The sequence below is a fragment of the Lithobates pipiens genome, unplaced genomic scaffold (genome assembly GCF_037356315.1).
Source record: "Lithobates pipiens isolate NorthernLeopardFrog02 unplaced genomic scaffold, aLitPip1_a1.2 Scaffold_19, whole genome shotgun sequence".
NCBI lineage: Eukaryota > Metazoa > Chordata > Amphibia > Anura > Ranidae > Lithobates > Lithobates pipiens.
This window is the reverse complement of record NW_027507764.1, coordinates 24,084,682-24,156,770: the sequence shown is the minus strand read 5'-3', so window position 1 is coordinate 24,156,770 and position 72,089 is coordinate 24,084,682. Positions and strand designations below refer to the sequence as shown.

The following is a 72,089-nucleotide window of genomic DNA, read 5'->3' as shown; positions in this document are numbered from 1 at the left end:
TAAATCATGTTTAATAGTTTGTTATAAAATTTTGCAAACAGGTCATTTTTCTCCTTCATTGAAATGCACTGATGAGGCGGCACTGATAGGCACGGTTAAGGTGGCACCGATAGGCACAGATAAGGCGATACTGATAGGCACAGAAAAGGCAGCACTGATGGGCACAGATAAGGCGGCACTGATGGGCACAGATAAGGCGGCACTGATGGGCACAGATAAGGCGGCACTGATGGGCAAAATGGGCACAGATAAGATGGCACGGATGGGTGGCACGGATAGGTACCACTGATAGATGGGACTGATGGGCACTGATAGGTGGCACTGAGGGGCAGCACTGATGGGCACTGTTAGATGACGCTGATGGGCACGGATATGTGGCATATGAGGTGCAGCAGTGTTGTTGAGGTAGATTGTGGGCACTGATAGGTGGCACTGTGGGCACTGATGGGTGGCACTACAGGCACTAAGGGGTGGTACTGATGGGTGGCACTTTTACTTTAATTAGGTTGCACTGGCAGGGGGCAGGTGGGCACTGATGACTTGGCCGTGATCGGGGCCGATCATGGCCGCCGGTGATGGGCTTTTTTTTTACTGGCTCTGTTGTGATCACATGATCAGCTGTCATTGGCTGACAGCTGATCACGTGGTAAGGGGTCGGGATCGGCCCCTTGCTCCGATCCGTGATCAGGCGAGTCTCATAGACTCGCCGATCACAGAGCTCGCCACGCGCGCCCCTCAGGGGGCATGCAGGCCGCTCGTGCACGGGACGACGTCAATAGACGTGGTCCCGGGAAAGCAGGTCCACGCTGTAGCCGTCATTCGGCTATAGCGCGGATCTCAAGCGGTTAAAGATACATGAATGAATAGGTCAACATTTTCAAATGATTCATTTCAGAAAAGAAGCACTTTGCCATGAATGCAGAAAACAATTTAAACTCCTCCAATAATTCATAATAGGACTTGTGGATGCATTGCTGTAGTTTTTTTTCACACACATATATATATATATATATATATATATATATATATATATATATATATATATATATATATATATATATATATATATATATATATATATATATATATGAAAAAAAACTACAGCAATGCATCCACAAGTCCTATTATGAATTATTGGAGGAGTTTAAATTTGTTTTCTGCATTCATGGCAAAGTGCTTCCATATATATATATATATATATATATATATATATATATATATATATAATTTATAGTTAGAATACCTGCTCCTGCTCCTCGCCTCGGTCCCCTGCTAAAGCCAGCAGGACAGGGAGGAGCAATACACAATGTTCTCTCTCTGCTTGCAGTGCAATCTGGGAGTTGTAGTCTCACTGTCTCTGCAGAGCACAGGCACCAGATGGCCCTATTGAAGTCTGTGTGCTGTGCTCTGTTGGAGAACTACAACTCCCGCCATGCATTGGGGCCGCCGTCGCTGACTTGGGGAAAGGCTGGAGGACGGCGCTGTGGCAGTGGAGCCTGCTATTGGATGCAGGCAGCTTGAGCCATGCCCAGCACCACCCATCCACCATGATCGATTGTAGTCCCGCCTCGTCTGCCGCCGCGGATCGCGGCAGTGGCACACCAGTCAAAGCACCGTGCACGAGTCAGCTCACCATGCGCAGAGCGCCCGCCGCCCACTCACCCTGCCGCTTGCGAGTGCCAGTTACATAATGATGATGATGACAGTGAGTCAACACACAACAACCGTAAATGCAAATCAGGCAAATCGCGCGACGGCGAGGCCCTTTCTGTGGGTGAGGCCTAAGGCAATCGCCTAATTTGCCTAATTAAAGGGCCGCCTCTGTGTGCAGACATGCACACTTCTCCCTTGCTCGCCTGGACTCCTCGGGAGGGTGGAGCCCAGAACCATGGTCTTGGCTCTGTTATAAGCCCAGGACTCACCTGTGCAATCATCCAGCCAGACTGCTGGCTGTTCCCAAAACCCGGTCCCAGGATTGGAGATTCCGTCCCACCCATAACACTATGGAATCTCCGGGCTCCAGGTCCCAAACTGGATTCTTGAAAACAATGAGGAAACTGAAAAGCCAGTTTCCTCACAAACAAAGAACTTTCCTGGAGCCCCTCAACCTGCCTGGTTGAGAACCCTGCATTCTTCTGCTGGTGGGGTACCATACTACCACAATATATTATTTTATATATATATATATATATATATATATATATATATATATATATATATATACACACACACACCATAAGTCTATCCCCTATTTTGTAACTTTTGCGCAAACCAATCAATATATGCTTATTGCAATTTTTTTTTTACCAAAAATATATAGAAGAATACATATCAGCCTAAACTGAGGAAAAAAAATAGTTTTTATATATTTTTGGGGGATATTTATTATAGCAAGTCCTTGCACTTTTTAATTTACAAGTCCTTTTTTTAATTTACATTTTTTTTTTGTTACTAACGCAAAAAAATAAAAAAAACGCAGAAGTGATCAAATACCACCAAAAGAAAGCTCTATTTGTAGAGAGAAAAAACCAAAACAAAAACGTCAGTTTTGTTTGGGTACAACATCACATGGCTGCGCAATTGTCAGTTAAAGTGGCGCAGTGCCGAATCGCAAAAAGTGCTCTGGTCAAGAAGAGGATAAAATATTCCGTGGCTGAAGCGGTTAACAAAGCAAGTCCAGCAAGTCTTTGTTGAGACATGGTGTTTCTCAAATAACTTTTAATTTTGAAAAAGACCTTTGTGCAGTTGCTACGGTTACTGGGAGTGCGGGGAGCAGCAGTAATGCTATGCAGACATCTGGGGCAGTAGAAGACGCTGTTATCTACAAGTAGCGGGTGAGCGAGATCCGTTACAGTGGAAGAACTGCCAACCTCTTCTTGAAGTGCTGAACGGATTGAAAGAAGCTGCCCAGGAAAATCTGCTGATAGATCCTCTTTGTAAAATCCATGCCGTTTTGATGGTGCTGCAATCAGATGGTCATCAGATTGATACGCAAGAATGTCCGGGTGCGCTCTCTCAAATCTATGAAGGATTGGCTTCATTCCTGGAAATCGGTCTGACAGCTGGTTTCTAATCCTATCCAAACATCTATAAAATACAGTTGTTTTTTTAAAGTGTTCCTCTAATCGTTCATCCATACACAGCTCATCCAAGTGGCGCTTTACTTTTTTAAACCTTTTATTTGAAAACTTTACTTCATGAAGCGCACTACTCCCTTGGGAGCTGCTAGTAGCTCATAAAATACGGCTGGTTTAACCCCCGCTTCTTCCACCCCCGCTGTAGTAATGCACAGACACATGTAGAACAGTTCAAAACTTTAACTTTATTCCAGATTCCGGTGGGCGCCATCACCTCCGTGATGCACAGAATAGGAGTTGCCTCTGGGTTTAGATGTATGTATGTGAGCCAATAGTCCCTCTCCTTTAGTGAGCTGACACGCACGCTCCTCTGAAAAGGATGTGGTATTGAAACGCTAGCAGTCCCAGGCCTCACCTGCCTTCTCCTCCTGCCATTTTCCTCCAAGGCTCAGGAAAGGTCCAGGCCAACCCTGGTTCACTCCGGACGGTTTGCAGCTACTTCTTGCTTCGGAACATGGTGTAGACCAGGGATATGCAATTAGCGGACCTCCAGCTGTTGCAAAACTACAAGTCCCATCATGCCTCTGCCTCTGGGTGTCATGCTTGTGGCTGTCAGTGTCTAGCTATGCATCATGGGACTTGTAGTTCTGCAACAGCTGGAGGTCCACTAATTGCATATCTCTGGTGTATACCTTCCAGCTTTGGAGTCTCTGAACCTCCATCACCTTCCGGCGAAGATCCGTGTGGCTTTCCAGCACTGGAGTCTCTGAACCTCCATCACCTTCCGGCGAAGATCCGTGTGGCTTTCCAGCACTGGAGTCTCTGAACCTCCATCACCTTCCTGCGAAGATCCGTGTGGCTTTCCAGCACTGGAGTCTCTGAACTTCCAGCCCTAGGCCTTAATGTCACATCTTTAAGCCTGTGTGGATTAGTTTGCTTCCCGTCTCCAACTCCCCAGGGAACATGTGACCCCCAGTGTATATGTATGAGCCCCACCCCGGACCAAGCAAATTAACAATTGGACAAAAGCTCCATACTCACTGCCTGTCCATCAGAACCTGACCAACCTCCTCTCCAGAAGATTCCTCTGGAGAGCAAGGGAGTGTTCTCCCAGGGTGATGAACAGGTGATCACACCCCCCTCTAACCTATTACTCCTCCCTAACCCAGACAAACCCCCAGGCCTGTACAAAATACAGTAAGTCACTGGCAATTGAGCCTGACTTTTAAACTTCTAGCACCCACCTAAAGTGGTGGGCACTACACCCACTTTTCTGTGGCTTCCTCAAAATGATCCCTGTAGCTGGAAAGGGCTGTAACATCATTCTGAATGAGCTGCACCGCTCCAGACACTTCCATGTCTTTTGATTGCAAGGGCTTTTCGAAATTGCATTCACATGGTTCAAGATTTTAGTTTGCAGGGCGACAAAAAGCACAAACTCGAAAGATTCAATTTTTCCCTTTTTTTTAGATTTGTAGCGTCATCGCTTTTTGGTTTTGAGGAAAGGAGGATTATTTTTTGACAAAGCTTGCCTGATGTCTAGAAAACAGAAATGAAGTGCAAGCAGGGAATCGTGTCTAGAAGACCACCGTGTAGGGCAAAGCCGTTTCAGTGTGACCGAGGATTCAGATGGAAATGATGAGAGAGAGAGAGAGAGAGAGAGAGAGAGAGAGAGGGGCTCATCTGGGTACGCTTTCCCCAAACAAGGTGTATCAATTATGCACCACATCAAAGAATCTATAAAAACTTTCAGTATATCAGAAACGGCATCCTGAATGACAAGATTTAGATTGTGTGCTACAAAATGAACAATAGAGGGCATGGGACCGCAGGCCATACCCGCCCCATACCTTAGTTCCCGAGATACAACCTTGAGCTTAGTAATACACACAATGGTCACAGTAATTTTATTGGTTTAAAATATTCATACAGATAAAACATGTTAATCCAGTATTTGGATGAAATCAAACATAAAGCAAACCTTTGCCCAGTTTTCAGAACACGGGCTACTCAACCTTTATTGAACAAAGAAATATGTCGTCGTCCCCCTCGGATACTGGGGTGACCCGACCACATAAAATATACTGCGACCGGGAGGGAGGGAGCTTCTTCTCCAGTGGATCTAGTCGCTGCAAGAGGAAGTAGAGACCCTCTGCAGCCCCTTTTATCAATTCCCCCCCAAGGACATCCCAGAAACTTCCCTGAATTCCAATTGGATCACCTGCAACTACATACACTTATTTAACCACTTAAAGGCCGGACCATTTTGCTGGTCGAAGACCAGACCACTTTTTGCGATTCAGCACTGTGCCGCTTTAACTGACAATTGCGCGGTCATGCGATGTGGCTCCCAAACAAAATTGACGTCCATTTTTTCCCACAAATAGAGCTTTCTTTTGAAGGCATTTGCTCACCCCTGCGGTTTTTATTTTTTGCGCTATAAACAAAAATAGAGCGACAATTTTGAACAAAAAAAACGCATTATTTTTTACTTTTTGTTATAATATCCCCCAAAAATATCTAAAAAAAAAATTTTTTCCCCTCAGTTTAGGCCGATACGTATTCTACATATTTTTGGTAAAAAAAAAAAAAAAAAACGCAATAAGCAATTGATTGGTTTGCGCAAAAGTTATAGCGTTTACAAAATAGGGGATAGTTTTATGGCATTTTTATTAATAATTTTTTTTTACTAGTAATGGCGGCGATCAGCGATTTTTATTGCGACTGCAACATTATAGTGGACACATCAGACATTTTTGACACATTTTTGGGACCATTGTCATTTATACCGCAATCACTGCTATACAAATGCAGTGATTCATGTGTAAATGACACTGGCAGTGAAGGGGTTAACCAGTGGGTGGCAGTGTCGGGGTTAAATGTTCCTACTAACTGTGGGGGGCTGGGCTTTTATTTAGTGAACACTGATCTCTGCTCCAATCACATGGAGCAGAGATCAGCGTCACTAGTTGCTAGGTAGAATGGAGAAATGCTGTCATTTCTTCATTCGGCCGCCCCGTGAGACGATCACGGGTATGCCCGCGGCGATAGAGTCCGCGGGACTCCGCGACCGGACTCACGGGGGTCCCGACCAGCACAGGAGCGCGCCGGCAGCGGCGGGCTCCCGATGGCAGGGCGGCAAATTTAAAAGGGACGTACAAGTACGCCCATTTGCCTGCCCGTGCCATTCTGCCGACGTACATCGGCGTGCGCTGGTCGGGAACTGGTTAAAGAGAGACAGTACACACACCATCCTATACAAACGTAGCCTCTATATAGTTATCCCAAACCTTGCCTTTAACCAGGGCTGGGTGGCCGCCGTCCCAAGAAAGTGGGCTCAGATGGTGTGCCCCCTTTTGTACATTCTTTTCCATTTTATGCTAATCCGAGCCTGCACCCCAAAATAAACACCACTCCATTGTTCCTGCACCATCATACCCCTGACCACGACTGTTCTGCCCTCACTGTACGCGGCTGAGGTATAATTTAGACAGACAGCTAACTCTCCTCTCTTAACAACTCATCGAGGCCGGCACAAGGTCCTTTTTTCAACTTTTATTGCAGGGAAGTTAGATTAAAACTAAAATAAAATAAATAACATACAATCAGCATATACAGTCCTAACACACTAGTCTAATAAGGGAAATGGGTTATAAACATACCGGCGATGTTTTCATTAGGCTGACATTAGAATTGCAACTGAATAGGTGTGGAGTCCTCTGGAGAAGATGGCTACCGGGGGCTGTCTCTAAGACCTCATGGTATAGACCAGTGGAATTATGGGAAGCTACGGTGGCTTTTAAGCAACAATCTCTACCTACCTTCAGTAAATTATTCACAGATACTAAGTATGTAAAAGAACCACTAGATGGTGATATTATAATTTACATTACATATCATTAGCATACTCAACAATTAAACAAAACATAAACACTTGCTGAAGGTATGACAACGACACTTTGATATTTTCAATGCCCTTGCTCTCTATGCAGGCAACGATATTGCTTGCAATCTGTGCTGCTCTCTGATCTTCAATGGCATGGAACCCTAAGCCCCTGTACACACGGATTTCCACAACCAAATCCGTCGGATTTTGTCCGTCGGATCTTGTCCGAAACTGTTGCATACACACTGTCGGACAAAGTTGGGGAAAAATCCGATCTTTCAGAACGTGATGACGTAATTTCGTTACGATGGGACTACGTTCACGCTAGTAGCCAATAGCTTTGATGTATGAATTTGATCTGAGCATGCGTGGCACTTGGTCCGATCAAAATTCTCTACACATGATCGGAGTATGTCCAAGCGGCCCAGTTGGTCGGGAAATATTTCCAACATGTTGGAAAATTGGGTCAGACGGATATTCTGACGGAATCAGTCTGATGCATACCACACACAGTCAGATTATCCGACGACACGGTCCGATAGGACACATTCCGACGGATTCTCCGACCGTGTGTACAAGGACTAAGGAAGCCTCGTTTGTTGTTATACTGCAGGCTCGCCGATTAGCATCTCTTTCCACAGACACATATCGAAATATCTGACTTATTTGATCTACTTTGGATAGGTCCTGGGCTGCGTCCATTATTATAGAATAAAATTGTGTTTTGATTTTTATTTCAGAAACAATTGTACTTTATTGGACAGAATTTCTATGAAATAATTTTGTATTGTGCGGCTCAAATTTTTTACTGCTTGCCGATCAGCCGCTGCAGTTTTACTGCGGCAGAATGGCATGGCTGGGCGAAACGACGTTACCTTTAATAACACACATGGGTTAGACTTGTGTCTTTTTTCAACCTCACCTACTAATGTAACCTTACGTTGCTTCACCTTTTGGCCACTAGGGGGCGAGCGCCCGCCAGTCGCCCTAGGATCCATGTGTTTACACTCACAGATTCTGGTTCTTTCAGGGTCGTGTGTTCATACTAAATATCAACACTGATCTCTGTCTCCTCCTAGACAATCCCATCCCCCCAACAGTTAGAACACACACAGGGAACACCGTCAACCCCTTGATCGTCCCCACCAAGTGTTAACCCCTTCCCTGCCAATGACATTTATACAGTAATCAATGCATTTTTGTAGCACTGATCACTGTATAAATGTCGCTGGTCCCAAAAAATGTTTAAACAATGTCTGATTTTTCTGCTGCAATATTGCAGTCCCGATAAAAATCGCAGATCGTCGCCATTACTAGTAAGAAAAAGATAATACAAATGCCATAAATGTATCCCCTATTTTGTATACGCTATAACTTTTTTTTTGCGCAAACCAATCACTATGCGCTTATTGCAATTTTTTTTTTAATCCAAAAGTATGTAGAAGAATACATATTGGCTTAAGCTGAGGGAAAAAAAATGTTGTTGTTTTTTTTTGTTGTGTTTTTTTTTTTTTTTTTTATGTGGGATATTTATTATAGCAACTAGTAAAAGATAGTGTTTTTGTTTCAAAATTGTTGCTCTTCTTCTGTTGATAGCGCAAAAAATAAAAAAAACTCCAGGAGGTGATCAAATACCACCAAAAGAAAGCTCTATTTGTGGGGAAAAAAACGACATTTGGGTGCAGCTTCGCACAGCCGCACAATTGTTAGTTACAGCAACGCAGTGCCGAAACGCAAAAAAATGGCCCGGTCATTGAGCAGCCACATTTTCCAAGGCTGAAGTGGTTAAATGTGCCTTGGGCTAACTGGAGAAGTTACTTTTAAAATTGGGCCATATTTGGCAAGTAGCTCTTTGATGGCGAGAAGGTTTCCATTGTTAACTTCTCCCTGGCATTCTCTGTGACCACAAAAGACTGGATTAGCCATTGCCATTGTTCATGTTACATTGACAATTCTTTGTAGGACCCGCCTCACAAAAGCTTTTTTTTTCCCCATCAAATTTGTTTTTCATTTTCCTCATCAATTTTTTTATTACATCTCCACTGATCATAGAATACACACGCTTCCATGTGACTTTGTGAAGACTCCTGGATCTGAATTTTAGCAGACAACCTCTGCCACTTCTCGATCCCTTTTGCCCATGCAGGATCAAATCCTACTTTTTTTATTTTATTTATTTTTTACGGTCTGCAAACAACCAGCGTGGTTCACAATACTCTGCATTAAGCTTTGGAGAGTAACAAAGCCACATTAACCGGTTCCCGACCGGCGCACGCCGATGTACGTCGGCAGAATGGCATGGACAGGCATATTGGCGTACAGGTACCTCCTATCTTCAATGCCGCCCTGCTATCGCGAGCGCGCCGGTCGGGACCCCCGTGAGTCCGGTCGTGGGTCCCGCGGACTCTATTGCTGCGGGCATACCCGCGATCTTCTCACGAGGCTGAATGGAGGAAATGCAGTGTAAACAGCATTTCCCCATTCTGCCTAGCAACTAGTGAGGCTGATCTCTGATCCATGTGAAAATTGGGCTGGGAAGGAAGGGGGGCGAAAGTGCCCGGTATTGAAGTGGTTAATCTCTTTTGCAGTTGCATACTCAATAGAAAAGTATACTGAGGTTTGAAAGCCTGTCTTGACCCATGGTTGATCGTAAAGTAATTTTTTATGAGTTTCAGCTTGCTGAAGCTCCTTTCACAAGCTGCAACAGTAACAGGAAGAGTCAAAAAAAATGTTCAGTGCTGTTTCAATATTTGGATAACAAGCATTAAGAGAATAGTTGTGTATTATCTGACACAGCTCAAGAGGTGTTGCAAATTTTAAATTTAACGGTATAGATTGAATGAAAAATATAAAGCTTTCAATCTCGGCAGAGATTTCCAAGCCATCCAGATCTTTGTTATACTTGGAAGCCAAGTTAAATGCAGATTTTTGTAATTCTGTCACAGTCGTTGTGACGAGAGCAGGGTCAGAGAGGAACTCAAAGTCCTGGGATGTTTCCATTAGTGTTTGTGACTTCCATGTCATGTCAGCGATGAGAACAAAAATAGAACGACAATTTTGAAAAAAAAACTCATTATTTTTTACTTTTTGTTATAATAAATATCCCCCAAAAAATATATTAAAATTTTTTTTTTCCCCTCAGTTTAGGCCGATACGTATTCTTCTACATATTTTTGGTAAAAAAAAAAAAAAAATCGCAATAAGCGATTATTGATTGGTTTGCGCAAAAGTTATAGCGTTTACAAAATAGGGGATAGTTTTATGGCATTTTTATTATTAATTTTTTTTTTTTTTTTTTTTTATTAGTAATGGCGGCGATCGGTGATTTTTATTGTGACTGCGACATTATGGCTGACACATCGGACATTTTTGGGACCATTGTCATTTATACAGCAATCAGTGCTATATAAATGCAGTGATTCCTGTGTAAATGACACTGGCAGTGAAGGGGTTAACCAGTGGGTGGCAGTGTAGGGGTTAAGTGTTCCTAGGGGTGTGTTACTAACTATGGGGTGCTGGGCTTTCATTTAGTGAACACTGATCTCTGCTCCAATCACATGGCCAAGTCCGTTCATTCGTAAAGTCCGTCGGAACTCCGCCGAAAGTCCGTCGGACCTAGTCCCTCAAAGTCCGGTCGTGTGTACGCGGCATTATAGTTGTCTTTACAAGCTTCGTTAGGGTTTCCCAGCGGGATGTGGAACTGGAGAAAAATGTAAACACATTCTTTGAACAGTTCCGAAAAACTGAAAATTGTATACTCACCTTCCGTAATTTTCCTTTCCTGACGCATCTTCATGGCAGCACACACTGGGTTGTGACTCCGCCCCCACAACCTGACAGGATTGGATTAGCTATAAATTTGAAGGGGAGACCCCCCGCTGCATTCTCTGTATATATCATCACAAAGAGTCAGGGAGGGAATCGTGTGCTGCCATGAAGATGCGTTAGAAAAGGAAAATTACGGAAGGTGAGTATACAATTTTCAGTTTTCCTGGCGCCTTCATGGCAGCACACACTGGGAAATAACTCGCCAGTCGGGTGGGTGCAAGTAAAAAATAAACTTTAATTCCTTATAATGCAGAAGAATTTGCTCTAATGATAGACCTGCCGAAGTCGGTCATGGACAAGTACGCTGAATCCACTTTGTAATGGGAAATAAAGGTATGCCTGGAGGACCAAGATGCTGCTCTGCATATCGTCTCCGGAGATACTCTACAATATGCTGTCCAGGAGGTAGCCACTGCCCTTGTAGAATGAGCCCTGATGCCTTCAGGAATTGTCAGCTGCTGGGAGGAATATGCTTTTTTAATGATCCTAACCAGCCAGGATGCGATGGTGCGTGAAGAGGCTGCTTGACCCTGCTTGGAGCCGTGAGGGATGACCAAGAGAGAATCCGTCTTTCTGAACGAGGTAGTAGCGGATAGATAATTGATGATGGTTAACCTCACATCCAGAGGGTGCGGATCTCCCTGATCGTTATGGAAGGATGGAAGAATGATATCCTGGTTGTAGTGGAATGGAGTGGCTACTTTGGGTATAAACTGCTCCGAGGGTCTTAGAACCACTTTGTCAGGAAAAAGGACTAAATGAGGCTCAGAGATCATTAGTGCCTGTATTTCCGATACCCTTCTTGCTGATGTAATAGCAATCAGGAAAGTCAGTTTTAAGGTCAGGTTCCATAGAGAGATCTTTTCAGATAGAATAAATGGAGGTGAAGACAGGGCATGAAAAACTACTGATAAATCCCATGATGGAAAGAACGGCTTCCTGGGAGGTTTGATTTTCAGATAGGCTCTTAAGAACTGGACAACTAGAGGATGAAAGGCCCACTTCGTGTCTGTTTTAGCTGATAGGGCAGACACCTGAACCTTAAGGGTACTTAGACTCAGACCCTTGTTGGCTCCTGACTGGAGGAAATCCAGAATGTGAGCAGGCTCTGGAGAAACGCTATTCCATCCTTTCAGTTGAGCCATGGAGCAGAATCTTTCCCAAATTCTAGAATAAATAGAATTGGTCGTGAATTTCCTAGCTTGCATTAGAGTCGATATGACCTCTTGAGAACATCCCTGGGCTCTCAGCCTAGCCCTTTCAATCTCCAGGCCATCAGGTGTAACTTCTTCGGAGCTGGGTGTAGGAACTGACCTTGGGACAAAAGATCCGGAGATATCCGAAGGGGAACAGGAGGTTGAAGGCTGAGTTGGAGAAGTGTCGTGAACCATGGCCTCCTTGGCCACAGTGGTATAACTGCGATTACTGTCGTCGAGGATCTCCGGAGTCTGGATAGAAACCACGCGATCAATGGTACTGGAGGAAAAATGTATCCCAGCCTGAAATTCCATGGGTGACTCAGACAGTCCACTCCTGCTGACGGGAATGACCCTCTTGACAGGAACCTGAGGCATTTGGTATTCGCTGGGGTAGCTGCAAGGTCTATCTCTGGCATTTCCCAAAGTTCCGTGAAAAGAGTGAAGGTTCGAGGGTTCAGGGACCACTCGTTGTTGGAAAAAGTCTCTCGACTCAGGTAGTCGGCTAGTATATTTTGCGCTGCTGGAACATAAACTGCTTTTAGGCTTGAAAGATGTATCTGAGCCCAATCTAAAATGGGTCAAACTTCCTCCATAAGAGTGACACTCCTGGTACCTCCCTGCCTCTGAATATAGGTCACTGCCACTTTGTTGTCCATGCGGATAACTACACCTTTGCCTCTTAGGAGTGGTGCAAAGGCTCGCAAGGCTTGGAAAGCCGCTCTTAGCTCCAGGATGTTGGAGACTAAGCCCAAGGTCTGAAAAAGCCACTGCCCCTGGGCTGCTAGGTCTCAAAAATGGGCTCCCCAACCCATCTGACAGGCGTCCGAAGTTACTATTTCTGGATCTGGAGGGACTATCGGCCTGTATCTCCCGAGTTTGCTGCGGTGTGTCCACCACCATATTGATTGCTTCACAGTACTGGAGACCAAGATGGTTTGACGCATCGATACTCCATCCCACTGCCTGAGAAACGAGTTCTGGAGAGGTCTCATGTGCCACTGGGACCACTGAATCATAAGTATTGTTGCTGACATGGATCCCAGTATACTCAGGCAGTCTCTGGCTGGCAACTGGTCTGTTGACAATAGCCTTTGCATTTTCCGTACTAAAGGTCTGGCCTTCTCCTGTGGAAGCTGTACTCTGTTTAATTTGGTATCTAGGTCTGCCCCCAGAAAAACCATCCTCTGTGTAGGTTGTAGACTGCTCTTCTTCCAGTTGACTAACCACCCAAATTTCTGGAGGGTCGCAAGAAGAATCTCCCGGGGGAGAGTCAGAGATTCCTGATCCCCCGCTAACAGCAGGATGTCGTCCAGATAGTGGTGGACTCGTAACCCTTTTTCCCTGAGGAAAGCTATTAGTGGCAGCAGAACTTTGGTAAACATCCTGGGAGCCGAGGAGATGCCGAATGGAAGACACTGAAATTGGAAGTGGTGTTGATTTATGGCGAAGCGTAGGATTTTTGGAAAAAACGGGTGAACTGGCACGTGAAGATAGGCGCCTGACAAATCTATAGAAAGCATCCAGTCGTTTAGGTTTATTGCTAGGAGAATAGACTGTAAACTCTCCATTTTGAAGGACTCCACTTGGATTCCTCTGTTGAGTCTCTTGAGGTCTAGTATGGGTCGCAAGTCGCCCGTTTTCTTCTTCACCAAAAAAAGAGGGGAATAGAAACCTCTCCCTTTCTGGTGTGATGGTACTTCTAGGATTGCACCCTTTTGTCTCAGTTCCGTTATATATTTCGCTAGCAGGTTCCTCTTGGATAATGAAGACGGAAGCCTGGTTGTACGGAAGTAGCTTGGTGGAAGACCGTTCTTGAACTTCCACTTGTGCCCAAACTTTATTGTGGAAAGTGTCCATGAGTCCTCTATGTGTCTTGCCAAAATTTTGGAAAAGCTTCTCAGCCTGGCGCCCACTTGGGCCGGGTGGGCAGGCGGATCTTCAAAACGATTTTGGCTGATCCCCAGCCGGGTTGGCCTTGGATTTTTGTAATTTGAGAAAGGAGGGTTTTGTGCTCCTCCAGTCCCTTCTAAATTCCCTACCAGGACGGTAGGATCTAGATTCCCGGTACTTGTCTGGTAAATTACGTTTGAAGGCTGGACCTCTCTGTGTCCTAGGTCTTCTGTCAGAGCGGATCAAACCTGACTTCCCTCCGGAAACTTTGGAGATGGCTGAATCTAGTTTGGCACCGAACAGGTTAGAACCATCGTATGGAATCCGGCACCAATTAGTTTTTGAGGCTGCGTCCGCTACCCATGGCTTGAGCCATAGAGCTCTTCTTGCTGTCACTGAGGCCAGCATTGATCTTGCAGAAGATCTAATAACATCTACCGAGACCTCCACCACAAAATCCCCTGCGAGTCTGATCTCCTGCAGGGAAGATATTATTTTCTCCATCTCGACGCCGCCTCTGAGGTCCTTCTCCACTCCGGATGCCCATCCTGAGATGGCCCTGGCCACTGCCGCCATAGTAATTGCTGGTCTACAGGCCCCTCCAGCCGTGGAATAAGCTTTTTTCAACTCTAGATCCATTTTTCAATCCAAAACATCCCGGAAAGAGACCGCATCCTCGATCGGTAACGTTACGTGACGGGCCAGGCGCATCAGTGAAGAGTCAACGACGGGGGCATTCATTAGGGGTCTCACTTTCGCTTCCTTCAAGGGATACATTTTTGCCAGCCTATTAGAGAGGCTAGCTCTCTTATCTGATCTTTCCCATTCGTCCTTGATGAGGTCCTCAAGTTCCTCAATAAAAGGGAAGGTTTCTGGATCTCTTTTTAAATTTGGAAAATATTTCCGTACCTTCGGAGGATTAGCCGCGTCCTCCTGCCAGCCAATAGCCTCCTTAACGGATTTCGCAAAAGGCTCCACCAGGGAAAAGTCAAAGCCGGCTGACATATCCTGGCATTCGTCCTCCGAGGAGGAATCTGATACTTGGGTGATACGAGGTTCCGCAGAAGATGTGCTAGGAACTGCTCTATTCATAGCCGGTGTAGCTGACTCCAGCAATGTTTCCTGTACGGACTCCCTAATGAGATCCGTGGCCATTCTAGCATCTGCTTCTTTCTCTCTAGTGGCCTCACTAAAGCATGAACGACAAGCAAGCTTGTCTGGCAAAGCCGGGGCACCGCATACCCAGCAGGCATTGGGTGCAGGACAAGCATGGCGACCCTGATGGTGCGAGGGAGGAGATTTTCTACGTTTTTGACTGGCTGCGGTGTGAGTGGCTATGCCGTGAATGGCTATGCCTTCGGTGGTGTGAAGGGGATCTTGAGCGGCTTCGGCGCGGCTTCCTGCTTGAGGTATGGCTGGATCTTCTCCCCTGTCTAGAACTTGCCGTTCTTGACTCAGCCGGGCTGCCGGAATAAAAAAAGGCAGCACTAAGCATCTGGCACTCTTTTGATCTCCCCTCAGCAAGACCTGCTCCCTCCGCTGAAGATAAGGAAGGTACTTAAAATTTTTTAAAGTTTAAATAAAACCTGGGCTCTGTCAGAGAGGAAAAAAAGGGGAGAAAGAAAAAAAGAAAGGAGACCCACTGCAAAGAGAGCTTCTTTAAAGCTTTATAAAAAATGGCAGCAAAAACGCCCCTTGAGACCACCAGAGCGGGGGGCTCACTCCATAGAAGCTCCTTTTATAGACTGTACAGGAGGGACTTCCAAACAGGAGAGGCTTGAACCTGCTGGGGCGAATGCGGTAGAGGCTTTTTTCATCTGTAACCAGGAAACACGTCCGACCAACCTGTCAGGTGAGGATAAAAAAGAGAATGCAGCGGGGGGTCTCCCCTTCAAAATGTATAGCTAATCCAATCCTGTCAGGTTGTGGGGACGGAGTCACAACCCAGTGTGTGCTGCCATGAAGGCGTCAGGAAAAAGGTTTTAACTTCTGGACTCACGGAAGCTGCATGTACCCCTGCCAGGTTTAGGCTATGGGCTGCACATGGAACTAATCTTGCATGTTGATTTTCTTACAGAATTCTTGCCTATGCACCATTGTATTTGCCAGCCATGTTAGCTGCATTATCATAGCCTTGACCCCTTGCATCCTTAAGGTTAATTCCATCGGTTTTTAACTTGTTAATAATTTCTAGGGCTAGACCACTTCCAGTTTTCTCTTTTGTATGAATACAATCTATAAAGCTCTCTTCTATTGTCACCTTCCCTTTAGCAACAGTGACATAGCGTATAATTTCACTCATTTGCTTATGATGGGAGATGTCTGGAGTACAATCAAAAAGCAATGAAAAAAACGTTGCCTCCTTTAGGGCCGGTTCACACAGCGAGGCGATGCGAGGCGACACGGCTCGCCTCGCCTCGCTCCCGCAAGTCGCCCCCGTGCTGTACAATGGAACCGTTCTGAGAGGAGCGACTCGAGTCGCTCCGACTCAGAAAAAAGGTTCCTGTACTACTTCTGGGCGACTTCGGGGGCGACTTGCATTGACTTCTATACAGAAGTCCTCTGCAAGTCGCCGCTGAGGTCCCCGCAGGTCGCGGCGAGGTAAGTCGGAGACGCCTCGCCGCGCCTCGCTGTGTGAACCGGCCCTAATCCTTAATAAAATGGTAGAGCGAACAGTGTTGGCCAATAAACTTAAAAAACAAAACAAAAAAAGCACTTAATTAACCACTTGACTTAAACCCCCTTCGTGACCAGACCAATTTTCAGCTTTCGGTGCTCTCACACTTTGAATGACAATTACTCAGTCTTGTAACACTGTACCCAAATGATTTTCTTGTCCTTTTTTTCATACAAATAGAGCTTTCTTTTGGTGGTATTTTATCACCTCCTGGGTTTTTTATTTTTTGCGCTATAAATGAAAAAAAAAAAACACTGAAAATTTTGGAAAAAAACACATTTTTCTTTCTTTCTGTGATAACATTTTGCAAATTATTAATTTTTCTTCATGAATTTTGGCCACAATGTATACTGCTACATATCTTTGGTAAAAATAACCCAAATTAGTGGATATTATTTGGTCTTTGTGAAAGTTAGAGAGTTCACAAGCTGTGGTGCAAATCATAAAAAAATTATCACATCTGATGTGAAGGGCAGCACAGTGGTGTAGTGGTTAGCACCTTCAACTAGCAGCAATAGGGTTGCTGGTTCAAATCCTGACCACGACACTATCTGCCTGGAGTTTGCATGTTCTCTCTGTGCCTGCGTGGGTTTCCTCCGGGTACTCCGGTTTCCTCCCACACTCCAAAGACATGCTGGTAGGTTAATTAGACCTTGTCTAAAAATTGGCCTTAATATGTGTATGTGTATGTCAATGTTGTATGTGTTTGTAAGCATGTCAGGACCTTACGGGTAAAAGGACCACGCAAAGCCGCCGATGGACTCTGGTGGCAAGAAAGCGCCCTGAGGCGATTCAGTTCGCATAGGTAGCGCTATACTAAGTCAGTCACTCACTGATGTACTGGTGGTCTATCTCATTTCTTGTGACCCGAACAAGCCAGGAAAGTACAAATATCCCCCAAATGACCCCTTTTTTGAAAGTAGACATTCCAAGGTATTTAGAAAGAGGCATAGTGAGGTTTTTGATGTTGTCATTTTTTTCCCACAATTCTTTGCAAAATGAAGATTTTTTTTTTCCACAAAATTGTCATTGTAATAGGTTATTTCTCTCACATGGCATGTGTATACCACAAATAATGCCCCAAAATACATTCTGCAACTTCTCCTGAGTATTACAATACCACATGTGTGGGACTTTTCCACAGCCTGGCCACATAGAGAGGCCCAACATGCAGGGAGCGCCATCACGTGTTCTAGGAGGATAAATTACACATCTAACTTCTTGGCTACCTATTACACTTTTGAAGGCCCTGGAGCACCAGGACAATGACACGTGACACTGACGTGGCGCTGATGACAGATGGCACTAATATGTGGCACTGATGACAGATGCACGTATACGTGGCACTGATGACAGATGCACGTATACGTGGTACTGATGACAGATGCACTTATACGTGGCACTGATGACAGATGCACGTATACGTGGCACTGATGACAGATGGCACTAATAAGTGGCACTGATGACAGATGCACTGATACGCAGCAATAATGAATGAATGACTTGTATAGCGCTACCTATACGAACTGAATCGCCTCAGGGCGCTTTTCTTGCCACTGGTGTCCATCTGCAGCCATTTATGCGGTCCTATAACCTGTAGAGTCCCGATACAGGTGATGACACGTGACACTGATAACAGGTGGCACTATATGGCACTGACAACACGTAGCACTGATGACAGATGGCACTTATACTTGGCACTGATGACACTTATACGTGGCACTGGTGACAGATGGCACTGATGTGGCACTGGTGACAGATGGCACTAACGACATGTAGCACTGATGACAGATGGCACAGTGGCAGTGGGGACAGGTGGCACTTTATTTATTTTATTAATAACCGCTGCAGCGGTTCATCTCTCCCTCCTCACACGCTGCCTCTGTGTGAGGAGGGAGAGTCGGCGATTAGAGATGATCTCATATGAGATCATCTCTCATTGGACATGCCGATCGCGCTGTAAACGGCCACTGTGATTGGCCATTTACAGTGATCTGTGACTGGCTGTGTCCTAGTATTTAAAAAAAATTATATTATTATTTTTATATATATATATATATATATATATATATATATATATATATATATATATATATATATATATATATATATATATATATATAATATTATAATATAATATGCTTATTCGAGCCATTTGTTATAAACTTGTCAAAAAAGACCACACACATGCACAAACATAAATAAAAAAGCCATGTATTCTTTAAACCCTGCTAATAAAAAAAAAATATATATATATATACACACACACACTATATAAAATGTTCACTTTACATGGCTACTTTAATTAGACAATTTTAAATGGTAGAGAATCAATAAAAAAAAATGTAATAATCAAAGCAATGAAAAATTAAACTTAATTCAAGAAGTTCCTAAATTGAATTCATAAAATGTCATTTCATTTTTAGATTTAGCCAGTACAATTGTGGCATTTCCAGTCACCATCCCCAGTAATGGCATTTTGCGGTATCTTCACACAGTTGGGATGATGCCGCCCCTCAGGGCACAAAGAACATTCCACCATTACTACACTGCAGTGTGAAGTCCTCTATATCACATGTGTTTGTCCTGACTTTGGAGCACCAACTCTTGGCTCTGTTTTTAAAATGGATTTGGCCTTTCCTGAAGGAAGTTAGAAGTTCAGTCCTCAACCGGCCCTCAAGGAACTTGCAGTTTTCTGGCCTCAGATTGCAGCACAATGCAAAAGCAATTGCAAACAAACCACAGTTATTACAATTCGACTGATGTCAGACAGCAGGATAAATAACTGTAAATTGGTCTTCCTTTGGCCTAATTAACCATGACAAAACGTGTTTTTCTTTGTTGTTTAGCACTGTTGAAAGACTGTCATAAATGTAAACCTGATGGTTCCGACAAAACAGGTTGCTGGCAGTTACCCAGTGGTTGCCCCCATTGTGTAAAACACTTGACTGGAAGCCATGAATGTGGGGGGACTCGCTTGCATGCAAGTATGATGCAAAATCTCATCACAGCTAAGCCAGTGGTACGGATGAAGAACAGCAGTCATTTTGCTTTGGGACCAGTGGAGGCCTTTGTAGTCTTGCTGCATATTATTATTTTTTTTGTTTTTCTGAGGGATCTGCTCCTTGCCAGCATGGTTCATAGTTTTTATTTACAGATGTTGTTGTACTCCCAGGTTTTTTTGGTTCCTGTGGAACAGATGTTTTTTTTTTTTTTTCATAGTGTGATAGATTGAGGAGATAATTTCTATTATTTACGTTTAAAAAGTGTTAATTCTTATTGAAGTCATACCTTATCTGACTTGGGTCCAGTCGAGCCGGTGTCTGTCACTGTCTGTGGTTCCTCCAAACTTGGTTTGCGTCCTTTGTCTGGAGCCTAAACCATTCACATCACATACATGAAAATATAGCTCACTGGATAAACTCTCTACACCATGGGTGTTTAAATGAATAGAGGTGTGCATCTATCACAGGGTGGTGTCTGTGGATACACTAAAAAAATTAAACAGATGCCACATCCTGGTTATCACTTTACAAATATAAACATTTTCAGGAAATGGGGAATTGGGAATAAAAAATAAAAAATAGATAAGAGAACCTTCACATAAAAGACCTCAAGAAAAAAATGGTTCAATTGGACTTTTTAGGCATAAAAGGAGTTGTAAAAACAACCGATATGTTCAAGAGAAATTATCTTTATTTATTATCAAAACAGATTATATATAAAATGTAAACAGTCAAAATTTTAAAATACAAACACAAAAAAAGTTTTTTCCTCCTTATACATACATATTTAAGTCCTAATTGATATCCTAACAAGGGTAATATAATCCACTCAAAGTTTCCAAAAAGGAAAAAAGAAATACACATTTATATAAATATAAAATAGAGGATATCAAATATACAGTCGAAACTTAATTATGTTCTGGTGCTCTACATGTTTCGCGTCTATTGAATAACGCTTCTTCAGGAGCTGATAACAGTGTTATTCCTTCGTAGGTATGTCCCAAACGGGGAAACCAATCCAACGAAAGAGACAGAAAGGTTGACGAAGTTTCAAAGAAACATTTTTTCACAAAAAAGAGGAGGGGGTTTTTGGAAATGAGAATATAGATTTAAAATCGATGGGATCACTTCAACAAAGTGCTGAGCCCTAAGGCTTCAAGCATATAGTTTTTGTAGATACTTGTAATATGTGGGTGACCGGAAAGGCGTATGGTGGTAGAGACTCTGGGTATCCCCTGAGCTTTAAGTGTAATGATCCCTTCCAATAAAATAGCAAACCAATTTCCCGCTGGGTAAAGAAGGAAAAGCAAGGGGGAACCAAAAAGGCAGCCTGTTCACCCCTAAAATGCTTGTTGTTTGTAAAAATTGTGGCCGCTTTGGGACATACCTACGAAGGAATAACACTGTTATCAGCTGCTGAAGAAGCGTTATTCAATAGACGCAAAACATGTAGAGCACCAGAACATAATTAAGTTTCGACTGTATATTTGATATCCTCTATTTTATATTTATATAAATGTGTATTTCTTTTTTCCTTTTTGGAAACTTTGAGTGGATTATATTACCCTTGTTAGGATATCAATTAGGACTTAAATATGTATGTATAAGGAGGAAAATTAGAGTTACGCTTACCGGTAACGTCTTTTCCAGTAGTCTTTCAGGACAGCCACTATGAGAGATAGACTCCTCCTCTTCCTCTGGAAACACTGCGCCAGCCCATAAATTCTTACTTCCCCTGCCGGACCTCACTTTATATCGAGAATACCTCCGGCCAGCTGGGGAGACACAAGAACACATTAATAACATATTTATCAAATACCATTATCTTGCTGCGCTCTGGTCTTTGTAAGACCCCCCCCAATTTTCGGGTGGGAACTAGGGCTGTCCTGAAAGACTACTGGAAAAGACGTTACCGGTAAGCGTAACTCTAATTTTCCCTAATCGTCTTTCAGGACAGCCACTATGAGAGGATAAGCGAGCACTTACCAGTTAGGGTGGGACTACAGCTTGCGAGACCTTTCGCCCAAAGGTCTGCTCACCTGCCGACACCAGATCCACTCTGTAGTGTTTTACAAAAGTGGAATAGCTGGACCATGTTGCTGCTCTGCAAATCTGCTCTGGCGTTGCTCCCACTCTTTCTGCCTGGGAGGCTGCCATAGCTCTAGTGGAGTGTGCTTTAATACCCACTGGGATTTCTTTCCCTGCAACTAAATAAGCCTGCTCGATGGCTACTCTGAGCCACCTAGCAATAGTGCGCCGGGACGCCTTACAACCTTTCCTGGCCCCGGAAAACAAAACAAATAAGGAATCTGACTTTCTAAATGACTTGGTCAGTTCCAGATAGTGTAGGATACATCTCCTAACATCCAAATAATGGAATTTTAGTTCCTTCTCACCGGAGGGATTGGGACAAAAAGAGGGCAAAACAATTTCCTGGCTTCTATGAAAGCTGGATGCCACTTTCGGCAAAAAGGCTGGATCGGTCTTCAAAACTATCCGATCCGGAAAAATAATGCAAAAGGGAGCCCTGACTGATAAGGCCTCCATCTCACTGACCCTCCTAGCAGTTGTCACTGCTACCAGAAACACTGTCTTCAGAGTAAGCTCTCTCAGAAGACACTCCTTTAAAGGCTCAAAGGGGGGTCCAGTTAAGCTCTGCAAAACTAAAGATAAATCCCATCTGGGAAAGGACAGACCCTGGACCGGTCTCTGTCTGGACAGGGCCCTAAAGAACCTGACTACCCATGGGTTGGCAGCCAAATGATCTTCTAAATAAACACTGAGGGCTGATACTTGACCCCTAAGGGTACTAATGGATAAGCCCTTATCTGCCCCACATTGTAAAAATTCCAACACTGCGGAGGAGCTCCGTACTGGGAAAGAGTTCTCTGCGCACCACTTGTTGAAACGCAACCAGACCTTTTCATAGATCTGGCAAGTTTCCTTTTTCCTACTGTCCAGGAGGGTAGAAACTAGTCTCTGTGAAAATCCCTTAGATTTTAATAAACCCTCCTCAGTAGCCAGGCCGCTAACTTCCACTGGCGTACCTGTGGGCAGAGGACTGGCCCCTGAGAGAGGAGATCGTCCCGAGGGGGCAAGAGTAAGGGAGGTTCTACCGCCAACTGCTTTAGCATTGAGAACCATGCTCTCTTGGGCCAATGTGGAGCCACCAGAATCAGAGATGTGCTTTCCATCTGAAACTTTCTCAGAACTGCTGGCAACAACGCTGGAGGTGGGAAGGCATAGCAAGTTCTGAAGTGCCAATTCTGGCTCAAAGCGTCCACCCCTAAGGCTCCTTCTCCCCTTTTTAGGGAGAAAAAACAGGGGGTTTTTGCATTGTTTCTGGACGCGAACAGGTCCACCTCCGGAGACCCCCATCTCCTTATTATGAGATTGAAGACCTCCTGGTTGAGAACCCAATCGCCCTCCCTCAGCCTCTTTCGGCTGAGAAAGTCTGCTACCACGTTTTTCTCTCCCCTCAGAAAAACTGCTGAGAGCGAAAGGGTGTAGGTTTCGGCCCAGGACAGAATCTCTGTCGCTAAAGACAACAGGGTTCCGCTTCTCGTGCCACCCTGTTTGTTCAAATAGGCCACTACGGAAGAGTTGTCCGACCGCACCTGAATGTGGTGACCCCGGAGCTCTTTTTTGAAGAATTTGAGGGCTAGTCCCACTGCCCTTAATTCTTTCCAGTTGGACGATCGAGTCAACTCGCCGTCCCCCCAAGTCCCCTGGGCTAGAAGGGAACCCAAATGTGCCCCCCAACCTTTTCCACTTGCGTCTGTGGTTACTACCCAAGAAATCGGGATGAGCCACAGACGACCTTGCGACAGATTTGTCACTTTCCTCCACCACCAGAGGGATCTCTTTACCTGGTGTGGAATATGAACTAGGGTTTCTAGGGCCTCCTGACTGTGGTCCCATACCCCTAGGATGAAGGACTGTAGGGGACGAAAGTGTAGCCCTGTCCACTGCACTGCTGGAAGGGTGGATGTAAGGAGACCCAGTACTGACATCAGAACCCTTATGGAAACCAGCTGGTTGCTCTGAAGAGAGGCCACCGCACTGTCCAGTTTTTGTACCTTTTCTCTTGGTAGAAAAACTCTCAATAGTGTTGAGTCCAACAGGAAACCTAGATAGGAGATCTGTTGTGAGGGGATCAGGCTGGACTTTTCCAAGTTCAGAAGCCACCCCAGGTCTGTAAGGACCCCTTTGGTTAGATTGAGATCCCTGACCAACTGTGTTGGGGATGCTGCAAATAAAAGCAGGTCGTCCAGGTAGGCAATTATACATATCCCCTGGAGCCGAAGAAAGGCCATGGCTTCTGCCAGGACTTTGGTAAATATGCAGGGTGCAGAGGATAGCCCGAATGGCAGGGCCTGAAACTGAAAGTGTATTGTTTCTCCGCCCAGATCTATGGCAAGGCGTAGAAACCTCTGCGAGGCTTCCGCTATAGGGATGTGTAAATACGCGTCCCGGAGATCCAGGGATACCATGAAACAGTTGTGGGGCAGAAGCGCCTTTACTGAAAAGATCGATTCCATGCGGAATCTTTTGTATGTCACTGAAGCGTTCAGGGGCTTTAAGTTCAGAATCAACCTGAACTTCCCTGAAGGTTTTTTCACTATGAAGATGTGAGAATAAAACCCCCTTCCCTCTTCTGCTTTTGGGACCCTGAGAATAACATCCTGATTCTCCAATTCCCTCAGAGCTTCTAGCAAGGCCTCGGCCTTTACCATGCACCTGGGTAGATGCGTGACAAGGAGCCTTTGAGGGGGTGGTCTTAGGAATTCCAAGAGGTACCCCCTTCTTATTACCCCTAAAATAAATTGATTGGGGGATATTGTCTCCCACTGTGGAAGAAAGGCCCCCAGTCTTCCTCCCACTGTAGCTGGAAAGTCACTGGGTTTTACGGGGCTGGATAGGAGGGCGAAAAATCGCCCCTCCTCTGCCCCTGCCTTTTTGGGGCCAGGTTTTCTTTTTCCCCTCTGGTTTAGAGGTTTCCCTACGCCCCTGCGGACGAAACCCCTTTTTTGTTGGTACGGGGGTTTTCCGTTTGAGAGGAAAGGACTTTTTCCTGTCCGCTGTCCGGTCTAGAACCGTCTCTAGCCCTGGGCCAAACAGGAGGTCCCCCGTCAGGGGTATCCCACATAGCTTTATCTTGGAGGCATTATCCCCTGGCCATGTTTTTAACCAGAGGGCCCTTCTGGCCGAATTGGCTAGAGCCGCCGTTCTGCCCGACATGCGGACGGACTCAGCAGAGGCATCAGCTATGTAAGTGATCCCTCGCAGCATAGTAGGGAAGGATGACAGAATGGTTTCCTTATCTGTGCCTGCCTCAATATGTTGTTGGATCTGTGAGAGCCAGTGCTCTAAATTGCGAGCCACAACTGTAACTGCCATTTCAGGCTTTAAATTGCCGATAGCCGAGTCCCACGTCTTTTTAAGCAGGGAGTCAATCCTTTTGTCCATGACATCTGCCAAGGCCCCCATGTCTTCAAACGCCAAATCTGTGTGTCTGGAGACCTGGGAGAACGCGGCATCCAATTTGGGACTTTTATTCCAAAGGCATGCCAGGTCCTCTGAAAATGGAAACCTTCTTTTGAGGGATCTAGATAAAAAGGGTTTTCTCTCCGGATCCTGCAACTCTTTTTTAACTGTTTCCATTAAAACTTCGTGTACTGGAAACACCCTTCTTTTTGGCTCCCCTAAACCTGAATACATTTGGTCATGCAGGGTTAGGGGCTTTTTATCCGTCTGGATACCGAGGGTTGCATAAATTGCCTTTAAGAGGTCCTCTACCTCATCAAGGGATAACTTATATCTGGAGGCTTTCCTGGACCCGTCCTGGTCCTCCCCCTCGGAACCCTCCTGGGAATCGGAAGAGGAACTGTCTGGAAGTTCCCTACCTGTCCCTGAAGGGCCTGCAACCTCTGTCCCCCCTGTACTAGCAGGTTGGACTGGAGCAGAACTCTGTGCTAGAGGTGGGGTTGTATCCTGGGGAGATGGACCTGTGGGAAGCTGACATTTTTCAAAAAGGGACCTAAAAGAAGAGAAGGTGGACGAGAGCTCCTTGACTGAAGCTGCTAGTCCTGACTCCTGTTCAGATTCCCTTTCCCTAACGAGGGAGTCAATACAGCCTTTGCACAACACTTTGGTCCAAGATTCCCCTAAAATGTCCCTACAGGAGGCACACTTCTTTTTAGAGCTATGCGTAGACCTAGTTTTTTCCGTAGCTTTCTAAAAAAAAAAGGAAAAAAGAAAAAAACAGAAAAAGACAAAGTCAATCAAAAGCTCGGGATACAACCCTGGGAGTGCACTAGACCCTTTTTTAAAACAAAGGGATCTGAGCCTCCCCTCCCCCCTGGCCACCCAGGGGGTCTGCCCCCCCACCCATGATAGAACCATACATTGGGGTGGGGGGATCCTAGATAGAGAGTACCCCTCCCCAGGGCGCTCTTACCTTAGGAATGCTGGAGATAGAGTCTGTCGTTTGAGCCTCAGCTTCCGACATGACTGCAGGTGGCTGCTTACTACAGAGTTCCACGTTGCCTGTGCACGTTCTGAACTCATCTCCAGCTTGTGCCCGGCCCTCCTATCAGCTCCACGACCCGGAACCGGAAGTCGATCGTATTTCGAGGTCAAGCCTTCGTTTCCGCCGGATACGACGTCGCCCGTCGTTCGGCCCGCTCGGTTCAAAGAAAAAAAGGGGCGGACTGTACCCATGTACAGGGAAATCTTCCGAACGGCTTGCCAGCTGCGTCCCTGTAGACGCGATAGGAGTCCCCCACGACCTGAAGCCGCGCTCGACTCGGAAGGGGTGGCAGTACCTGGTGAGGTAAGTAAACCGTTCGACCCGTCCGACACGCGGACGTTGGTTTCGAACGGTTTGAACCCAGCTTTCTCCAAACGAAGCCCCTGCTTCTTTCAACCGGGTTCTTTTAACGACAAAACGGCCACAGCCTCCCCAGCTGATCGGCCTGGTTCCTTGCACAGTGTCTCCCCGCCGGAGGAAACACTAATAACTGAGGTCCGGCAGGGGAAGTAAGAATTTATGGGCTGGCGCAGTGTTTCCAGAGGAAGAGGAGGAGTCTATCTCTCATAGTGGCTGTCCTGAAAGACGATTAGGGAAAAAACTTTTTTTTTGTGTTTGTATTTTTAAATTTTGACTGTTTACATTTTATATATAATCTGTTTTGATAATAAATAGAGATAATTTCTCTTGAACATATCGGTTGTTTTTACAACTCCTTTTATGCCTAAAAAGTCCAATTGAACCCACATTTTTTTCTTGAGGTCTTTTATGTGAAGGTTCTCTTATCTATTTTTTATTCCCAATTCCCCATTTCCTGAAAATGTTTATATATCTACACCATGACATTGAAGTCATGCCTTATTTGACTTGGATTCAGTCGAGATGGCGTCTGTCACTGTCTTCGGTCCCTCCAAACACGTTTTGCGTCCTTTTACTGCAGCCTAAACCATTCACATCACATACAGGAAGATATATTTCTCACATCACATAAACTAAAATTAGATTTGTGGCTTCAAAAATCATTCATTTATTAGTGCATTTAGATTTCAAATCTGAATTCAGAATATTATTAATTAAAACGGAATACCTTTTAAATGTTATAAAATATAATATAAACAGTAGCCATATTGTTATTTAAAATCGTAAGGAACAATGAAGTGTGATAATATTGTATATGGTGCTGCAATACCACTTTGGTTGTCCTGAATGGGAAACCCTTCTTTATTGGCACATAAATGCCTTTCTTGGAAGGTTTCCTTTCTCTCCAGCATTCAACATTTACCCTGTATGTCTTAAAGCAGATTCATTGGAAGGATTATTTAGGAAATAAGTGCAGGGTAAGTACTTATACTGAAGGTACAAATGTCAATAAACGTACTTTTCTCTTGCGTGTAGAGTCAGAGAACTCCATTAAGAGAGCATTATGAGTCTGTTGATAAATCTGAACAAAGTCGTCAAGCCTTGTGAGACAACGTCTCTGGAATCACATTTTTTTTTCAGATCCCATTGGCTTTTCTCCATTATACCCTGAGTCTTGTTGTCCTCAGTGTAGTTCTACATTATTGGATAAAATAATTACTGAGAGTTAAAGAGTACACATATTATGCATGTCATTTTGGACAAGTTATCTAAGATATTATCAAACATGTACCTGTGTGCCTGACTGACCGCAACGCCTAAAAATCTTGGACAAATGATTGTAGGCTGTTCCTTTTCCTTGACGGCCAAGATCACCTATATAAAAGTAACTAATTTATGCCGCGTACACACGATCCGAAAAAGCTCTGATGGTTTTCCCGGCGGAATTCGGCTTAAGCTGTCTTGCCTACACACGGTCGCATCAAATTCCGATAGTTTATAACGCAGTGAGGTACAACACGTACGATGGGACTAGAAAAAGAAAGTTCAATACCCAGTAGCCAATAGCTTCTGTCTCGTAGTTGAATCTGAGCATGCGTGATTTTTGGCGTGTCGGAATTGCATACACTTGATCGGAATTACCGATAGCATGGTCTGAATTTTCCAGACAGAAAAACTATCAATTTTTGGCTTGCGGAAATTCGGACAGCTAAGTTCCGATGGAGCATACACGCGGTCGCATTTTCTGATGAAAAGCTCTCATCGGTCTTTTTCTGGCCGGAATTCCGATCGTGTGTACGCGGCATTAGACCTTAAACTGTATTATCATTGATACCCACAACATATTTACTGCAGTGAACACAGATGAATGGATTAAATATGCAATATCATATTTTATTTCACTACAATGAGGTAATTATATGTCCATTTAAGATAATATTTTTTTTAAGTTTAACAATTTGGCTGTAACAATGTCAAATATCCTTTGTTCAAATCCCACAACCTCACCCCAAGAAAAATAAGTTGTCACTTACCCAGCATGAGACCAGACCACAAAACCGCCTGAGGTATGAAATACTTCACCAGGTTGGGCATGAATTTAGGTGAATGATACTCATTTGGCTCACCCTTTTCATCTACAGGTGGGTTTGCCGCTATTTCTGCAAAATGAGTTTACCATGGGACCCACAACATTTCAATCTGCAAATGAACAGATACTTTTAGTCTGTATTTAACCACTAGAGATCCGCGCTATAGCCAAATGACGGCCACAGCGCGGACCTCCTTTGCCGGTACTACATCTATTGACGTTGTCCCGTGCACGAGCAGCCTGCGCGCCCCGCTCTGTGATCGGCGAGTCTATGAGATCACGGATCCGAGCAAGGGGTCGATCCCAACCCCTTACCACGTGATCAGCTGTCAGCCAATGACAGCTGATCATGTGATACAACGGAGCCGGTAATCGGCTATTTTTTCTCCTCGCGCTGACAGCGCGAGGAGAAAAAAAAAGAGCCGATCACCGGCGGCCGTGATCAGGACATTAGTCCCGATCACGGCCAGCTTACCGGTGCCCACCTGCCCCCTGCCAGTGCCACCTCAGGAATAAGTAAGTGCCCACAGTGCCACCCATCAGTGCCCACAATCTGCCTCAACAACGGTGCTGCACCCCAGTGCCACATATCCGTGCCCATCAGTGCCACCTATCAGAGCCACCTATCAGTGCCCATCAGTCCTATCTATCAGTGGTACCTATCAGTGCCCCTTAGTGCCACCCATCCGTGCCACCCATCCGTGCCATCTTATTTGTGCCCATCAGTACTGCCTTATCTGTGCCTATCGGTGCCACCTTATCTGTGCCTATCAGTGCCCACCAGTGCAGCCTATCAGTGCCCATCAGTGCCGCCTCATCAGCGCACTTCAATGAAGGAGAAAAATTACCTGTTTGCAAAATTTTATAACAAACTATTAAACATGATTTTTTTTTTTTTTTGCATCTTTTTTTGTTTGTTTAGCAAAAAATAAAACTCCCAGCTGTAATTAAATACCACCAAAAGAAAGCTCTATTTGTGGGGGAAAAAAAATGATAAAAATTTCATTTGGGTACAGTGTTGTATGACCGCGCAATTGTCATTCAAAGTGCATCAGCGCTGAAAGCTGAAAATTGGTCTGGGCAGGAGGGGGGTTTAAGTGCCCAGTAAGCAAGTGGTTAACGAAACAAACAACTGGATTATTAAGTGTGGTTCCATAAAAGGAGGGAAATATATACTGTATGAGTACTTGATGCTATATGAAATCATGAGTGATGATTTTTGAGGCCCATATGTCATCACATAAAGCCGATGCTACATGACTCTTCGTGCTGTGTCACTCAAAATTAGCAACAGTTCCCTAATATAATTGAAGTATCAAGCTAACATCAGACACCATGATATAAGTATGTTATGACTACATTGAAGTGAACCAGAAACCTACAGCTTTATACAAGACATGTGCATTCGCTTTCGTACGAATTTCCGTGTATTTTTTTTTTTTTTTTTTTTAACAAACGGTAACGAACGTGCATAATCCAAAAACCGAAAGATCCAACATAAACAAATGCTTTATTTTCATTTTCGCTGTGACAACAGTTCCATATAGATAGGAGATTGGACATGACGCTGAAAATAACAATATGTGTCCATCAAACCTGTGGTCGAACGTGCCTAACCTTAGCTCTATTAGTCCAAGATTATTCTACATAGAGAGAAAAGATTTGACGTAAAGAGAAAAGATTCGACGTAGAGAGAAAAGATTCGAAGTAGAGAGAAAAGATTCGAAGTAGAGAGAAAAGATTCGAAGTAGAGAGAAAAGATTCGAAGTAGAGAGAAAAGATTCGAAGTAGAGAGAAAAGATTCGAAGTAGAGAGAAAAGATTCGAAGTAGAGAGAAAAGATTCGAAGTAGAGAGAAAAGATTCGAAGTAGAGAGAAAAGATTCGAAGTAGAGAGAAAAGATTCGAAGTAGAGAGAAAAGATTCGACATAGAGAAAAGATTCGACATAGAGAAAAGATTCGACATAGAGAAAAGATTCGACATAGAGAAAAGATTCGACATAGAGAAAAGATTCGACATAGAGAGAAAAGATTCGACTCAGAGAGAAAAGATTCGACATTATAGAGACAATAGCAAAAAAGGTTGAATGTGCCTAACCTTAGCTCTATTAGTCCAAGATTATTCGACATATTCGAGAGAAAAGATTTTACATAGAGAGAAACGATTCAACATTATAGAGACAATAGAAAAAAGGTTGAATGTTCCTAACCTAACTCTATTAGTCCAAGATTATTTGACATAGAGAGAGAAGATTTGACATGAAGATTCGACGGAGCAGTCGCTGTGAGCGGACATTTGTGGTCAAATGCTCCACCCATAGGCTAAAGAAGAATTCTAATGTTGGTTGACTAGTAATAATAATTAATATATATCATTATTACTAGTGTCATACAACATTAGAATTCTACTACAGCTTGTAGGCAGAAAATTAGACTGGAAATGTACGATCGTGGCGTGGTACAGTTTAGCTGCTCCGTCAAATCTTCTTAGAACATTCGACAGACACCATATACCTTCAATGACAGATTTGACCTTAATTATTTCGGATTTTCGGACAAATGCATTTTTTAACAAAACAAAATAAAAAACGGATTTCGGGAGTAACTAAATATATTTTTCGGACGAAATTGAAAAACAAAATATTTCAGTGTGCACATGTCTACTTTACACTGCACAAATCAGACAAACCTCAAAGTCATTCTCTGCATGCTCACTGCTTGCATAAAAGCCAATGGTTTGCAACCTGTTCTGAAGGTTTTTGGAAGTGTTTTTCCACGTTGTCACCACTCTGAGGACTTGAGGACAGGACTGCCATGCTTGTAATAATGCCATCCATTTCCATCCGTGTGGCAGCACTTGTCAGGAGGCCAAAAAGATGCATGGACAGTCTGTAGTGTTTGGGGGGACTGACCAACACGATAAATTGTACGTTTTTAACATGCATTACAGACAAAAACTATCAATGCCTCTCAGAAGAAAACAAAAAGTTTATCATTCTCATGTGTACATTTAACATGTCAAAATGGTCTTAGCCCTTGTATACACGGTCGGAGATTCCGACAGAATGTGTCCGATTGGACCGTTTTGTCGGATATTCGACTGTGTGTGGTCCACATCGGACTGTTTCCGTCAGAGTATCCGACGGACCAAGTTTTCCAACTTGTTGGTTAAATTTTTCCGACAAAATGCTCCGATCGTACATACTCCGATCATGTGTTGAGAATTCGGATCGAACAAAGTGCCACGCATGCTCAGATCAAATTCCTACATCAAAGCTATTGGCTACTAGCCTGAACGTAGTCCCATCGTAATGAAATAACGTCATCACGTCGGATTTTCCGACAACTTTGTCCAACCGTGTGTATGCAACAGTTTCGGACAAAATCCGACAGATTTGGTTGTCGGAATCTCCGACCGTGTGTACAAGGGCTTACAGATTTTGGTTCTCTTTGTAAGGTAAAGTAACATTACAGACCTTCAATACACTGTCAGAATTAATTACAGTGTAAGAAAGACACCTTAAAATAAAGTGTAACCTCATTTTTAGTTAAAGACAATTATTGAATTCTATTCACTACTTTAAACTATTTTGACAGTAACTACTTTTGTGAGTTTGTGTTTCTATGGTTCACCTTTTAAAGAATTGTTCCACTGTAAACCATGACCATGTCCATTGTTTATTCCAAAGTTAATTTATTATTTTATGTGACTAACCATGTATGACAACACAATATATATATATACAGTGGTGTGAAAAAGTGTTTTCCCCCTTCCTCATTTCCTGTTCCTTTGCATGTTTGTCACACTTAAGTGTTTCGGAACATCAAACCAATTTAAACAATAGTCAAGGACAACACAAGTAAACACAAAATGCAATTTGTAAATGAAGGTGTTTATTATTAAATGTGAAAAAAAATCCAAACCATCATGGCCCTATGTGAAAAAGTGATTGCCCCCTAAACCTAATAACTGGTTGGGCCACCCTTAGCAGCAACAACTGCAACCAAGCGTTTGCGATAACGTGCAATGAGGCTTTTACAGCGTCCTGGAGGAATTTTGGCCCACTCATCTTTGCAGAATTGTCCTAATTCAGTTACATTAGAGGGTTTTCGAGCATGAACGGCCTTTTTAAGGTCATACCACAACATCTCAATAGGATTCAGGTCAGGACTTTGGCTAGGCCACTCCAAAGTCTTCATTTTGTTTTTCTTCAGCCATTCGGTGGTGGACTTGCTGGTGTGTTTAGGATCATTGTCCTGCTGCAGAACCCGAGTTCGTTTCAGCTTGAGTACACGAACAGATGGTCGGACATTCTCCTTCAGGATCTCTTGGTAGACAGCAGAATTCATAGTTCCTTTTATCACGGCAAGTCTTCCAGGTCCTGAAGCAGCAAAACAGCCCCAGACCATCACACTACCACCACCATATTTTACTGTTGGTATAATGTTCTTTTTATGAAATGCAGTGTTCCTTCTACGCCAGATATACTTGGACACACACCTTCCAAAGAGTTCCACTTTTGTCTCATCGGTCCACAGAATGTTGTCCCAAAAGTCTTGGGGATCATCAAGATGTGTTGTGGAGAAATTGAGACGAGCTTTGATGTTCTTTTTGCTCAGCAGTGGTTTTCTCCTTGGAACTCTGCCATGCAGGCCATTTTTGCCCAGTCTTTTCCTGATGGTGGAGGCATGAACGCTGACCTTAACTGAGGCAAGTGAGGCCTGCAGTTCCTTGGACGTTGTTGTGGGGTCTTTTGTGACCTCTTGGATGAGTCGTCGCTGCGCTCTTGGGGTAATTTTGGGCGGCCGGCCACTCCTGGGAAGGTTCACCACTGTTCCATGTCTTCGCCATTTGTGGATAATGGCTCTCACTGTGGTTCACTGGATTCCCAAAGCTTTGGAAATGGCTTTATAACCCTTTCCAGACTGATAGATCTCAATTACTTTCTTTCTCAATTGTTCCTGAATTTCTTTGGGTCTCGGCATGATGTGTAGCTTTTAAGGATCTTCTGGTGGACCTTACTGTGTCAAGCAGCTCCTATTTAAGTGATGCCTTGATTGTGAACAGGTGTGGCAATAATCAGGCCTGGGTGTGGCTAGAGAAATTGAACTCCGGTGTGATCAACCACAGTTATAGTATGTTTTAACAAGGGGGGCAATCACTTTTTCACACAGGGCCATGATGGTTTGGATTTTTTTTCACCTTTAATAATAAACACCTTCATTTAAAAATTGCATTTTGTGTTTACTTGTGTTGTCCTTGTATATTGTTTAAATTGGTTTGATGTTCCGAAACACTTACGTGTGACAAACATGCAAAGGAACAGGAAATGAGGAAGGGGGCAAACACTTTTTCACACCACTGTATATAATATAATGTTTCCTGCAGAACAGTTTGGCATTCTTCTAGATGTGGCTTAGGCACCGGTGATGAATTGGCACATTCATGATCTCTTTCAACTCTCCAGTGACAATGTCATAGCACACACTGAGCAAGCTCTCCAAAGAATGTTTACAAAAAGTGTAGGCAACAGCTTGCATCAGAACAAGGGACCCGTCACACATAATCATCACAGGTCTCCTCACAGATTTCCTTCCAAACCACTTGTAGTAATCTGAAAAGACTCCATAAAAAAATAACACTGATGCAGTGGTGTGTTGGCAGGTGACATACATTGCAACAGGGATAGGGGAGGATCCTTTAATACAGGGGTCTTCAAACTATGGCCCTCCAATTGTTCCAGAACTACAATTCCCATCATGCCTAGTCATGTCTGAGAATGTCAGAGTTTTACAATGCCTCATGGGATGTGTAGTTCCGCAACAGCTGGAGGGCCGTAGTTTGAGGATCCCTGCTTTTAATAGAATGTCTCACCACCAACTCATACACACAAAAAGGTGCCGATTTCCCTTGCGCTTTTTGCACAATGCTACCTGTGGCGTCAATATACACAATATCATCCCTGCATCGTTGATGGAACAGTCTGATTGTGTTTTTGGACCACAACATGACTCCTTTGGGGTGCAAGAGAGCACCTTTTTGTACTACTTTATTGTCTTCGTCCTTTTTTTCCTGAGAAGACTCAGTTTTTCGTTGTCATGCCTTCTGGATTTCTTTCATGTCATGTAGGCTATGTTTTTGAGGACTACAGCTTTAGGTGCCTGGTTTCTGCATCTTGATTCAAGGACTTTTAGGTTGGATTTTGTCCATACACTGCAAATGCATATTTTTAGCACCGATTGCTGTAAAAATGTCACTGGTCCCAAAAAAGTGTCCAATCTGTCACACTCCTGCTAAGAATCTCTGATCACCCCCATTACTATGAAAAAAAATGATGATAAAAATGCTATAAATCTGTCCCCTATGTTGTAGACGCTATAACTTTTGTGCAAACCAATCTATATACAGTATATGCTTGAAAAAACATATATATATATATAGAATAACTATTGGCCTAAACTGATGAATACATTTTGTTTTTTTGCTTTTTTTTATGGATATGTATTATAGCAAAACGTATTTAATTTTTTTCAAAATTGTCGCCCTTTTTTTGTTTATAGCACAAGAAATAAAAACCGCAGAGGTCATCAAATACCACAAAAAAAGCTCTATTTGTGGGGAAAAAAGGACACAAATGTTATTTGGGTAAAGCGTTGCACGCCCACGCAATTATCAGTTAAAGTAATGCAGTGCCGTATCGCAAACAGTGGCCTGGTCATTGAGGGGGTAAAACCTTCCGGGGCTCAAGTGGTTAAAATGATTTTAAACACAAAGATGTAAAAATAAAATAAAAAAAATCATTATACCAATCTTTCTAATGTGGTGGCTGCATTAGCAATGTTTAATAAAATCTGAATTCCATTGTGCATTGAGACACCCTACACCCCAAAAGCAAATATTTTATAATGAAGTAAAACCCCTCCCCCCACAAGACTACAATCAATTGGGAAGGGTTTTCCCTTTAATGCTAAAAGGTGCAATAAGTAGCCGTGTCCCTTCCAATACTGAGATAATCATGTAAATTTGGCATCACCTGAGGGCCACAGCTTGACACCACCAGTCCCAACAATGGAGGTTGGCTTCCATAAACATGGTCATTGTGATGGAAATTGTATCGGCCGTCACACCTCAGCCAGGAATTCTACTTCTTCTTTACCATATCAATTCACAATCCAATCACCATAAAGATGATCAGTTCTGTCCTGGGCATAACATTTGCATCTAGTTGCAGAATATAGAGTCATTGTCAAAGTTTGAGGCAAAACCAAAATGTATTTTTAGTAATTAATCCAATCCCAGTTGAGGTGAGCTAAAGCAACATCGATTAGATGGAATCTGATTATTTATATATAATATTTTCAGATTCCATCTTATCGATGTTGCTTTAGCTCACCTCAATCCAACTGGGATATATATATATATATATATATATATATATATTATAATGAGGAATTGCATCTCCCTTCTTGTACATATGATCATTTTTTATATCGCTCAAATTCCAGCACTCCTCTCCTACATATAAAAATCATATTTTTTTTGCTAGAAAATTACTGAGAACCCCCAAATATTATATATTGTGGCAGCACGCAGGTAAAATCACCTGGTTGTATCCAGGATGGGAAATATGTGTGCCCTAGATTCAGGCTTTATGCAGACTTGTACAACTAGAGGGGAAGAGTTAATGAGCCCAGCTGAAGTAAGTGGGCTCATTAAGACCTCTACAAAAAACCCCAGCATGCTTAGGGAGATGCTCCATCCTGGAACCAGTTTTTGTGTTGTATAGACTGGGGAGTGTGACACCTGTTCTGTGCGGTGAGTTGACGCCTGTGTGGCAAACCTCTACAACAGAGACAGGGACTGGTGCAGCACAAGGCTGCACTCAGTTGTTAGATAGGGAATCTAAGTGTGTAATTAGAGGTCAAGCTGACCAGGATTTATTTTCATGTTTTATTTTTGTTTGGCTGTTATATGTTTCACTGCATGTAGCATAAATCGCATCTTTTGTTTTTTTGCACCTACAACGCTGTCTGCTGTGCCTGATTTTGTGTTGTGAACCCATCCAGGGGGTCACACACACCCGCTGCCGAGCTAACCCCTCACAGTTGGTGGAGAATTTTGGCAGTTTTTTTTTTTTTTTAAGGCCAGCATGGAGGAGATACTGAGACAGCTGGCTCTAGCAAATGCCAATCAGCAGCAGACAAATGCGAGTTTACAAAGGAGCCTTGCAGCTTAACAACAGAGCCTTGCAGCCCAGCAGCAGACAAATGCAACTTTGCAGCAGAGTCTGGAAGCTCAGCAGAAGGCTCACCAGCAGAGTTTGGAAGCTCAGCAACAAGCCCAGCAGCGATCTGAAGCCCGCTTCATAGACCTGTTGCAGAAGCAAGAGCAGAGTTTTCAACAGCAAATAGAGACATTGATACAGCAACGTCCGCAGACCAATGAAGCAAGTGGTTACAATAATACCGCATCCTTTGGTGTGAGCCGTTTACTGACAAAAATGACTGGAGAGGATGATCCGGAGGTGTTTTTGACCACATTTGAAAGGACTGCTGAAAGGGAAAAGTGGCCTAAGGAGCAATGGGCTGGACTGGTGGCCCCTCTGTTAACTGGGGAATCACAGAAAGCTTATTATGACCTAGAGCCTGACCAAGCAAAAGACTACTAAAAACTAAAAACAGTACTAAAAACTAAAAACAGAAATATTGGCACGGCTGGGTGTCACCCTGGGCGTCCGGGCTCAGCGTGTGCATAATTGGACTTTTCAGGTTGGAAAACCTCCCAGGTCTCAAATGTATGATCTCATTCACCTGAGCAGGAAGTGGTTGCAGCCAGAGACTTTGACTGCACCAAACATTGTGGAACGTGTTGTCATGGATCGTTTCCTGAGAGCTCTTCCTACTGCCATCCAAAAATGGGTAAGCCATGGAGACCCAGAAAATGCAGATAAACTTGTGGATCTGGTTGAGAGGTACTTGGCTACAGAGAACCTGACCACCTCTTCCAGGGACTCACAGACTTTCTACCCTAAGACCAGATCATCCCCAGTGGCGGGTAAGATGACTCCAAGGGGTGAGGGTGGAGAGAGTGAGAGGGTGGGAGTTCTACCTAAGGTCTGGCGGGAGCAACCCAGGAAGCCCATGCTGCAAGAGGCAGCGAAAAAGATTATTTGCTACTGCTGCCGGCAAGAGGGACATATTGTAGCCAATTGCCCAGTTGTGGATGAGCCTATGCAATGTGACTTTATAAGGGAAAGACGTCAGTCGCTGTTTGCGACAGTTGCATGCACTGCCATTCAGGGACCAGAGAAACATTTATGTAAAATGTGTATTAATGGTAGAAATGTTGATGTGTTGCTGGATTCAGGTAGCCTGGTAACATTGATAAAAGCTGAATTAGTTACTACAGAGGTCTCTGGGAAGAACCAGGTGGCTGTTATTTGTGTGCATGGCGACACCCGAGAGTATCCTGTAACTTCAGTGTTTTTTCAGACCCCCAAAGGTAACCTCTCTCATCAGGTGGGGTTAGTGTCTCACTTACCACATGATGCTATTGTGGGAAGGGATTTTCCAAAGTTCTGGGAACTCTGGGATTGTCCAGAGCCCCCCACTGGTGCCCCTATAGACCAGAAAGATGACCAGAATTCCTCTGGGAGTGGTGAGGACTCTCCTGAATTTCCCTTGTCGGTATTGGTGGGGGAAACTCGAGAAACTGGGGAGGAGCCAACGTCCTCAGATGAAAACATGCCGTCTGTGGAGTTTTCAGATCTTGAGGTTCACAGGGAAAATTTTGCCACAGAACAGTTAAAAGATCCCACCCTAATAAAGGCACAGGAAAATGTGGTGAAAATAGATGGCGAGTTAGTGAACCCAGATAAGACCTGCACTTATCCGTACTTCACTATGGAAAGGGACCTGCTGTATCGAGTGGCTCAAAGGGCAGAAGAAACCATTGAGCAACTTGTGGTGCCCAAACCTTACAGGAAGTTGGTGTTAGAATTGGCCCATGGGCACATTCTGGGAGGTCATCTGGGGACAGAGAAAACCAGAGAGAGGATATTGCAGAGATTCTATTGGCCTGGGGTCATCAAGGAAATAGAAAATTATTGTTCCTCCTGCCCTGTGTGTCAGAAGTCGGCACCTATGCCACATTTCCGTAACCCGCTGGTACCTCTTCCTATCATTGAAGTCCCCTTTGAGAGGATCGCAATGGATTTGGTAGGTCCAATAATGAAGTCTGCTAGGGGGCATCAGTACATTTTGGTTATATTGGACTATGCCACCCGTTATCCGGAAGCAATTCCTCTTCGAAATACCTCGGCCAAAACCATAGCCAAAGAGCTATCTCTTGTTTTTAGCCACGTGGGTATTTGTAAGGAACTGCTTACGGACCAAGGTACACCCTTTATGTCCAGGGTTATGAAAGAACTATGCAAGTTGTACAAAGTGACACAATTGCGTACATCTGTGTATCACCCCCAAACAGATGGGTTGGTTGAAAGATTCAACAAAACCCTAAAACAAATGTTAAAGAAGGTGGTGGATAGAGATGGAAAGAATTGGGACTGTCTAATACCCTACCTGATGTTTGCCATTAGGGAGTTACCCCAATCCTCTACGGGTTTCTCACCCTTCGAGTTGCTCTATGGGAGACACCCAAGAGGGCTGCTGGATATCGCTAAGGAAACTTGGGAAAATGAGAGTTCTCCTCACAGGAGCGTGATTGAGCATGTCGCCCTGATGCAAGATGGAATTGCACAGGTAATGCCAATCGTAAAGGAACATTTGACCCAAGCGCAGTTAGCACAGCAGAGAGTGTACAACCGTGGGGCCAAGACCCGTACTTTTTCCCCGGGGGATAGGGTTTTGGTGCTAGTCCCTACGGTTGAAAGCAAATTTCTGGTCAAATGGCAAGGTCCATACGAAGTAATTGAAAAAATTAGTGAGGTGAACTACAGGGTTAGACAGCCAGGAAGGCGAAAGCCGGAGCAGATCTATCACGTCAATCTGCTGAAAGCCTGGAGGGATAGGGAATCCCTAGTCGCAGAGACTTTGTCACAAGCACAGCCTAATTGCTTAGTTCCTGAGGTTGGAATAGCAGACACCTTATCGAAAGCCCAACAACAGGAGGTTAAAGAGTTTTTACTTCGTAACAAAGAGATTTTCTCTGAGCTGCCGGGACAAACATCTGGCGTAGAGCATGACATTATCACCCCGCCAGGAGAAAGGGTAAAACTAAAACCTTATAGAATACCAGAGGCCCGACGGGAGGCAATACGTGGGGAGGTTCAAAGGATGCTGGAATTGGGTGTGATAGAGGAGTCCCAGAGTGACTGGTCCAGTCCTATCGTACTAGTGCCCAAACCTGATGGGAGCTGGCGGTTTTGTAACGATTTTCGACAATTGAATAAAGTTACAACATTTGACACCTACCCCATGCCGCGTATAGATGAGTTGATTGACCGGCTGGGAACAGCCCAATATATGACAACTCTTGATCTCACCAAAGGGTATTGGCAAATTCCCCTGGCCGAGTCGGCCAAGGAGAAAACTGCGTTTGTAACCCCAGATGGGGCATTCCAATATAAGAGAATGCCGTTTGGGTTACAGAATGCACCGGCAACATTCCAGCGAAAAATGGATAAGATTCTGAGGCCCCATCAGAGATATGCTGCAGCTTACCTGGATGATGTGATTATCCATAGCACAGACTGGGTCTCACATTTGCCAAAAGTACAAGCAGTCCTAGACTCTATCCGGGAAGCTGGGTTTACGGCCAATCCAAAGAAGTGTACCATTGGACAGGAGGAGGCCAAATATCTTGGGTACACTATTGGGAGGGGGGTGATAAAACCCCAAGTCAATAAAGTCGAGGCCATACAGAGTTGGCCACGTCCCAACAGCAAGAAACAGGTACGAGCCTTTCTGGGAATCGCTGGCTATTATTGACGATTCATTTCCCATTTTGCTTCTCAGGCTGTGCCCCTCACCAACCTGACAAAAGGGAAAGAGTCGGTCATGGTTAAATGGTCCCCAGAGGCTGAAGAAGCATTTCAGTCCTTAAAAACAGCCTTATGTAGCCAGCCAGTGTTGTACTCACCAGACTTCTCTAAGGACTTCGTGGTACAAACTGATGCATCAGACGTTGGGTTAGGAGCAGTGTTATCCCCGGTCTGGAACGGGGAAGAGCACCCAGTCATTTACCTCAGCAGGAAGTTGATGTCCCATGAGGTAAATTACGCCACGATTGAGAAGGAATGTTTAGCAGTGAAGTGGGCTCTAGATTCCCTTCGGTACTATCTGCTAGGTAGGCACTTTGACCTGGTGGCTGATCACGCTCCTTTAAAGTGGATGGCTCAAAACAAGGAGACCAATAGAAGGGTAAATAGGTGGTTCCTGGCCCTACAGGAATTTAACTTTACAGTTAAGCATCGCCCTGGTGTTAAAATGGGGAATGTGGATGCTTTGTCTCGGATACATTCGTGTCTGACTGCTTGTGTTACAACCCCAAGGTTGAAACGAGGGGGGGGGGTATGTGGCAGCACGCAGGTAAAATCACTTGGTTGTATCCAGGATGGGAAATATGTGTGCCCTAGATTCAGGCTTTATGCAGACTTGTACAACTAGAGGGGAAGAGTTAATGAGCCCAGCTGAAGTAAGTGGGCTCATTAAGACCTCTACAAAAAACCCCAGCATGCTTAGGGAGATGCTCCATCCTGGAACCAGTTTTTGTGTTGTATAGACTGGGGAGTGTGACACCTGTTCTGTGCGGTGAGTTAACGCCTGTGTGGCAAACCTCTACAACAGAGACAGGGACTGGTGCAGCACAAGGCCGCACTCAGTTGTTAGATAGGGAATCTAAGTGTGTAATTAGAGGTCAAGCTGACCAGGATTTATTTTCATGTTTTATTTTTGTTTGGCTGTTATATGTTTCACTGCATGTAGCATAAATAAACCGCATCTTTTGTTTTTTTGCACCTACAACGCTGTCTGCTGTGCCTGATTTTGTGTTGTGAACCCATCCAGGGGGTCACACACACCCGCTGCCGAGCTAACCCCTCACAATATATATATATATATATATATATATACATATATATATATATATATATAATTTTTTTTGTAGCAGATACCTTAGGGAATAAAATGGCGGTCATTGGAGCTTTTTAGGTCACACGGTATTTGCACAGTAATTTTTCAAACGCAATTTTATTTGAGAACATTTTTTTTTTCATGAATAAGAAAAAAACAAAATCATAACTTTTTTTGTATAATGTGGCATGTGAGGTATCTATTTACTCAGCGTAACATCATGTGTCACACTTTAAAATTGTGCACACTCGTGGTTTGGCGCGGATCTTCAGTACTTAAAAATCTCCATAGGCGACACTTTCAATTTTATTAAATTTTTTTACAGGTTACATGTTTAGAGTTACAGAGGAAGTCTGGTTCTAGAATTATTGCTCTCACTCTAATGCTGCATACACACAAGCGAATTGTCCAGCGTACTTAGTCCGGCAAACAATCCGGTGGACTTTCTACCCAACGGACTTGGCCTCACACGGACACACAGAAAGTCCAGCGTTTGCTAGCGCGATGATGTACAGCACGTACGACGGGACTAGAAAAAGGAAGTTCAATAGCCAGCAGCCAATAGCTTCCTTTTCGTACTTGCTTCTGAGCGTGCGTCATTCTTAGTCCGCCGGACTAGCACACTGACGAACGTATTGTTCGCTGAAACCCAAGTCCGGCGGAAAGATTGGACTGCAAAAATACTTTCTAAGTCCGCCAGACTTTACGCTGGAAAAGTCAGCTGAAGCCCACACACGATCGAAATGTCTGGTGAAATGCGTTTCGGCGGACTAAGTACGCCGGACAATTCGTTCGTGTGTACGCGGCATAACATTGACAGTGACACCACCTCACATGTGTGGTTTGATCGTTGTTTACATATGCGGACGTGACCTATTTATGCATTTGCTTCTGCATGTGAGCTCACAGGGACGGAGGCGCTTGAATTTTTTTGTTTTATTTCATTTTTTTTTTTTTTTACACTTTTTCTGAATTTTTTTTTTTCTTTTTGATGACTTTTATTCCTAATACAAGGAATGTAAACATCCCTTATAATAGGAATGGTGCATGACAGGTCCTCTTTAAGCAGGAGGCGGGACGTCCCCTCCCATTGTCAGTAAGAATATTCAAGCGGCTAATTAGCCACCATGATTGTACTGGTGGAAGCTCTTTCCATGCCTACTATTTTCTTTTTTTTCTGAATTGTACACAGACAATCACACAAAGCAACTTCACATGCAAACTCTACATGACATGAGTAAGTGCTGGAACAACGTTATATCATACCTGGCCAGCCAATAGAGAGAGCTTAAGCCTCTGGACCCAGAAAAGCAAAAGAAGGTGCCAATGGAACAACTAGGTAGAAAATGGGCATTGTGTGAGGTAAGTCCACCATAATGGGCTAATATGATGCGCATACTTTCCCATTATGGACTGGAGACCCTTATATTTAGTTCCACTTTCAGCTGGGCATTTTCAAATCAAAATCTTTTAAAAAGACTCGGTGTCTACAATTCATTATCAATCTTTTCATCAAACATTCACAATGCTCTGCATTCAAAGTGATGCATATCTTTAAATTCTTATGTCTTAAACATACTTCTTAGGAAATCTGTGATCACCCTTCTAAAGTATAATTTCAGAAAGCCAGGAAATCTTGTTCAAAGGCCTCTACTGAATTTGCTTTACTATAATAAAATCACCATGGAAAGATGTTCATGAAGATGGCACAGCATTAACCTATCAGAATTATGAATTTTAATATTGTACTGTTCTGAATAAAGATCCATTAATTCTTATTATAGACTTCTTATATCTAGAGCAAGTGATGGGCTATATAATGAGATAAAAAAAAAGATATGGACTATGGAGGCCCCTTCCTATCCTGAGATTATCATGCATATTTGGCATTCCCTGAGGATCACAGTTGGACCCCACCAGTCCCAACAATGAAGTCCCAACAATGGAGGTTGGCTTCCATAAGCAAGGTCATTGTGATGGAAACAGTATCAACAGTCACACCTCACCCAGGCATTCTACCTCCTCTTTAACATATCAATTCACAAGCCCATCGCCAATGAGTTCAGTTATGTCCTGGGTGTGAAAGTTCCCTCTGTATTCTGTAGATAGTTGTCAAATATTTTTAGCAAAACTAAAAGTACATTTTAAGTGAATAACACAATCTCAGTTGTATTTGTTATAAACCAGTGACCAGTTAAACATTTGGATAATTATATTTTCACTAAATTTTAGATTTTTAGGTTCTCCTTTTAGTGGTCATCTCCATGCAGTAGACATTTCTGATGCACAACAGATGACATAAAGGGGAAGCTACATAGCAAGTGTATTGCTTTTATACATTCTATTCAGCCTGATAAAGCTTTATTGAGATGAGGGGAAGTAAAACAAAAAATGTTTCCCTTTTTTGTAAACATAAACATTATTTTTTCTACTTGAAGCAAAGCTCAACACCTTTGTTGAAAATAAATGCTAGCAGGTAGATTTTAATGGCAGAAGAGACACCATATGGCTCTTGTGTCATGGAAGCTCTTTTCATGTCTACTAGATTTATTTTCTGAATTGTACATTGACTGTCATACAGAACAACTCAACGTGTGATCTCTGCATAGCAGGAATAGGTGCCAAAACAAAGTTACATCAAACCTGGCTGCCAAATAAATAAAGCTAAAGTCTCTGGACCCAAAAGACTGGAAGAAGGTGGCAATAGAGTGACTAGGTGAAGCATGGACATATTTTAGCTATAATGCGCAAAAATAACGAACGTGCTCACGTGATGTGTTACATTATAGCAAGAGCCCTGTGGTCCCTTATGTTTAGCTTTATTTTAAACTGATCACATATAATGTATGTTTCCCCTATATAAATCAAATTTTTTGGATTGTCCAAACCATCCTTTCTCAAACTCTTCAAAATGGAGGAACCACTGCAATTACTTTTCAAATCTCAGAGATCCCCTTCTAATGACTATTATATCCAAAGCTCTGTGTACATTAGTGTGATGGTCAGTGGAAAGAATGTTTCCTAAATTTGTGGTCAGTCAGAAGAATCTTCCTTACAGATATCTAGATAGATCAATGGTGTTGGTTGCTACTTATAGACAAGGTAGAAATTACTTTTTGGTCAAGGAACCCTTAGCAACCTCTGGAGGAACCTTATAGATACATGGAACCCTGGACGTGAAAAGCTGATCTAGACTAGTTCTCTAATCACGGGAACTGAATTTCCAGCAGTTAAAGAAATTAATAGTTTTTGCCAATCAGTCTATTCTGTAGTGAAACTATGATTTAAGGCCTCCTTAATGCCATGGCAAACTCTACTGTTGTGTTAATGGTTAGAATAGTTATGTATAAACCACCTTCTTTTTTTTTTTTTATGGGTATTCAGAAGCAGCAGCATTTTTAAAAGGTTGTCGCTTCTGAAAGCGATAGCTACTGATTTTTGTTATCCTTGTCTCAATACTTAATTTGTAATTCACCCAGAATATTATGTCGGCATGATATTTTCTATTACCTGATATACACATGATTGTTTTCGGTCAATGACTCACCAAAGTAATGAAGACATGATCAGGGTGTTTTGATTATAAATCTTTAGAAAAAAGCCCAGACATGGCAGCTCCAATAGTCCAATCCTGACAGGTCCTTTTAATCTTCATAAAGATATTTTTATATGAATTTCATGTTATAGTAATTTTCTTTTTTTCAATAAAGTCCCCTTTTAACTAAACCCTTTGGTGTTCAATATTAAGAAATAAAACATAATGGTATAAAATAACCCACAAGAACCTACAGCCAATGTTACATTTTTTTTCTCAATAATTATCTGGTTAGTACTCCATCATGTATTAGTTACTCAAACTAGAATTAGAGTTAAAACAAATATATATATATATATATATATATAACCAAAAATTGCCATTTTCTAGTTAATATGGGGGCAAGTTTAAATTTAAAACTCAGTAAAGTTTTAAAAAAAATGTGGGTTTCAGAGTGTTTAATCTCATCACCTGTTCTGTAGAAAACCTGTTTATATGCAAATTGACAAGAACAATGTGGGGCTATTTACACAACATTTCCATTAGAAGTCAGCCAATGGAACACTTCATTCTCTGCCTTCCCCGCCCATCTCCCTTGTATAAAGTGGAACTTTCCCTCCTCTGATCAGTGATTCTACTTCCAGAGATCCCGGTATACTCATCTATTACAGCCTAGCTGGAGATTTGGTCCGGTGTTGAACTGCAGAGGAACAGGAATATTCAGGAAAACTAATCTGACTTCATCACCGCTGAAAACTCACCACATTAAGGTAAGGAACTTTAATCGAACCAATCATTAGATCTTTATTATTTAATGAACATTTTGATAGTAATTCTCCAGAGATGTATGAGGTGTATGTAATAAATATATAAAAATGTATATATGAATAACTGAGAAATTGGGTAATGGGTTGAGGTTCAGGACAGGATAACATGTAATACAATGTATACAGAAGACAGGATAGACATTGGAGGCTTGCCATGATCACCCTGATGAAAAAGGTTTTAGTAATACGGGATGTGTAAAAAAAAATTGAGGCTGTAATTTGTGTGATGTAATACAAAGGGAAATAGATGAGTTTTGGTGGCCAAGTCATGTATAATTTATCTAAGGCTCTTCTTACAAGTATATTCCAATCTGTACAAAAAATACCTTGAAAATGATTAAGGGTGGCTGAAAAGGGATGTGGAAATTGAGTGTTTGGTTATCGTGGGTCATTCTAGGACTTTGACATTTTGGGGAGAATGATTTAAGGAAGTTTCAGTAATATCTTCTGATGGCCTTTAGCATGGTCTCTGCTGTCTATTGATTACAAACGGTGCAGAAACCAATTCCATATTTTACATGATAGTTCTGATTAAAATTACGCTTCTTATCTGGCTAAGCTCGGTGTTCATCCTCCCGACTTTATGTAATGAAACTGAAACTCGGCATAGCTGGTTGGCAACAAGAAAGCAGAATATCTTTTGTAGGTCATCCTTATGGAATGTTTAGTCTTTTAATGACGGGATCTGCCAGAAATATGAGGGTCACCAAGCTGCTTCTGGCAGCAGATACATCAGGTTTGTTACGTTCCTTTCCTGAAGGACACTTCAAGATAAAATGAGTCTTTTGACCCAGTTCTAGAGAGCCCCTTCCCCCACTCTCACACGCGCGCGCGCAAACTGGAAACTATTGGAAACTATTGGATATATCCTGCTATTTGTGTATTATATGTCTTGGGGATTCCTTTTGTTTTTGGTACTTGCTCAATGTCCTTTAGCTGTACTAAATATATTTTGGTTGTGTTCAATCTCCATATTTAATGTCCACCCTGTACATGTAGATATGGGGGTCTATTAGGCATTTTGTTTTTATAGGTTTATAACAGCAGGTAACAGTATTTATATTTGGCACATTTCTAAAGTTTCTTTTCAAATGTACTTTTTTTGCTTATTAATGTAACAAGTTTTAATGTTTTGCTCCGCAGGAAACTATGGCCTCTGTTGACCATAATGTGGAAGGTCTTTTGGATAGAATGGTCTCCTTCTATGCACAAGGACTACAGCAGATCGACTTTGAAAAGTACTTCCTCATTGAGGAGGAGCTTGGAAAAGGCGGATATGGAAATGTATTCTTGGTGAAGGACGAGCAAACAGGTTAGTGAATCTAGCTGCTATTTCAGTATCCTCTATGTATAGGGATGCAAATTCAATCTGCAAGATACAGGCTTTTTCCAAGAGGTCACTAGTTGTAGACTTCGTCTAAAATAAAAGGGACAGTAAAGTATAATCACTGTGCAAAGCTTGTAATAAAGAATAGCAGGTAGAGCAAATATGGCCCATTACGTGAATTTATTACATCGTTATGAATAGAATTTTTTGCAAATATTCATGTTGGAAAAAATGATTTAGAGACCTGATTATTGGGCTGTTTCTTGGGAGGAGTTATGCAAATATCAAAATGTATTGATGGGTACATATCTGTCTGGAAGAGTGGGCTTTCCTAGATGAACTATATTTGTATGTAGAACACCATAGATTATGATCACATGTGATGTGGAGTCCAATGAATAAAATGAAGGGGTTAGGAACAGTCAGGCTGGAGATGATATGATGTTGGATGTTCTCTAGTCAAGAATTGAGGTGGGCTCTATCTGGAGAGGTTCCTGTACAGCTGAGTGCTGGTAAAGCTGTAGTTTAGCTTCCAGTAAAGCATAATACAGTCTCAATCTGGCAGGAGCAGATCTTCTTAAAATATTAAATATTTTAAAATTAAACATATAGAAATTACCAATTGAACATTTCTAGTTCTTGATCCAAGTTATTTCATTTTTTCACAGGTCAAAGAATGGCAATGAAGGTTATGGATAAGGACAAAATCAGTCAGCGGTCTTTCCTCCATGAATTCAGTATTTCATTCTTACTGTCTTCTCATCAAAATATCATCGGATGTTTTGGCTTCTTCTTCTCCACCATTGACTACTTTGTCTTTGCCCAGGAACTGGCACCTGTTGGAGATCTGTTCTCCATGATCTTTCCACATGTAAGTACATTAAGTTGTAGGAATTGACAATTCTTTATTAAATCATTAAAAAAAGGTTAAAACAAATAATTTGAGATTCCCATCACTTTTTTCTAAATGTCTTGGTGACCACTGTAATTAAGACAAAGCAAATTTCCCTGGGGGTGACACGTTCAACTATAAAATCCATCCCTAGCTTAAAATAAATAAATAAAAAACTGTATGGCCATACAAGTATGCTTTTACCTGACTCTTTATCCTTATATTCTCCCCTACTGTATTTAACATCTATTATGTTTTTGAACTTTTTCTAGGTGGGAATTCCAGAAGACGCAGCAAAGAGGTGTGCTGTGCAGATGTCCAGTGCTCTGGAATTCATATCTGAGAAAGGTCTTGTACACATGGACTTCAAGCCAGGAAATGTTCTGGTGTTTGACCAGGACTGCCATTGTGTTAAGATCACAGACTTTGGACTCACTAAGGTAACAGGGACAGTTATTAGAGCAAGATGTGGAAGCAAATCGTACATGGCCCCAGAGATGTTTAACCTGGCTATTTCAGATGGACTGGCTGTAGATGGCGGCCTTGATGTGTGGGCGTTTGGTGTCGTCATTTACTGCCTAATCACAGGAGAGTTCCCATGGCGGGTGGCCATGCTTGAAGATGAAGCATATAAACAGTATGTTGACTGGCAAAATGATTTCCAGGAGGTTAATCCTCCAGAAGCATGGGAAAAGGTTCCTGCTGGGATACAAAGAATGTTTATTGCTCTTTGGGCAATTGACCACACCAAAAGAAGTAAAACTTCGGAAGTCTTGAAATACCTAAGTGAAAGCTGGAAAGAAGAAACTCCAGAGTCAACTTTAATACAAGAGGAAGATGATTCCATTGAAAGGATTTCTTCAGTCCAGTCCGAGGTAACATTGGCTTCCCACGTGAACACATCACAGAGCACGGTCTCCATCTCATCAAGTATCGGCACCTTGTCTTACCTTCTGACCACAGACCCTTCTAGATCTCAGTCTGAGATGATTCCAGAGCCACAGAAGGACAACATGTCAGAGGCACCGATTTATGTTTGATGAGGAATATCGGTGATGGCTCGTCTGAAACATCATCACATATGTTCAACTTTTCTCAGGTATGTGAATTTCTTGGGGAAATAATTTGATCATAACATTCTATATGTATGTTGTAGTCCACTCCAACTTTTATAGGGCCATGTCACACTAGCAGTTCTTCATCTTGATTTCTTATCTATATCCACCACTAATATTCCTGTGCATAAAGCATATATCAAGATTACTTTTTTTGGGGGGGGAATAAATCCCTCTGTACTACTCAGTTCTCACTCTTTTGCTGTACAGATCTCCAATGAAATGTACTATCCCACTACCAATAATGCTGTGGTGGAGTCAATCTTTCATCCAGCGATTAAACTATTTCAAACATGGGACTGGCACATTTTATGTGTACATACTTTGTGTTATGTGTCCTTCCCTTTCATCTCAGAAAGTTGGGATGTATGCCAATGGCACATATAACTTTTGTTAGCCATTCTCAGAGTGGTGGGGCCCGGCCTTGCAGTTATGATTATTAAAGCAAAACTAAAATGAAGTAGGTTGATATGAAAGGTCTTCAAGCTTACAATGGTAATAGCAGGACCCTTGTTGGGTATTTTCTTATCATTTTGTGATTAATTATTTTAACATAGCCAAGAAAAATGTTTACATATTTGGTGCAGTAATTCATAAGAACTTGAGTTCGGTTTGTATAAATCAAAAGAGTAGAACCAGTAAAGGAGGGTTTCTTTTTGGATGATTTAGGTCTCTATTCCTTTGTTTATTGTCTTATTAACTAAGATGAGCTATTCTAAAGCTGTTTTCTAATTTACACAAAACACCTATGTAGTCAGTGTCTGTAACCTTATAAATGTTTAGCATTTCATATATCATTATTTACTGCAGGATATTCAGTCAATCTATAAGGAAGAAATCTTTTAGAACTGACCATGTGAGGTTTTTTTATTATTAATTCTATATTCATGTTTGCTGTTGACAGATAATTTTCTTTATTTTACTCCAACAATATATTTTAGATAAGAAGTCTGGACTATTTCCAGGGGTTGAACAAGACCCCTGCCTGGTACATGGGGGAATGTAACTTGTACATAAGTAGTTACTCCTCCTGTGCACTGGGTGGGGCTCTTGGATTTTCGCCATGCAGAAAAATACCCGCTGATCCTGCCAGAAATCCAGTGAGCTCCCAAATTCCTGTTTGAACTGACAACACTGGAGGGGTTATGCAATTAGGAAAATGTCTTGATGGGTGGATGTCAGTCTGGAGGAGTGGGTGTAATTATTATTATTATTTTTTTTTTTTTTAAGTACATTGAGAAGGTATTGTGTTTCTTTTCTCCCTTTTCTCTTTCCTTTAGAGCCCTTTCACACTGACAGCGCGGGCTCATTAGTGGTAAAGTGGCGCTTTACCATAGTTTTAGAGGAGCTTTTCGGTCACTAGCGGGGAGCTTTTAATCCCTGCTAGTGGCCGAATAAATGTTTAAAAGCATTGCAGCGGCACTGCCCATGGATTTCAATGGGCAGGGGCACTTTAGGAGTGGTGTATACGCTGCTCCAAAAGTGCCCCAAAGATGCTGCATGCAGGACTTTTTTACCGTCCTGCCAGCGCAGCGCCCCATTGTGAAAGTACTCGGGCTTTCACACTGGGACTGCAGATGAGGCATTTTTACAGGTGCTTTACATTCCATTTATTGCAGAACTGGGCACTGCCCTTAGGGACATATAGCAAAGAAAAAAAATCAAAAAATTGAATTTGGTTGGGAAGAGCTTTAGTAAAAGCTTATTTAAACATTAAAAATGCAAACAAACCCCCATTAAACATCATGTCTGGGGGTGACCTGACCCTGCTTATGAAGTGGTGTATCTGTACAATGTATGCAACCTACTACAGGAACACCGACATTTACACAAAGAAAGCTCATTTTAATTGCAGCAAAATGATCGCTCCCAGCAGCTTTGTTCTGTTTTCAACCACGTTGTACCCGGGCCAATTCTAACACTTCTCCTACATTTAAAAATCCAAATTTTTTGTTGCTACAAAATTACTCAAGATCCCCAAACTATAATAATAATAATAATAATAATATTATTTATATATATATATATATATATATATATAATTTTTTTTTTTTTTTTTTTTAGCAGAGACCCTAGAGAATAAAATGGCAGTTGTTGCAACTTTGTATGTCACACTGTGTTTGTGCTTCAATTTTTCAACCCATTTTTTTGGGGGAAAAAAGACAATTTTATGAATAAAAAAAGCTAAAGTTAGGTTTAGGAGAGAACTAGATACCTAACATGTCAACATTTAAGATTGTGCACACTCCTGGAATGGCACCAAACTGCGTTACTTAAAAATCTCCATCAGTTACGCTTTAATATATTTTAGAGCTTACCAGTCTAGGGTTCCAGAGAAGGTCTAGAGCTAGAAATATTTCTCTCATTCTAATGTTTGTGGCGATATCTCAGATGTGAGGTTTGAATGTAGTTTACATTTATGGGTGCAACCTATGTATTTGTTTGCTTCTGTGTGCGAGCATGCAGGGATGGGGGGGGGTGTTTTTCTTTTTGTTTTTATTTTTACACTTTCCCTTTAATTTTTGATCACTTTTATTTTTATTACAAGGATAGTAAACATCCTTTGTAAGGAATAGTGCATGACTGGTCCTCTTTATGGAGAGATCTGGGGTCTATGGCGGGGGGGGGGGGAGATCTCCAGGCTTTTATAACAAAAAAGGAAGTGTTTATATCTGCCAGCACCGGAAGTGACATCATGACATCGTTTCGGGGACCTGAGAGTCATAGAGATGACCCGGGCACCATGTGGTCCTCGGTCAGCTCTATGGTAAACTTCCGCCGCTGGCCGGTTCATTCTCTGGTTCGTCGATCACACAGGCGAGACGGAGAAGCTGCTATGGGTGTTTCTATTGTGCAGGGAATCACCTGCTGAAAAGAATATCTGGATGAGGCCTGCAGCTACACCCATCATTCAGATATCGCCACTTCAAGTCCCCAAGTCATATGATGCAAACCCAGGTGAAGTAATTAAACAACTGGGGATTCCAGTCATCTATAACAGACCCTATGAGGATTGAGATGTTAATTGGGAGCCCCACAAAAACACGTAGGGTCTCCCCCATTCATAGCAGACCCTTTAGATCCGGTCTCTATGATATACAGAAAGTGCTGAAGCGGCGCTGTCATCTACTAAGGAAAACTGTTGCTCGAACCAGCAAATAATATGTCATTGACCTCTTCATTGTGTTAAAAAAGCATAATGATAATGTGAAGGGCATTTAAATGGAGAGCTCTCCGGTCGGACGTTGTTTGTATCGAAGAATCTCACTTTGCTAAGGATAACCCACCCACATTTAAACACCATAAATTTGCACAGATATTCACCTCTAGCAACACCAAAAAAAAAAGGCGTTATTACAGCTATAAAAGATATCGTCTATTTTCAACAAATTTATATCAAAACAGATGCCCAAGGAAAATTCATAATTTTGGTAGCCTCATTACAATGCAATATACACAATTTTCAATATCTACGCCCCCAACAAAATCCCTCACCACTTTATTCAGAAAGGTGATTAAGAAAAAAAAAAATACAGAAGGGGCATCTCATTGTTTGTGGTGACTTTAAAGTGTTTGTAAACCCTTACAAACCACTTTGACCTACAGGTAAGCCTAGATTAAAGAGGAAGTAAAGGCAACTTTTTTTTTTTTTTTAAAAGCACACCCTGTAAGGCAAAGGCATTATGAATAACTTACCTGAGAACGAAGGGTCCACCATCTTCCTCTTTGCCGCTACCATGTATCCCGGAGCGACTTCCGGTTCTCGCTGCTCCCGCGTCGCGATTCACTGGAGCCGCGATGATGTCACTCTCGCGCATGCGCACGGAGTGGCATATCGCCGCGATCTGCGGCCTGCCCAGTGCGCCCGCGCACCGCTGTCTACGGCACATGCACCGTAGACAGGGATGGCTGTCTTTGGGTAAATATCTAGACCGTATAGGTTTAGGAGATATTTCTTGGACCTACAGGTTTAATCTAGGCTTACCTGTAGGTCAAAGTTGGTTGTAAGGGTTTACAACCATTTAAAGGCTTACCTGTAGGTCCAAGAAATATCTCCTAAACCTATACGGTTTGATAGGACATGATAGTTGCATATCAATCTGTTTGAATTGAGAGTGAACAGGCTGTGCCTCTCCATATGGTCGATGAGACTGCAAGGGCGTCCGATCAGAATCCAGCCGGACAACACCACGGCTGTGGCATATGTCAATCACCAAGGGGGATCAAGAAGCTCGGCCGCTGGGCATGTACTGGGGGTCAAAGGTCTTACTGTACATACTTTTCAACATAAGTTTTCTTGCAAAGAGATTGAGATCCCTCACCAAGTCGAATTTGTTAAGATTTTCATTGGGACAGAAGCCCAATCCCTTCATGAGAACATCTGTTTCGAATTCCGTTAAATTATGTGAAGATAAGTTTACCATATTCATATGTGTATTGGAAGACAGTGATCCAATGCCACCTATGTAGTTGTCGGTATGTGAGATATTTTGGTCGTATTTGAGGCTGGGCGATTTGGAAAAAGGAGAAAGATAGGTGGAACAGGTGTAGATGCAGTATCCCTCCGATCTAAGGGATGTCTCTAATTTGTACGGTCATGGACATCTTGTTTTCTTTTATTTTTTGTATCCTGAGTTGCAATTATTTATTTTGTTTACGTCATCGGCCGGCTCTCTGCATGGTCAAATCTGGTGCTTCAGATGTACATGTGAGTATATTTTCAATGCAAGAATGGCTCCTCTTCCCCCACCCCCTTTTTTTTCTTCCGCATTGGTAATGTGTATACATGTATCTATTTCTTATATTTTAGAATGCTCTTTCAAAAACAAATGTGCATAACAAATTATCCCTGAAGAAGGAGTACAATAAGACCCCGTAACGCGTAGGCTACATCGAATGCACATCATTTATCTATCTGTTTCATATATGTATTTTTGAATTCATTTCTTTACTACGATTCAGTTCGAGAACAATATGCCTTCAGAAAGATAATATGTAAATACTGTTTAAAAAAGATATGAATGTATGAAGGAAACAACACTTTATGTTTTAAATATTTATTTTTTTGATACATTGTTAAAATAAAAATACTTTATATTTTTTTTACAATTATTTGTAAGTCTAACAGTTCATGCCTATAAAGCCCCACCCTCTTGAAAACTTTGGATAATCGCCAACTTTGGAATGTTGGCTATATATATAGTGGAATATATCAAATACCTCCAGTTTTTAGATTTTTGTCAACAATTCTAATGGAAACTGTGTATGCATGCCTACAATGCAATGTCACCATGTAGACTTTGAAACACAATTAAATTTGTTTAATTGCTAATAGATATGTCCTTCAGTTTAACTTTTTGTTACGTTATTTAGAATTTTAGTAACAAAAATAAAATTTGATAAAATATGAACTTTTTTTTCTTTTTAAGTGTCTATTTATAAAGGATTTGTTAAGTTTATTTGCCGGACGTTCATTTGTCTGTATTATATGGCATTCATTTTCAGAGGATTCACGCTCTTGGAAAATTTACCACATGAGCGAAACTTTTTGTGCAAACCAATCAATATACACTTAAAAAAAAAAAAAAAAAATATATATATATATATATATATATATATATATATATATATATATATATATATATAATATATAGAAAAATACATATTGGCCTAAACTAATGAATACATTTACTTGTTGCTATAATACATATCCCAAAAAAAAATATTTTTTTTTTTCCAAAATTGTTGCTAATTTTTTTGTTCATAGCACAAAAAATAAAAACTGCAGAGGTGATCAAATACCACCAAAAGAAAGCTCTATTTGTGGGGAAAAAAGGGACATAAATGTTATTTGGGTACAGTGTCGCACGCGCGCAATTGTCAGTTAAAGTAACCCAGTGCCGTATTGCAAACAATGGCCTGGTCATTAAAGGTGGTAAAACCTTCCGGGGCTGAAGTGGTTAAAATGATTTTAAACCCAAAAACAAAAGTGTAAAAAAAAATTAATTATACCAATCTTTCTAATGTGGTGGCTGCGTTAGTCATGTTTAATAAAAGCTGAATTTCATTGTGCATTGGGACACCCTACACCCCAAAAGCAAATATTTTATAATGAACTAAAACCCCTCCCCCCACAAGACTACAATCAATTGGGAAGGATTTTCCCTTTAATGCTAAAAGATGCAATAAGAAGCCGTGTCCCTTCCAATACTGAGATAATCATGTAAATTTGGCATCACCTGAGGGCCACAGCTTGACACCACCAGTCCCAACAATGGAGGTTGGCTTCCATAAACATGGCCATTGTGATGGAAACTGTGTTGGCCCTCACACCTCAGTCAGGAATTCTACTTCTTCTTTACCATATCAATTCACAATCCAATCACCATAAAGATCCTGGGCTTAACATTTGCATCTAGTTGCAAAATAGTAAAATAGAGTCATTGTCAAAGTTTGAGGCAAAACCAAAATGTATTTTTAGTAATTAATCCAATTCCAGTTGAGGTGAGCTAAAGCAACATCGATTAGATGGAATCTGATTATTTATATATAATATTTTTGTATTTCATCTTATCGATGTTGCTTTAGCTCACCTCAATCCAACTGGGATTGGATTAATTACTAAAAATACATTTTGGTTTTGCCTCAAACTTTATATAATATTATAATGAGGAATTGCACCTTCTTGTACATATGATCATTTTTTATATCGCTCAAATTCCAGCACTTCTCTCCTACATATAAAAATCATATTTTTTTTGCTAGAAAATTACTGATACCTTAGGGAATAAAATGGCGGTCATTGGAGCTTTTTAGTGTGGAGTGTGACTATCAATGGGTCACATTAATGAGTTTATATTGCTGTTTCCTAATTATTATGCTCTTATCTTAGAAATAAGACACAGAAACCATTCTCTGTATATCAGCTCTTGAGCAAAAATGATGCCCGTGCCAAAAATTTGGGGCTTTATTCAGCCGTATTTATACACAAATAAAGACAGGTCAGCAAGATAACAGTTATCATACGATTTCCATATAAGGTAATACTTGGTTACACAAGTGATCAGGTCGATGTGACCCATGGGGCGGATGGGGGGCGGATGCCATAACTACTCCCATATTGCATCAAACATTAATTTCTGAAAAACAAGTAAAAAAACAAGTAAAGAACAAGTAAAGAACAAATCTAGCTTTTTTAGAACAACCTGATCTTCTCAGTTCCCCCTTTGACATCACCCCTCTCTCTCCCCCTGGGTCCTCATGAACAAGTTCTAGTTAGTTTTTCCCCAGGGTACTCTCCCTGACCGCGGGTTGTCAGAGGGGTATGGCTCCCATCCCCCCAGGTATTACCAACATCTTAAATTCTGAAGAGGAGTTTGTGGGAGAAGGGTGATGTCAATCTAACAGTTTAGTACCTTCTCTCTATCCGCTTTACCTTCTTCTGAATTTTCCTATATACACATATATTTAAAATTGTGAGTACTACTAGTAAAGAAATTACAATTAGCATAGGACTAAATAACCAATTGAATATGCTAGTTGCCGTGGAAGACATACCATTAAAAATATCATACCAATGTGGAGAAGTATCCTGTTGTATCTGTGAAGATAAATGCACAAGTCTGCCTTTGTCTATTACTGCAGATATAAGATTATTCTGTAAAGTGTGTTCTAGTGTTTCTATGTATTGTCTGAGCAGCTCTGACTGTTCCAAAATCTGCCTTAGTGGATCTAGGGAAATGATGAAGGGTGTAGTATCGGTAAGATTAGATATTTGATAGACAGAAGAAAATATCTTTTCTGCATCTGGTTCAAAAAGATATGTATCATTACCCCATTTTAATATTTGTATGCCTTTAACACATCCCGAAAAAGGGGCAGATCTATTCAATGCTATCATGGTGTTACTATTGTTTGTGATTATACATATATGTTGAGGTCCTATTTCCATGAATCTATTACTTTCATTAACAGGTGACCTCTGAAACTTACATATACTAGTCTGATGTTTCAGCAGACAAGGTTCATATACAGGGGAACTTCTCCCACATACTATTCCTTTATTTGTCTTTTCACATAAACTAAGGTCGTGTGTTCTATTCTTATTGTCCACATATTTCCCATATATTTCAGGATACCAAAATTCATTTTTTATAATAAGAGGCATTACCACCATTTTACACATTTTCACTATCTCTTCTGTTTTATAGGCCTCAAACTTGCCCGTACACCACCTTTGTTCACATTCTATCTCGTTCCCTTTTACCTCGAACCATATGCCACCATCATTCAACCCTTTAAAATATTTCATCCAAGTATGATAATTTCCTAACTGCAACTCCACTCTAGCTCTGTTTATCTGTATATGATATGATAAGGTATCTAGGGAACACTGGGTGAAATTTATGAACTGTTGACTCTGATTCCACAATATGTTATCTGTTATTACCGTATGATTTATTAATTCACCTATATATCGTAACAGGGGTATTTCCTGGAGTTGTGTCTCAAAGGTGGTCGGTAACCACTTACTTGTAATCATCAGGCTATCAGCTACATGTCCTCCTGCATGTCTCCATCTGTTATTCATCTCTTCTATTTCTACTGAGTTCAAGACCCCCATTCCAGTGCCTGCTAATCCCAATACAGTGTCATACCAGGCACGTTTGTATCTACATTTTGGTGTTTCTGGAAAGGTTATGTTAAACTTAATCTTGGTTTTCTGTTGTGATACTGAAACATTGATACAAGTGCTAGGTACTGGTGATAGCATGGACGACTCAAATACAGGGACCACTTCCTCCCTGATCTGTATATTAAACCCGTAGGACTGTGCATTCCAATACCACCCATCTATTCTTTCCTCTCTCCACCAGGAGGCACAGAGAAAAGTACTGGACTGATTAATTGCTACAATATCTGTTAGGGTGAACATGTCAGTTGACATGTTCCCTCCCTCGGATATTGTTACCAGAACGTTATGCATCTGTTCCCAAATTCGTTTCTGTGCCTGTTTCCATGTATGTGAGGGTCCTAACTGATGACATCTATGCTTCTTAGTGTTATTAAAAGGCCATCCCATGCTTGTGTTTAGCTGGAATGTTATATTTTTTTCCTGCCGGTGGTTCTGCCCTTATCCATACTATGTTTTGATCTATGTGCAATGGTCCTTTGTGTCCCTCAACCGTGAAATTCCCTACCGTGATATATTCATCCATAGCCTGAATCATTGGCTACCTTTTGATCATCTACAACCCAAAGTATCCCTGCTGTGTCGTAAGATTCAGTCACATTAATACCAGGAGTCCAGGCATATCCCTGTAAAATAGCAAGCTTAAACAAACAGTAAACAAGTAGGTATCTCATAATGTTGTTTTCCCAGGTTCCTTCTTGCAATGTGAGGCGTGTATCCAGGTGGGTTTTCCCTCCAATTTCACTGAAGTAGGAGTGGTTAACAATACTTGGAATGGTCCTTCAAAACGGGGTTCTAGGGTTTTCCTGGTGTGTTTCTTTACATATACATAATCTCCTGGTTGCAGTGTGTGTGTTCCTGCTATTGAGTTAGGGTCTGGAAGAGAAGAATACACACTTTTGTGGATCTTAGTTAGACGGTGTTGTAATTGTATCACATATGCAGTCAAACTATCACATTGCAATTGCATACTCTGGGGAAAGTATAAACCTAGTCTAGGTGCACTCCCAAAAAGTATTTCATACGGAGATAACCCCGTTTTCCCTGTTGGGGTGTACCTTATAGAGAACAAAGCTAAGGGTAGGCACTCAGGCCATGGTTTATTTAACTCTTGCATGGCTTTTTGTATTTTTAGCTTTATTGTCCCATTCACTCTTTCTACTGATCCTGAACTCTGTGGGTGGTAAGGGGTGTGAAAACTCTGTTGAATCCCTAACATAGCCATTACATTCTGCATGATTTCTCCTGTAAAGTGTGTCCCCCTATCTGATTCTACGGTTTCAGGAAGACCGACCCTAGGTATTAGCTCAGTGATCAGTTTCTTGGCTGTGGCTTTTGCGGTAGCTGATTTTAGCGCATAACTTTCAGGCCAGCCTGAAAATAAGCCGATGCACACGAGAACGAATTCAAAAGGGCCGCTCTTAGGCATTTGTATATAATCAATTTGCAGTCTCTGGAAGGGGTATTGGGCCCGGACCTGGTGTTTTCGTGGGGTTTTTACTTTCTGCCCTGGGTTATTCAGGAGACAGATTTGGCAGGCTGCACAGTAGTTTCTCGCAGTACTACTGAATCCAGGGGCGAGCCATCCTTGGTTCACAATCCTATACATTGAATTGGAACTGACGTGTGTGGGTAGGTGAACTGCCGCCGCCATTGCTGGATATAGAGAGGCAGGTAGGCATACTTTGCCCCCTTCCCTCCATACATTGTCAAGGCCTGGTGCAGCTCCCATCCTGACCCACCTATCCTTCTCGCTCTCCCCTGCTTGTTCCTGCAATTTGCTCAGCTGCTGCCATGTTGGGTCTGGGATACTTACCTCTATGGCTGCTAAGGTCTCAGGGCCTCCTTCCCCTAGAGCTGCCTGTTTTGCAGTCAAATCTGCAAATGCATTTCCTTTTGCCTCAATTGTTTTTGCGCTTGTGTGTGCCGCTATCTTCATGATGGCCACTCGTTTAACCTTTTGAAGATTGTTCAGGACTCTCTTAATCCCTTCTCCATGTTTTACAGGTGTACCTGCTGCTGTTAGGTAACCTCTAGCTTTCCATATATGGCCATAATCGTGCGCTACACCATAAGCGTAGGCAGAGTCAGTGTAAATATTCCCTTCTTGTCCTTCTAAGTATTCTAGGGCCTTTTCCAAAGCTGTTAATTCCGCTTCTTGTGCGGACATGTGGACTGGTAAGGACCGTGCTTCAATTACCTGTGTGTCAGTTACTACAGCATATCCTGTGTGATATCTCCCCTTATCAGCAAACCTGCTACCATCTATATACAAGGTGTGCTCAGCATTTAAAATTGGTGTATCTGTGACATGTGGGAACCCCATTGTCTCTTGTGCCATGAGCTGAAAACAATCGTGTTCATCTATCTCCTGAAACAAAAGAGTGTCAGTTTCCTCATTACCTTCCTTATTAGCTCCATTAGCTCCATTATTCCCCCTTGCCAAATCTGGTGACTGAAGAGGCAAAAAGGTGGCCAAATTTAAAGTTGTACAGCGCTGAAACGTGACATTTGGAGGCAAGAGTAAAGTACACTGTAACCTTAGTTGTCGAGCCATGGAAATATGTCTGGGCTGTACCTGAGACAAGATTGCATGTATATCGTGTGTGGTGTGCACTACTACTGGATTGTCTAAAACAATTTCTGATGACTTATCTATGATAATTGACACTGCAGCTACCGCCCGTACACAGGACGGTGAACCTCTGGACACAGGATCTAGTGCTGCTGAGAAGTATGCAACGGGTCTTTGTTTTATATGTAACTGTGTCAAAACCCCTGTGGCGTGTCCAGTGATCTCAGCAATGTACAGATGAAATGTCTTGGTGTAATCTGGTATACCGATAGCCGGTGCAGAAATCAGCAACTTTCAGAGTGACAAACGACTCATAAGCTACTTCCGTAAGCATATATGGCACAATTTTCAAACAATCGTATAATGGCTGCATCAAAGAGCTAGCGTGTGGTATCCATTGTCTACAATATGACACCATACCTAAAAACATACGCAATCGTTTGAAATTTCGTGGGGGTAACATTCCCTTTATCACTTGAATCCTTTCTTCTATCTTTCATATCCCAACCATTAAAATCGGGATCATATTTCCATCCTTCCTCTTTTGCCCTATTCGAGGCCTTAATTAAACATTGGTCCTGATACACCCATTGTTTCTCCAACACCTCTCCTTGTCTGTCCCTTCTTATTTCACTCCATACCTCTGGGTCTAAGCCTGCTGCTCCTTTTACTTTAAATTTACGGAGAACCTTCCCAATATCTCGAGCCTCATCCTTCCCATAAATGTTCTTAATTATCTGTGGTACAGTGTAATGCGCCACAATTCCCTGACGGGGCTTCGTACTCTGCTGGCCCATTCTGACAGTCCTGCCTAGGTAGCGTGTGGACACTTAGTGTACAATATAAAACACTTAACCAAGTTACACTAGTGTCTCGTTGCCTTCTTCCTAGGGTGTCAGAATACTAAAAACCTCTCCTAGATGAGATTTCTGAAACCGAATTACTTTATATGCTAGCCAACTGACAAATATTATGACCAGACTGACGGCTACAACATATACAAGCATTCCTTTTGGTGGCCAGGTATCTGACTAGATCTCCGGACTTTGTGGAGACCTTATTTCCCCCCCGTACCTGGGGTATCCCTCTCGTACACTCTTATCCCTGCTTTATGGAGCAGACAGGGCTTATACTCTCAACCCGCCTTATGGTTTATGAATTAAATTGAATATCAAACTTAAGCGTCAGACCCCCAAAGTACTCTTGCGAGGTAAGGGCGCATTCCGTTGCTCATTGGGATGATATCCTTTCAATTCATACCAACCTTAGCAAGGTTCATTCACTTTCCCAACAAGACAGACAAACAGACAGACAAACAACAATCAACAAATAATTCCAGCAATATAAACCAAATATACAGTAATTCTAGACTCACCACTACAGAGGCTGGTATTATACCTGGAGAACCGTAACTGACAGAACGGATAGGCACAAATCAGGGGAGCACAGAATATAAGAAAAATAAAGCTTTTTCTTACCTGCGCAGGTTTTTATCTGTGGTTCCCGGAATGCCTAATCCTTTCGTTCCGTCAGCCTCATTCGTCCACCTCTTGTAGTCTCTGGTGGTCCCTGTCCGGGCGCCAGAAAATGTGGAGTGTGACTATCAATGGGTCACATTAATGAGTTTATATTGCTGTTTCCTAATTATTATGCTCTTATCTTAGAAATAAGACACAGAAACCATTCTCTGTATATCAGCTCTTGAGCAAAAATGATGCCCGTGCCAAAAATTTGGGGCTTTATTCAGCCGTATTTATACACAAATAAAGACAGGTCAGCAAGATAACAGTTATCATACGATTTCCATATAAGGTAATACTTGGTTACACAAGTGATCAGGTCGATGTGACCCATGGGGCGGATGGGGGGCGGATGCCATAACTACTCCCATATTGCATCAAACATTAATTTCTGAAAAACAAGTAAAAAAACAAGTAAAGAACAAGTAAAGAACAAATCTAGCTTTTTTAGAACAACCTGATCTTCTCATTAGGTCACACGGTATTTGCACAGTAATTTTCAAACGCAATTTTATTTGAGAAAAAAAAAAATTTCATGAATAAGAAAAAAAAAATCATAACTTTTTTTGTATAATGTGACATGTGAGGTATCTATTTACTCAGCGTAACATCATGTGTCACACTTTAAAATTGTGCACACTCGTGGTTTGGCGCCAATCTTCAGTACTTAAAAATCTCCATAGGCGACACTTTCAATCTTATTTAATTTTTTTTACAGGTTACATGTTTAGAGTTACAGAGGAAGTCTGGTGCTAGAATTATTGCTCTCGCTCTAACATTCATGATGACCCCTCCTCACCTGTGTGGTTTGATCAGTGTTTACATGTGCGGACGCAACCTATTTATGAATTTGCTTCTGCATGCGAGCTCGCGGGGACGGTTGCACTTGAATTTTTTTGTTTATTTCATTATATATTTTTTTATTTTTACACTTTTTCCCTTAATGTAAACATCCCTTGTAGTAGGTATGGTGCCTGACAGGTCCTCTTTTTAAGCAGGAGGCGGGACGTCCCCTCCCATTGTCAGTAAGAATGTTCAAGCATCTAATTAGCCACCATGATTGTTCTTACAGTAAGCCCTTGTACACACGGTCGGACATTCCGACAACCAAATCCGTCTGATTTTGTCCGAAGGATTTTGTCTGAAACTGTTGCATACACACGGTCGGACAAAGTTGTCGGAAAATCCGATCGTGGTGACGTTATTTCGTTACGACGGGACTACGTTCACGCTAGTAGCCAATAGCTTTGGTGTAGGAATTTGATCTGAGCATGCGTGGCACTTTGTCCGATCGGATTTCTCTACACATGATCGGACAAAGTCCGATCGGATCATGTTGTCGGAAAATTTTACCGACAAGTTGGAAAACTTGGTCCGACGGATACTCCGACGGAAACAGTCCAATGGAGACCACACACAGTCGGATTATCCAACAAAACGGTCCGATTGGACACATTCCCTCGGAATCTCCGACCGTGTGTACAAGGACTAAAGGGAATCACCGGCTGAAAAAAACGATATCTGGATGATGCCTGCAGCTGCAGGCGTTATTCAGATATCCCCACTGAAAGCCCAGGTCCTGATATGACGGCCTGTAGTATGGAAGTGGTTAAAGCATAACAACACTTTTTTTTTGGTAGGTTGTTATGGCAGGAGAGACTCCATATGGTGGAAGCTCTTTCCATGCCTACTATTTTCTTTTTTTCTGAATTGTACACAGACAGTCACACAAAGCAGCTTCACATGCAAACTCTACATGACATGAGTAAGTGCTGGAACAACGTTATATCATACCTGGCCAGCCAATAGAGAGAGCTTAAGCCTCTGGACCCAGAAAACCAGAAGAAGGTGCCAATGGAACAACTAGGTAGAAAATGGGCATTGTGTGAGGTAAGTCCACCATAATGTGCTAATATGATGTGCATACTTTCCCATTATGGACTGGAGGCCCTTATATTTAATTTCACTTTCAGCTGAGCATTTTCAAATATAAATCTAAATGTTTTAAAAAGACTCGGTGTCTACAATTCCTTATCAATCTTTTCATCAAACATTCACAATGCTCTGCATTCAAAGTGATGCATATCTTTAAATTCTTATGTCTTAAACATACTTCTTAGGAATAGAGATTACAACAAAAGTAGGTAGGGACTTTGGGATTTTAGAGGCACCAGTATAGGTTCAAAAGATTAGAAATGTAATTAGTTAGTATTCTTTATATATAAATTTATTCAAAAATAGAAAAACATACATAATAGGAAGGGTTAAAAAGATTTTTTGACACAAGGGATGTGTCCACACATATGAAGATCTACATCAGATACACATCGCAATCCAGAAAATACAAAAATTCAGGATCTATACAGGAGAACTAGTCACCCAACAGTAGAGTATATAGATTGATTTATATGGGGTGCTATGGTGAAGAGCTGATGTAGGATCCACAAAACTTGCCCGACATGTTTCGCGTTGTTAGGGAAAACGCTTCTTCTGGGGCGTGAGTAAAAAACACTTCAAAGTTCAAAAGAAGAAACAGAATACATAAATACATCTTGCAGATAAATGACAAAGCTTTAAATAAAAACATATGTGTTGCTGCATGTATATTGCTCAGAGATGTATAAATAACAAAAATGTTTATAAAATTAAAGAAAAGTACTGTTCAAGGGGGACCACGCGAAATTGGGGGCCATGTGCGCCGGACATATATAGGGCATTGTGGGGGCATATACGTTAAATATGAGTGTAAATATTAATAAAGGATAAATGAATTAGGAAAATGAATTAAATGGAGTAATGCATCAAAATATATATATATACAAGTAATTCAAATATTGGATGTCCTACCCCAAAACTTTCTGTAGATGGCGCTGATATATAAACAATACCATCTTTATTGTGTACTATTGTAGTAGCTGATTCATATAGGTAGAGCTGGAAGTAGAAATGTCATCAGTATGGAGAGAGAGTTTCCATAGATGCATGTACAAATACAGGGTGTAGTTATACAGGCACTCGCCACGTTCGACAGGTACAATCTATGCCAGCCAGAAAGATACGGAGAATACTGATGGGAACGCTTACCTCATATTTGTACTGGCGGGGGACATCCGCCATACACATGTCCAACTCAGCAGGGCGAAAAGGCATCTGAGGGAGATGCTGGTGATTGCGTCTCCCTATGTACGTGCATGCCCCGCCCACCGCTGTCTGACTGGCCGAAATGCCAGTCCTTAGAGTGTAGTGGGCCGGCCGATGCCTCCGGGCGTGCCACACCCCCTCGAGACGCCCACACCCCCCGCACGCGACTGCGTCATGCCCAGGCGCGGGGGGGGTGGGACGCAGGGATATGCAACGCCCGGGGACGGAGTCAGGAAAATAGGGTCATGTGAGTGTAGATACGGCCCACGTCCTGACTCCTAGTGCGCCAGAGAGCATAGGATGCCAATGGCGCTTACCGGCCGCACAGTGTCCGAACGGCCGGAACAGCGCCCCCCACCGCAAAGTCCCGAAATGACAAGACTGTAATAAACATAGAGAAACCATATAATAAATTAACCAAAACAATAAATTTAATGTAAATGGGTACAGGTATGTAATCCCACTGGACATGGAGAAAGAAACAAACAGATAGACACAAGCATAGATAAGTGATATATTAAAGACAGAAAAAGAGGGGAGGGAACATAAATTAAATAGAGACAAGAGGAAGGAGAGATGTGTGAAAAATCGCATAGAGTAAGGTCATTATTATAGAATGTATTGAGGGGAGAGATGTTTGCTAAAGGGATTAGTTATGCAAGCATCAGTTTTAAAGAAGCAAGGAGTATTATAATGAGAAACACAGGGTAAAGAAATTTTTATAAAAAGGGTTTGTAAGAATGCGATTCGTTTATTCCAGGGGGAAAAGTCGCATTGAGTTTTTCTATCCACAACGTCTCCCTTCTCAAGATGGATTTATCCCAATCTCCACCGCTGGGACTGGGTGGTATCACATCCAATGCGATAAACGATATCACTGATGTATTGAACTTATGGTAAAGATCCAGGTGTCTGCTGATGGATGTTACCATCTTGCCCCCTGATGAGAAGTAGACATGATCCCTTATTCGTGCCCTAAATTGTCTAATCGTTTTACCTATATAAAAAGCTGAACATTCACACGTAATCAAATAGATGACGCCTCGTGTATCGCAATCTGCAAAGAATTTTGGGGTAAAAGTTTCTCCATTAGGCAGAACAAAGGATTGGCCGATCAGGGGCCAAATGGAAATTTTCCACATCTAAAAATACCATGGGATGGGCGGCTCCGGGGATTCAAATTAAAATGACTAGTAGTAAGGATGTCACGTAGGGATTTAGCTCTGCGGAACGTAATTTGAGGTTTCTTTTCTATATATTTAGCTACAATAGGGTCCCCTGTGAGGAGAGGCCAGAAGGTATCCAGAGTGTCACGTAGTGTTGAATGATGATTGGAAAACTTAGTTATGAAACGTACCCTATTTATCTGTTTCGACTTGTCTTGTGATTTGTATAAAAGAGTAGCACGAGTCTGGCGTTTGGCCCTATTATATGCTTTGCGCAGTGTTGATTTACTGTAACCCCTGGCTTTTAGACGTTTTTGGCTTGAATCTCAAAGTCAGAGGTATATGTGCAATTACGTCGTAGCCGAATATATTGAGCATAAGGGATGCTCCGCAGCAAGGGGTCTGGGTGTGCACTGGTAGCGTGCAAAAGGGTATTGCCCGCCGTCTCTTTGCAATAGAGACTGGAGGCAATGTAGCCACTCTCATCTTTTCTGATAGTCAGATCGAGAAAGGTAATTTGAGATGGATGACTTGAAAAGGTAAATTTTAAAATAAATTATTTGAATTTAATTTTGCAACAAAGGATAAGAGGTCACTTTGGGTTCCAGTCCAAACAACGAAAACGTCATCGATGTATCGGAGCCAGCAGAGGGCCTGGCTCGTATACATCGACAAGGCCTCGCTGGAAAAAATGTCTCGTTCCCTTCCCCCCGGTACAGGTTAGCGTAAGCCGGGGCACACACAGTCCCCATAGCTACGCCCTGTACCTGGAGGAAGTGGGAATCTCCAAAGACAAAAGAATTGTGAGTAAGAATAAACCATAACAAATCTAGTATGAACTCGCAGAAGTCCCAATTGTGGTTTGTTTGCTCCTGAAGGAATGTGCGTGCTGTCGCGACGCCCTGCCCGTGAGGGATGCTGGAGTATAATGCCTCCACATCGAGGGTCACGAGCAGGGCGTCGGGAGGCACGACCATTCCCTCAATGTGTTTTAAAAAATCCATGGTGTCTTTAACATAAGAGGGTAGTGCATGTACATGTGGACTTAATACAGAGTCCACCAATCTACTTGCATTCTCCGTAAGGGAGCCTATGCCTGATATGATGGGCCTGCCAGGAGGGTTTTGAGGATGTCTATGGATCTTGGGGAGTACGTAGAATGTGACAAGTCTAGGAAACTTAATAGAAACTCGTAAACATCTTTATTGATCAATGCTTTCTGATAGGCACATCCAATGAGGTGTAGATATTCAGTTTTTGAAGTCTGAATAAATGTGGATGAGATGGGTTTATACCATTCTCTATTATTCAGAACTTTTAATGCCATGTTGGCATAGAAATCTTTTGTCAGAAGGACGATGTTTTCGCCCTTGTTGGCGGGTTTTATTTCCAGATCTGGATGGTTTTTGATACGGGAAATAGATTTAAACTGAGAAGTAGTTAGGTTGTTAGGTAGAGGCGTCAATTGTAGTTGTTTTATTGCATTGACGGTGCTTTTCAAAAAGGCCCATATGTTTGGATTTGACATTAAGTCTGGAAAACTTTGAGATTTTGATTTAAAATAAGGGATATTCAGTGATGTATGACTGGTAGATTGTATATTTGTACTATCAGAAAGTTGCTCCGTTGAGCTTTCCTCCAAAAGGAGGATCAGATCTCGGAGTGTTCTGAAATCCTCCATAGTATAATTTTTAATGCTCTCTGAAATTTGTTTGTCCTGTTCCGAGCGGAGGCGATCCCCATCAAAAAGATATTTGTACATAAGATTTTGTACAAATAAATAAAGGTCTTTTATCACTTCGTATTTGTCTAAATCAGATGATGGACAAAAATTTAGGCCTAAACGTAAAACCTCTAAATCTTCCTGAGAGAAATTGTAGGGGGTAAGATTAATGATTTCCAAATGGTGGGTCAGGACATTGTCGAGGGGTGTAGGGATAGTTGAAAATTTCCAGAGGGGGATACGTGTGCGTCTAGAGTGCTTTGTCTAGTGAACATTTGGAGTTTGGTGGCAAGAGGTAAAGATAGGGAGTGCTGGTAGAGTGTTAGTATCCTGTGTATTATTGGCTATAGAGGTGTTCATATTGGAAGGTCCACCAGAATTAACATTGGATAATATCTTTTTGGGTTGTTGTGAATTAAGAAGGTGAATAGCTTGGAGAGCGGTGTTGCCCAGATATTTTCCTTGAGACAAAGTGTTGGTGTCTAGCAAAGGAGTCGTGTCATGCAATGATTTGTATAGAGTAAGGGTAGTGTCGTGTGTAGGGGGACGTTTCTTCGTGTATGGAGTGTGGAACCCACCACCAAGATCCCGTTTACATGTTCCAGGGTGTGAAGAATAGGAAGAACCACCACCTCTACGAGAAGACCGCTGTGAACGACGAAAAGTAGAGTCTGATTCAGTTCCATCATCAGTAGTGGAATAATTACCAGTATTATTTTTAAAATTACGAACATTAGATTTGTAGTGTTGCCGAGGAGGAGATTGCCAACGGTAAGCAAAACCCTCACTGAATGCTGTTCTATCTTTTGAGAGTTTGCTGTTGTCACGATCACTCTGACGTTTCGGCCAAACACAGGAGTCTTACCCGTCGAAACCTGTCGTGGAGAGTCCGTCGTTTCCCTTTGACGCGCGCTAAAGCTAACGAACGCTTTCGCGTCGACGCGAACGCGCGCACACACGCACGCAGGTCACGAACGGGTGCACGTGTACGTGCGAGGGCGCGCTGACCCGTCGTACGTCCGTTTGGCGCCCTAAGGTCTTCTTTAGTCACTGGCTCCCTTCTATCCGTGCTGTCCAGTCTACAGCGTGTCCGTGATCTTGCTATCAGTATCTGTACCCGTTACCTTAGTTCCTGATATCCGGCTTGTTCCTTGACCTTGATCCGTTGCTGCCTGCCTACGACCCCTGCTTGTCTGACCACGTCTCTGCCTCATCCTCTGTACCTTGCTGATCGATTCCTGCTGACCCGGCCTGTACCCGACTCCGCTGTTCCTGTTGTCCGTCTGAGTTCCTGTGTTACCGGACGTCTGCTCACCAGCCAGTTCCCGCACTTGTGCCCGCCTGCTACAGTCAAGCACCACCTGCTCTACCAACTTGCTGTCGGTGCCCAGCTGATTATCCGGACCAGTACTACCTGCCAGGCACTTGTGCCCCCTGAGCTATTGAATACCTGTCTCCACCTCCAGGGGTTCATTAACCAGGGGATACGAGGGGCCGCTCCCTGCATTCCAGGCTCAACTACTAGGTACGTGACAGTACTGGACAGCCATGTCCGAGCCTGCGCAGGGAGCCTCCCCCATGGACGAGCTCTGCCACCACCTGGCCGGCCTTACCCAGGCAGTTAAGAACCTACAAGAGGGCTACGGTAGACTGGAGGAACAAATCCAGGCGCTATCCGCTTCTGCACCAGTGGCTCCTGGGGCTCATGCCCCACCGTCAGTCGTGATGCTCCCACCTGAACCCAGGGTCCCAACTCCGGAACGGTTCGCAGGAGACCGGAGCAAGTTCAGGGCGTTCCGCAACTCTTGCGAACTCTATTTCGCCCTACAACCCAGGACTTTCTCCCTTGAGGCGACAAAAGTGGGATTTGTCATCTCCCTGCTAAGCAACGAACCCCAGGCCTGGGCACACCGTCTGTTGGAACGGAAGGACCCATCCTTAGACTCCATGGACATCTTCTTCCAGGCAATGTCCAGGCTTTATGAGGATCCCCAACTAGCCGCAACTGCAGAAGCAGCCCTACATGCCCTGCAACAAGGTCGCAGACCTGTGGAAGACTACGTCTCAGAGTTCCGACGATGGAGTGCAGACACAGATTGGAACAACGCGGCCCTGCGGTACCAGTTCCGCACGGGTCTCTCCGAGGCTCTGAAGGACGAGCTGGCACGTGTGGGTGTTCCCGAGACCCTGGAGGCCCTGATAGACGCTTCTATCCAGATTGACAGGCGTTTGAGGGAGCGCCGCCAAGAACGATCTTCCGCAACTTCCCGTCCGATTTGGATGTTACCACGGGTGCCTAGTCACCCAACTCCGCCTGTTCCAGTCGCATCCACATTGGACACCCCGGAGCCCATGCAGCTGGGGCTACTCCGCCCATCTTTGACTCCAGAAGAACGCCAGCGTCGTCGGGTCAACAACCTCTGCCTATACTGCGGAGAACCAGGGCACTTTGTTCGTTCCTGCCCGGCTAAGACGCGTAAGTGCCTCCTTGTCCCACCTGTTCCCTCACCTGTGTTGCCTGATAACATCTCCCATCTAGCTGTTCCTGTTCTCTTACAGCTTCCAGGAAGGACTGTCTCAACCCACGCGGTTATTGATTCCGGGGCATGCAGTGGCTTTGTAGATTCGTCCTTCGCCCGAAAGAACAGGATCCCTCTTAGACCAAGGGAGAAGGGGCTCTCGGTATACCTGGCCGATGGGTCTACCTTGGAATCAGGACCAGTAACCCAGGAGACCAGTCCTCTACCCGTTGTCATCGCCGGGTCTCACCAAGAACTCCTTTGCCTAGACGTCATCCAGTCTCCTTTCTATGCAAACTTCGGGTACCACCCGTTGTTTTTGTCTGGAAATCTTCCCGAATGTTCGGTACCAGCGGTTCAGAAGAGACTTGATTTCTTTGAAGAGAATAATAAGCTCTTACAAGAAACCTTGGCTAGGTCGCAAGAACATAACAAGGAAGTCTTCGACAGAAGGAGAAGAGGGGAGCTGGACCTTAAGGCCGGGGATCGGGTCTGGTTGTCCACCTTAAACCTCAGACTATCCTGTCCCTCCAAGAAATTGGGCCCAAGATTCCTGGGTCCCTTTCCGATCAAAAGGAAGTTAAATGACGTGGCATTTGAGCTAGAACTCCCTGAGTCCTTCCGAATTCATCCGGTGTTCCACGTATCGCTTCTCAAACCTGCAGTCAAGGACCCCTTCCCTGACAGGATTTCCCGTCCTTCGGAACCTGTGTTGGTCAATGGGGAGATTGAGTTCGAAATTGAGGCCATCCTGGGCTGTAGGAAGAGAAGAAACCAGGTCCAATTCTTAGTCAAGTGGAAGGGGTACGGACCCGAAGAGAACTCCTGGGAGCCAGAGGCTAATATCCATGCCAAGAGACTCATCCGTGCCTTCAAGAATTCCCACCCGAACAAGTGGGCTCGGTTGGGCATCCGGGGGCTGCCCCTTGGGGGGGGCAATGTCACGATCACTCTGACGTTTCGGCCAAACACAGGAGTCTTACCCGTCGAAACCTGTCGTGGAGAGTCCGTCGTTTCCCTTTGACGCGCGCTAAAGCTAACGAACGCTTTCGCGTCGACGCGAACGCGCGCACACACGCACGCAGGTCACGAACGGGTGCACGTGTACGTGCGAGGGCGCGCTGACCCGTCGTACGTCCGTTTGGCGCCCTAAGGTCTTCTTTAGTCACTGGCTTCCTTCTATCCGTGCTGTCCAGTCTACAGCGTGTCCGTGATCTTGCTATCAGTATCTGTACCCGTTACCTTAGTTCCTGATATCCGGCTTGTTCCTTGACCTTGATCCGTTGCTGCCTGCCTACGACCCCTGCTTGTCTGACCACGTCTCTGCCTCATCCTCTGTACCTTGCTGATCGATTCCTGCTGACCCGGCCTGTACCCGACTCCGCTGTTCCTGTTGTCCGTCTGAGTTCCTGTGTTACCGGAC

General features: G+C 42.8%; 1 protein-coding gene across 1 annotated transcript; it reads left to right on the top strand.

Moving 5' to 3' along the window:
- The first annotated feature begins 42,960 nt into the window (after positions 1 to 42,960).
- LOC143997951 (serine/threonine-protein kinase SBK1-like) lies at positions 42,961 to 49,255 on the top strand. The gene is made up of 4 exons (XM_077493766.1): positions 42,961 to 42,996; positions 47,140 to 47,308; positions 47,992 to 48,194; positions 48,488 to 49,255. Exons 1-4 carry the CDS (start codon positions 42,961 to 42,963, stop codon positions 49,253 to 49,255), a joined length of 1,176 nt encoding a protein of 391 aa, XP_077349892.1.
- The last annotated feature ends 22,834 nt before the right edge of the window (positions 49,256 to 72,089 follow it).

Coding starts and splice junctions, on each gene's coding strand:
- LOC143997951 (XM_077493766.1), top strand. CDS start 42,961: ATGGAACAACTAGGTAGAAAATGGGCATTGTGTGAG. Junction 42,997..47,139: donor GAAAATGGGCATTGTGTGAG/GTAAGTCCACCA, acceptor TTTGCTCCGCAG/GAAACTATGGCCTCTGTTGA. Junction 48,195..48,487: donor TCTCCATGATCTTTCCACAT/GTAAGTACATTA, acceptor AACTTTTTCTAG/GTGGGAATTCCAGAAGACGC.